General features: G+C 43.9%; 5 protein-coding genes across 5 annotated transcripts in view; 1 reads left to right on the top strand and 4 right to left on the bottom strand.

Moving 5' to 3' along the window:
• Positions 1-354: 354 nt before the first annotated feature.
• LOC118394261 (vasotocin-neurophysin VT 2-like) lies at positions 355-2383 on the bottom strand. Its single transcript, XM_035787475.2, has 3 exons — positions 2187-2383; positions 1415-1619; positions 355-1187 (listed from the first exon to the last, which is right to left on the bottom strand). The coding sequence occupies exons 1-3, from the start codon at positions 2304-2306 to the stop codon at positions 1036-1038; spliced, it is 477 nt and encodes a 158-aa protein (XP_035643368.1). The 5' UTR covers positions 2307-2383; the 3' UTR covers positions 355-1035.
• Positions 2384-13923: 11540 nt separating this feature from the next.
• LOC118393478 (RING finger protein 37-like) lies at positions 13924-19285 on the bottom strand. Its single transcript, XM_035786172.2, has 7 exons — positions 19123-19285; positions 18003-18070; positions 17216-17317; positions 16355-17088; positions 15443-16212; positions 15092-15283; positions 13924-14460 (listed from the first exon to the last, which is right to left on the bottom strand). The coding sequence occupies exons 1-7, from the start codon at positions 19223-19225 to the stop codon at positions 14189-14191; spliced, it is 2241 nt and encodes a 746-aa protein (XP_035642065.1). The 5' UTR covers positions 19226-19285; the 3' UTR covers positions 13924-14188.
• Positions 19286-27270: 7985 nt separating this feature from the next.
• LOC118394260 (fatty acid-binding protein, liver-type-like) lies at positions 27271-29334 on the bottom strand. The gene is made up of 4 exons (XM_035787474.2): positions 29167-29334; positions 27952-28124; positions 27551-27643; positions 27271-27362 (listed from the first exon to the last, which is right to left on the bottom strand). Exons 1-4 carry the CDS (start codon positions 29231-29233, stop codon positions 27312-27314), a joined length of 384 nt encoding a protein of 127 aa, XP_035643367.1. The 5' UTR covers positions 29234-29334; the 3' UTR covers positions 27271-27311.
• A 1727-nt stretch (positions 29335-31061) lies between these two features.
• Positions 31062-57420, bottom strand: LOC118393477 (leucine zipper putative tumor suppressor 3-like). Its single transcript, XM_035786170.2, has 8 exons — positions 57222-57420; positions 50610-51461; positions 47577-48014; positions 47194-47361; positions 46906-47034; positions 46639-46830; positions 46287-46517; positions 31062-37710 (listed from the first exon to the last, which is right to left on the bottom strand). Exons 2-8 carry the CDS (start codon positions 51348-51350, stop codon positions 36862-36864), a joined length of 2748 nt encoding a protein of 915 aa, XP_035642063.2. The 5' UTR covers positions 51351-51461; positions 57222-57420; the 3' UTR covers positions 31062-36861.
• Positions 57421-70641: 13221 nt separating this feature from the next.
• Positions 70642-70928, top strand: part of LOC118394259 (fatty acid binding protein 1-B.1-like) — a 2593-nt gene continuing 2306 nt past the window's right edge. Inside the window, exon 1 of the mRNA XM_035787473.2 lies at positions 70642-70809. Within this exon, the coding sequence (XP_035643366.2) occupies positions 70743-70809 (67 nt within the window). The 5' untranslated portion in view covers positions 70642-70742. The remainder of the gene's footprint in view (positions 70810-70928) is intronic.

The raw sequence follows: 70928 nt of genomic DNA, 5'->3' as shown, positions 1-70928 counted from the left end.
CACCATTGTTAATTGTATATAGTTTACTTTATTTAATAAACATCTTTTTGTTATTCCGTTATCTCTGCGTTGTCTCCCTCTTTGTTACGGGCTACGAGCCGGTTCGTGACACATAGGTGTCTTCTCAAACCTCCTCAGACCCTTTATAATTAATTATCCAGGTATTGGTTGCACATACCATCCTAGAAAACTTGCACACACACACACATACACACACACAGACACACACTGTAGAACCAGTCAAGACACATCCGTTTCTTTCAGTAAATCAAAGCTATGAGACAGGTATAATTACTCTTTAGAAGTACAAAACCTGGCTTGGAACTGGGTACAAAAGACAACCGACAAGTTTGGTTGGTAGTGATTTCTTGATATCTTTAATTCAATTATACAACAGCAGTGATTCTCAGTAAATGGTGATTCATAATTAATAGTAATATCTGTAATGCACTGCATTAATGTAGTGATCTACAAGCACTTCACATACTAACAACAATGATTGTTGAACATTAATCTGATCATTCTACAACACTGCAAGAAAACTATTTATTTCCTACATATTTAAATGTCTGTATTTCTGTGGTGTATACATGACCTATTTATATTGAGGCATTAGGAAAAACAATGTCTTGTTGAACATAAAACTTATATATGTAATGTATGTGTGTGCATATACATTCTTAGGTGGAAAAAAACACTCTTGTTGACAGTTTATAACTTGTATCCATTTTATCCTGTTATTTCTGTCAGTTTAACCATTTTGCCTGATTCCAAATCGCCCGCTGGCCCCTAGCCTAGGTACTGTATAGGTGTAAAAGGTTTTGATAGTAGTGGTCAACAATATGGCGAAATCGCCATCACTAGGCAAGGTGGAACAATTACCATATTGCTAAAACATATCCAATTACTTGAAGTTCCTTCTGAAAAAATTAAGTAATTCATTTCAATCTTTTCCGATCTACGAGAAGTGTCAAAGGCTAGTAAGGGTTGATTTTGAATTAGGCAACATGTAAGCGAATCTCTGGAGTGAGATTGTTACTGTTTGTATTCACTTTGCCCCCTGGTGGCAAAGTGTAGCAGGCGCAGCAACAGTTCCCCCGGTGAGTCACTTGTGGCGCCAGCGCTGTGATCCGCAGGAGAGTGGTACCGACTCTCCGACAAACAGTCTGGATCTAGAACACAACTCTCTGTCGACATACATACAATGATGAAAGTCAGAAAGCGAATAAACATAGCATTTATTGTGCAAGTATACACCGGTATGTACAGACAGACAGACAGACAGACAGACAGACAGACAGAGAGACAGAGACAGACAGACAGACAGACAGACAGACAGACAGACAGGTAAGCGCACAACCACACACACAGACGAAACACAATAGACAGAAATTAACAATGACACCTACTGTACCTGAGTCACAGCAAACTCCTGGTGCAGCGCAGCGTCCTGCATCAGATCCACAAGGTCTCCCTCCTGTCTGGCATGGGGTGGGCAGGTAATTCTCCTCAAAGCAGCGGGCTGTCTCTGGGGAGCCCATCCAGCAGCCCAGCCCCTCCCCACAGCAGATACTGGGGCCAAAGCAGTGGCCCTGGTCCCCTGGTCCACATGTCATGCACTTCAGGGGGAGAGACCAGTTAGCTGGCTTCCTATTGTTTTTATGCTAGTGGAACCTCAATGTGTCATTTGTTTATGATTCAATTATTGATAATAGTTGGTATTGGAAATACAATTATCCATAAAAAATGTTTTAAATGTTTTAATTGTTGTAGGCCTATGTGTGTTTTCAGGAGCACTGGAAGCACAGATTAACTCCAAGAAGAAGAAAAAATAATAGCCTACAATTATGTAGGTTCAATCTAAATTCCATTCTGCATTTATTATGACCGTGTAAACACCGAATTGTATTAAAAAATAGGCTCTATATTGATGAGTTGTCAACATAACAGTATGACCGTTAGATAAAAACATAACTGTAAAATGCATTAGGTGAAATAAATTACTGCACCCGGTCATTTTCAAATGGTCATTATCCAAACCTTTAGGCCTATAGATTATAATGAAGTTGTGTGGTGCGTTCCCCTACTCTGGGGGGAAAAAACAGCGCAAAAAGCATAGTGTAGCCTATATAGAATAAAAAAGAGGACTCGGAAAATAGAACAGTCTGTAACGTAGGCCTGCCTACCTGTCTGATGCCGATGTCCTGTAACGCGCGCTTCCCGCCTCTGGGACAGTTCTGGATGTAGCACGCAGAGGAGAACGCTAGGAGTCCGATGACGCACAGTAGAAGCGTGGAATGTGGCATTGCAATTGTGCAGAAAAAGCACACCTATATTCCTCTTGCTGCTTCACGGATGACTGACAGATATTCGATGCTATCCGTTACTTATATGGGATGGGTTTGTCATTCAAAGTTGTTTGACGTCAGAGTTTTTTCATACATTTGCCTTTCGTGATGGAGTTAGGGTACTCGGGGGTAACTCGCCCCCAGGGGTAACTGCCACCCCCCTGTAATTCACATTAAGACCACAAGATGTCACCAAATTATTTCCCCAACATTTTCCCTGGCTGCCACTGCTCTTGCTCAACAAAAAATGTCCTATGTGTCATCACAACTTTTGGAGATATTTCAACAAAATGGTAAGTTAATTTAAAAAAATCTAATTCGAAAAAGTTGTGTTATATTCCAATGAAGTTAGATCTATATATATATTTGTAAATATACAAGTAGGAAAGCCTTAACATAATAATCCATTTGTTTAGAGAGGAAAATTTAGATAATTTGTTTGTAAACTTTCTAGCTAGCAACTTCACCAGCAGTAAATGCTAGCCAGCTAGCTAGTTGGCATAAGCTGCTAGGAGTGCTAGCTAGCAATATTACTACCAGATCGTCTGAGGTAAAATACATTAAAAAAAAAGATAAAGTAACTTAATTGCAGTTGTAAATGTTTCCACTAATGACTGACAGTTTTACACTAAATGCTACTTTATAGCCTTTCAACTATTTTACATAGCTTTTTATGTCATATAGCTAGATAGCTACCTACGTTTTTGAGTTTCTTGTTTATTTTTATTAATTAACGTTTCAGCAACAGTACCGGTTTCAGCCAGTCGGCTCATTTTCAACTGAAGTCCCTGGGCAGGTTTTCAGAGAGAGCTCCTCCTGTTTTCAGTCACAGGTGGGGACTGGATAAGGTTTGAGCAGTGAAGTGAAGTGAGCAGGCTCATGAGTTGTGCTCCAATTTTACTTGAGGGAAAGATGAACGGCCCAGCCAGAGTGGCCCAGCCAGCCAGAGTTCGGTCTTGAACCCGATATAACATCTCTGGAGAGTCCTGAAAATAGATGTGCAGCAACACTCCCCATCCAATTTGACAGAGCTTGAGAGGATCTGTATAGAAGAATGGGAAAAACTCCCCAAATATACAGTTGATGTCGGACGTTTACATACACTTATGTTGGAGTCATTAAAACTCATTTTTCAACCACTCCACAAATTTCTTGTTAACAAACTATAGTTTTGGCATTTCGGTTAGGACATCTACCTTGTGCATGACACAAGTAATTTTTCCAACAATTGTTTACAGACAGATGATTTCACTTTATCTCAATTCCAGTGGGTCAGAAGTTTACATACACTAAGTTGACTGTGCCTTTAAACAGCTTGGAAAATTCCAGCAAAATATGTCATAGCTTTAGAAGCTTCTGATAGGATAACTGACATAATTTGAGTAAATTGGAGCTGTACCTGTGGATGTATTTCAAGGCCTAACTTCAAACTCAGTGCCGCTTTGCTTAACATCATGGGAAAATCAAAAGAAATCAGACCTCAGAAACAAATTGTAGACCCCCACAAGTATGGTTCAACCTTGGGAGCCAATTCCAAATGCCTGAAGGTACCACGTTCATCTGTACAAACAATAGTACGCAAGTATAAACACCATGAGACCACGCATCCGTCATACCGCTCAGGAAGGAGACGAGTTCTGTCTCCTAGAATGGAACGTACTTTGGTGTGAAAAGTGCAAATCAATCCCAGAACAACAGCAAAGGACCTCGTGAAGATGCTGGAGGAAACCGGTACAAAAGTATCTATATACACAGTAAAACAAGTCCTATATCGACATAACCTGAAAGGCTGCTCAGCAAGGAAGAAGCCACTGCTCCAAAACCGCCATAGAAAAGCCAGACTACGGTTTGCAACTGCACATGGGGACAAATATCGTACTTTCTGGATAAATGTCCTCTGGTCTGATGAAACAAAAATAGAACTGTTTGGCCATAATGACCATCGTTGGAGGAAAAAGGGGAGGCTTGCAAGCTGAAGAACACCATCCCAACCGTGAAGCATGGGGGTGGCAGCATCATGTTGTGGGGGTGCTTTGACGCAGGAGGGACTGGTGTACTTCACAAAATAGATGGCATCATGAGGGAGGAGAATTATGTGGATATATTGAAGCAACATCTCAACACATCTGTCAGGAATTTAAAGCTTGGTTGCAATTGGGTCTTCCAAATGCACAATGACCCCAAGCATACTTCCAAAGTTATGGCAAAATGGCTTAAGGACAACAAAGTCAAGGTATTGGAGTGGCCACAACAGAACTGAAAAAGCATGTGCAAGCAAGGAGGTCTATAAACCTGATTCAGTTACACCAGCTCTGTCAGGAGGAATGGGCCAAAACTCACCCAACCTATTGTGGAAAGCTTGTGGATGGCTACCAGAAACGTTTGACCTTTTAGACAATTTAAAGGCAATGCTACCAAATACTAATTGAGTGTATGCAAACTTCTGGCACACTGGGAATTTGATGAAAGAAATAAAAGCTGAAATAAATAATTTTCTCTACCATTATTATGACATTTCACATTTTTAAAATAAAGTGGTGATCCTAACTGACCTAAAACAGGTCCTTTTTCTAGGATTAAATGTCAGGAATTGTGAAAAACTGAGTTGAAATGTATTTGGCTAAGGTGTATGTAAACTTCCGACTTCAATTGTAGGTGTGCCAAGCTTTCAGCATCATGACTGTAATCTCTTTCAAAGGTGCTTCAACAATGTACTGAGTAAAGGGTGTGAATACTTATGTCAATTATGATATTTCATATTACATTTTTTTAAATAAATAAGCAAAAATGTAAAAAAAAAAAAAAATGTTTTGTTTTGTCATAATGGGATATTGTGTGCAGATTGATTAGGGGGGAAAAAAACTATTTAATAATTTTCAGAATAAGGCTGTGACGTAAAAGTCAAGGGGTCTGAAAACGTTCCGAAGGAACTGTATATTACATTCCAATATTCCAATGAACCTTTTTTTTACATTAATTTAAAACTATCGAAAACCTTTCGCTCCTGAATGTCATTTTAAAGACTGCTGGGATTTAAAATCTTGCATTATTCAACTAATATTTAGTGCAATTGTACATAATGGACTGTATGGAAAAGGAACAAAGGAGAGAGAACAAATCAAATGAATGTGCAGGTGAGTTAAAAAGAGGATCTTTACATAAAATCTCCTTATACTGCGGATATTAATGGGGACATGTGCAACACCATTTCCCCCCCATATTTTATAAAAAATAATTCAAATTAGACAACTAGACTTAACTTTTAAGTATGGCATATTAAATCATTTAAACCCCACCCATTAAATGGATTTTAACACACTTCTGTGAAACCCCATGCCATTATCTTCTACAGGGGTTACTGGCAACCCGATACTGGCTATGGTACCCCAGGTAATTAAAAAAAACACCCCTTTTCTAAAAACAACATTTCATGAAATACCTTAAAGAAAAGTGTAAACTGTAGGCATTTATTTCTCTTTATTGTTAATTTGCCTAAGCATGACCTTCATCCACATACCATTTTTTTCCCCCAAGGATTGCTGTTTTGTGTTAGCAATTAGACATCGATCATAGGGGGGGGCTAGTTACCCCCTAGTATCCTGCAAATTAACAATTCCCATTAGCCTAAGCCATACCATATTCTATTTTGCTTCTCAATTCAGTTAGACGATTTGTCCTTCCCGTGTGGCATATCCAATGCCACCATGATGTCCTTTCAATTGAGAGTTTTTCCTATTCCTTTTCTGTTTTGCCTCTGATTTTAGGATGGTGCTGTTGCATGTTCTTTGAGAGTTGTATGTTACCCACATTTAGAAGGAAGGAGAAATGTAAAGACCACTCAGGATTAGATCCACCCTTTGTATAAAACAGAAATAAACAATTTGTTCAATAATGTTAGGCAGACAGAAAGTGCCCTGTTTGGAAACATCACGTATCCCTGGAACTTCATGTAGCCTATAGGCCACCTGTAGCTCCACATTGCTGTAATAATTTTTGCTAAGATACAGTAAAGTTACACTAGCTAAATCATTTTTGGGGTTAACATAGATTTCTCTGTTGATGTCATTGAGCTCAATAGATCAAATTAAATTGTCCTCGATATTCAGATGAGTTTCAAAGGAAGAAAACATTTTCATGCATTTTGGTGTAGAATGTCCCACCACAAGTGACCTTCTCACAGTGATTAACCCCCAAAATTCCCTGCTACCTATGCCACTGATGCTGAAGAATATCCTATGGGAAACACTGTACCTATCCAATCCTTTTAGATCGGCATAAGTCAGAGCCATGCACAAGGGCCTGGGGGTTAGGGGCTAGAGGTTGCTTCAATGTTTCTGGACAGAGCCAAAGATAACCTGTTCTGATAGCTAGATAACAGAACACTCAGTGCAGGGGTGGGATGTATAGGCACTGCCTGGCCAAGGTAGTCTATACAACTGGCACGTAATGGCCTTGACTGTATGACCCTACGAATAGAGGGATGGAGGTGGTCACTTGTTTTCAGGACACCACAGAGCTTGGAGAGGGTTGAAGTTAATAGAAAGAGAGAACAAGGGAATGAGAGGGAAAGGGAGAGGGAGGAGAAAGAGACGTCACACAGTGTCTGTCTCTGCATCCAAAATTCAAAATTATCTGAGCAACAAAAGAGAACTTTGAACCTGGCAGAAGAAAACATCTAGTCTGTATTCAAAACTGCATGTACACTAATTTGGTTGAATTTTTATGAATTATTTATGTACAAGTAACTGCCAGATGAATGGAAACACTTGAGAAAATGAGGGATAAAGTTGTCTATATTGAAAGAAGGTGCTTCCACACAGGTGTGGTTCCTGAGTTAATTAAGCAATTAACATCCCATTATGCTTAGGGTCATGTATAAAAAGGCTGGGCAGGTCACTATTTTGGCATCCCCATATGATTACAATGCTCCCATCCACAGGACACGAGTAGTCATTGAATGGTTTGATGAGCATTAAAAAACGATGTTAACCATGTGACATGGCGGTTTCAGTCACCAGATCTCAACCAAATTGAACACTTCTGGAGCGGCGCCTGAGACAGTGTTTTTCACCACCACCAACAAAACACAAATTATGGAATTTCTTGTGGAAGAATGGTGTTGCCAGGGGAGAATGACTGCTCCCTCTCATTGAAGACATGGAAGTTCAAAGCCGTCAGCTGTACTGCAGGCATTCTTAGCAGAAAACAGGATCCCCCACTATAGTGCATATAACATTTTAATCTTCGGGGTCAATCTTAGTGTAAATAAATAAAAAATTTGGAAGACAACCATGGTACCAATAATTGCTTCTAATACACCAGATGGAGAATCAGAATCACATGTAATGTCCTTCAAGAGGAAACTCTTGGCACAGCTCACACATGAATTGATAAAACAAATATGAAACAGACAAAAGGCATAAATCTGAGAAATTACATGGAATTTTTCACTATGGTGATTCCATGAAACTGAAACTCCTCCCGAAACGTGCAGTGATGCCATTCTGACATTGCTCATCCTAATACTTATATATTCCTTAATTCCATTATTTGACTTTTAAGTTGTGTGTTCTGAGGGATCAGCCGGATCAAGTGGTCCGACTGCGCTGTTTCCTGGAGGTGAGCTGCAGTACAGTCACTACTGATGCGCTCACCTGAGGTTTGTAAACAAACTGGTAGGGATCAAGGGAGGAGTGAACAGTGGCCAGTAGGATGTTAAGAACCAGTATTTCCAAGCATTTCATGATCAGTGATGTGAGAGGAACAAGTCGGTAATAGTTGAACTCAGTCGGGGGAGACTTTTTGGGAATGGGGACGATGGTAGGTGCCTTCCATAGCATGGGGATTGTGTATGTTATTGAACCGATTATTTTACAATCGCACACAGAAGAATTGATAAGGATAGGCCTAATTTAGTTGCTAATGGCAGCCTGCAGTACCCTGGGCGGCCTTCAACTTGAATAAAGCCATGTTCACATTGACAGTTTGAAGTGACTCAAATCCTTTTTTATGGCATATCCAATTCAAATCTGTTCTTCTTCCTTCAGTCTGAAGAGCTTAAAAGCACATGCAATCGGATATTTCAAGCCACATTTCAAACCACCTTTGTAGGTTGTTTGAAGTCAGATACAAATCTGATTCCCGGATGGTCAAATCTGATTTTTTAAATTGCCCTCAAGTGGCTTTTAGAATGTTATTTGGCATTTATTTGGCATACAGTTTGACAAGAACATGTGGTAGCTAACTAGCTTGTTAATTGTTTAGGAGCAAATGAGTGAATGTGCTAGGAAAGTAAACAGCTACCTAAGAAGCTAGTAGTCTGCTGTGGCTCACCAAAAATAACTTATTTTGAAAGTTGGATCATCTTATCCTGAGGCTTTAAAAGTGTATACTTGTTTTTTGTTTTTTTTGTACCCCTTTTTCTCACCAATTGGTCTTCTGCCATTGCTGCAACTCCCCTACGGACTCAGGAGAGGTGAAGTTGGAGAGCCATACGTCCTCCGAATCACAACCCTGCCAAGTCGCACCGCTTCTTGACACACTGCTCGCTAACCCGGAAGCCAGCTGCACCAATGTGTCGGAGGAAACACCGTCCAGCTGGCGACCAGAGTCAGTTGCAGGCGCCACAAGGAGTCACTAGAGCGTTATAGGACAAGGAATTCCAAAACCCAAACCCTCCCCTAACTCAGACGATGCTGGGCCAATTGTGCGCCGCCTCATGGGTCTCCCGGTCACGGCTGGCTGTGACACAGCCTGGGCTCTAACATGGGTCTGTAGTGACGCCTCAAGCACTGCTTTAGACCGTTGTGCCACTCGTGAGGCCCCTTGTGTTCTTACACTATGATTTTGAACATGCAAAGCAACTGAGAAAAGTCTATGGCAGGCATTGTCACCTAAGCTTGCTACATAACTTCTGAGTTGGAAGCACGAGCACCGACCAGTCAGCGTAAACTACTGCGCACACACCCATCGTTACAATGACAATTAGCGTAGCCATGTCAGCAAATGACGGCTGTCTGAACAGTCACTTGTAACTTTCTGTTTGGACAGTCAGTATTCCAAAACAGATTAGAAAAACAAAACTGATTTGAGCATTAAGGCCTGCGATGTGAACAAGGTTAAACAATGGAAATATATGTCCTCACAAATGGAAGGCAAGTGGGACTAGGCGAGATCTGGTGGGACCATTCTCTTAAACTTTTTCAACCTGGGACCCAAATGAGAAATTCTGTGTTTTCCTGGGACCCAGCTTTTCTGGCAATTGTGCCAGAAGTTAAGACAACAAACCGTTATTAATGGCCTATTTGCGAGATTTACTTATATCAATAGGCATTGGCTAGGCATACTGACTAACATCTGGGTTTAAAATTGTAATTCAACTTTGTCATTCAACTTTGTCATGGTTTGCTGAGCTAGATGCAGGTAGCCTATATTATAGCCCCTGAAAAGGGCCAACATGTTATTTCAGAGCGAATTTATCTAAAGAGCTCTTGTGCGCCAAAAGTCATTTTCCAATGATTTGTCGCCGTTATCGGTTCTAGCGCGTTAATGTTCTACGGAAAAAGTGTGTCTCCATAATAACAAATCTAAATAGCCTAGCTACAAATGGTAAAACGTTGTCATGATGTGCTGCAACTACTCCTTGACACAGCTGCCTCTGCCGCAGCACTCTCTCCACGCACACACACACCCCTCTGGCCCTCCCCATGGTAAAACGTTGTCATGATGTGCTGCAACTACTCCTTGACACAGCTGCCTCTGCCGCAGCACTCTCTCCACGCACACACACACCCCTCCGGCCCTCCCCACCCTTCACCCTTCATACTAAGCACTTCCCAACACAAAACACACCGTGGGCGCTCCTTGTTACTTCTCAAATTTCGTATGAAACGAACAGAGAGAAACTCATCGCTGTATTTGCGTTTCATGGCGATTGAGCCCAGTCAAATTTTAGGCAGCGGCGAGTGGGAATGACAAGTCATTGGCTGGGTCGCCGAGTGATCTTCAAGGAAACTGCAGAAAAAATATCTGGTAAACCGCGAAGTACACGGGTATCTCCCTCCCACTCGCGCAGCTGCCAAACTGACACCGCTAAGCAGAGAGCGCATTGAACAGAGCGCTGTTGTTCTTGGTCAAAAAATATTCAAGTAATTCATTAAATAATTATACATTTACTCTAACACGTCGACCCATACTTTAAGAAAGGCTGTTCTAGCAAATGAGAGGGCAGATACGTGTGTGAACAACGGGTGATAGAGATATCTTTGTATCTGTTCCGTTATAGTGTCTGTAACGGCATTGACAGCGCCATTGATCTCCATTTGAAAGTAGTCAATTTTCTTCTTCATTCCCGCACAGTTGACAACTTTAAAATGGTGCAATCCCTCAATGGCAATGTCCATGCTAAAATTGATTATATCCCAGATGAGTCCTCTATCTAGCTCTATGACAACAGGCACACCTCCGATATAATTTTTATTTTTAAGGTTGCCGAAATTCCACGTGCGTCCTGTTTTATCAGTGCATTCGTAACACCCTAACCGTTACGAAATAACCCCCACATTGCAAATTAGTAAGTATATGTTTCGTTGACCAAATTCGACACTCTCATTGACCTCCATACAAAACCTCCTCACTTTGTGGGCTTATTTTTGCGGACAGATTTTGGCCTATGTACAACCTCTCGCTTCGCTTCTTCCTCTCCTTCGCTTTTTGGTCTTAATTTAAGGTTAGGCATAAGGTCAGCAGTGTGGTGAAGTTTAGGTTTAAAATCACATTTTAAGAAAATCTATTGTAGAAATAGGCAGGTTTATAACGTTGTGGCTGTGGTAACTAGTGACAGCTAGTTTCATACTAGTACCTGTATGTGGCAGCTAGCAAGGTGGCATGAAAGCAACTCACTGGTCATACACTGGTTGAATCAACGTCGTTTCCTCGTCATTTGAAGCAATGTGGAATAGGCGTTGAATTAACGTCTGTGCCCAGTGGGTGGGGGGGGCGGGGTATGTTTTTTTTAAACAAAATATAATTGCATAATCATTGTTTAGGTATTTATATGGCTTATTTCTAAAGTGTTCCTTAATACACTACTTTACATGATGTGGAAAGAAAAGTCCAAGAGGTAAAACAGACTTAAACATGATATCATAGCGAACGTGTTCCATGGACAATGTGACAAATAAGTTTCCCTTCGAGATGTGTTTCTATTTATTGATGACTGAAGAAGCAAAACATGTCTGCCAATATAGATTTGCATCTCAAGCTGACATTTAAATGACCAGATTAATTATTGTATTCTAGATGAGTGTCTTGATGCATGCTTAGGTTTGTGTTCTTCTTATAAACTGTCATTATGTTGCTGATTAACTTGTAAATAGCAAATGAAATTAAGCAAGCAGATTGTTCACAAATACAAAAGGACAAAAGATGCTTAGGAGGGTAACTGTGTTCTTGTTATCTTCCTGAGAGTGATAGGGAGTTGAGGCTGGTCCTCTGATAAGTAGAAAATCATTTCAAGATACCTTTGTAAAAACAGGTCTATACATTATAAGTACAGTACCTCATTCTGCTATACTTTCAAGTGTATGTGGTTGAGGTGGTTCAAAAGAAGGTTTACATGTGAGAGCATGTTTAAAATATATATATATATCCAATTCTACCCATATAAATAACCCGAAAAATGAGTGTCAGTGAGAGAGAGAAATAACACCAACATTGCTGTCTGCCAAGCCACTCATTACAGAGAACCAGGGACAAGACACTTGTCCAGCTTTACGTTGCCCTTGCAACCTCAACTTCCTAACTCCTATACTTTGTAAGGATTGCGGTGTGGGGATCACAAAATGGTCTCAACGTAAACTTCGATCTGAAGCCAGTCTTGTGATTATTGAGATTTTGCAATTGTAAATGTTTGCAGGCTTGTGTAGCCAAATTGTATCTATGATCGTACACTATCCATTTATGTTTTTTGTATGCTATTTTAATATATGAGAATTAACCAATGATATCAGGCCACAACTGGCCATGATTATAGACACCTGTGTGTCTCTTCTAACACTATATAAATGAGTCATCTCAAGAGTGTGTCATTATACCCTAATGAAGACAGCTTGTCTTTTGAAATGTTGGACATAAATATTTTTGCATCTGAGCTCCAAGAGTGTGCGGTTCTCCTTAATTTTTTTAAATGTTCTACTCTGCTTGCTAGTACCTCGCCTAAATGGGTGTGCGTTTCTTTCGCCTCAGGATCACAAAATGCCCAGAGCTTTCTTCCCAGATTTGTATAACACAATTGGCCCTTGTAAAATAAATAAAGTACACAACTGAATTAGATTGAATAAACAGGTGTAGACGAGTTCCATGTTGTACTGGCCTCCTTCTGTCAGTTGAGATGGTAGAAAGGAGGAGAGGGAGCAGAGGGATGTTGATCTAGTACAGGCCTCCAGTGGTCAGTTCAGCACATGGTTCTGCTTTGTTCACTCACAATGACACGTCAGACTTGGGAGCACTCTGTTCACTGTCACTTTCTCTACCTCTCACTCTTCATCGATTGCCTAGAGATTTGAGGTGTTTTAGCCTTCAGCAAACATCTCAAGGGTCCTCATAATGAGACGGATGAGAGGAATAGAGAAGGCAATGGCCTTTTCCTCAACTGGATTAGCTGAACTCATGCGTCCTCTGCTCCGTCCTCACTCGCCTCCTTTTGAAAAAGGTAAATTGAGAGAAAGTGGACGAAAATATGAAATGAGACTCTCCTCCACTCGTGCGTCATCAAGCAAATTATTTTTACAGGGTGGATCCCAAAATAAATGTGTAAAATTATAAAAACAAAGTTAGTTGCGCAATACATTCTCTAGATAAAAACATGCTACTTATCATTTTTAACATGAACATGTCCTTCTCTTACAAAACAATAGCTTATTCAAACGGGATGTGGCAGATTTCAAAACTCTTCAACGAAGGACTCGGGTAGGATACACGACTGTCCTCGATGAAAGGTGGCTATCGAGGGGGTGAAGACACTCTCGCGTTCACCTACAATCATATTGACACTATCCTCGACCACTTTTCAGTTTCCGGGTCACAGAGGAGAGAGGACGGACAAATGTGAAAAGGCCGAAGAGAATGAGAGGGAGAATAGTATAGATACATCTATTCACCTATGAAGTTGCTTTAAATGACCTATGTATGAAGTCCCTGTCAATTAACATTTTTGTCTTTATGTTTGAGACTATTGTGGCAAAATATATTTTGAATCTTGAAAACAGGGGGGGCGGGATCAGCAAAGAGGTTTTTCCTGTACTGGCCACTCAGATACAGCAACCTTGGACCACTCTGTTCTCTCTCATTCTCCATATCCCCCAACCTTTCTTTGTGACTGAACACACTTTTCTATTCCTCTCTGATCAATCTATACAACGGCAGCTGACAAAAGGCTGCGGTGCTACAATATTGCCTTGTTTAGCAAGACAAGTTAGATAAAGCAGAAACAGAGACACACTCTCCTTAAGTTATGACACTTGGGTGCAAGTACAACCCACATCACCACAATTAATAAACCAAACTAAAACATACATTTAAGAAGTTTAGTCTGTAAACGTTTTAATGACTTCTGTTGGGGAGTGGGGTAGAGGGGCAGCACAAGACAGGTGTATTTGTTTATCAAGGCCCAAGGGATAATAAAGAGTCCCATTGTAATCTGTTTCCTCCAATGTCCACCCCTCACATTTGCAGTGAAGAGCACAGGCATGTACAGTGAGTGGGAGTCCGGTGGTGGTTAACAACACACATGTTTTCAGTGAGTAGGGTTGTTCAGTGGCTAATGCCACACATTTTTTCATTCAGTGATGCACGCGTGTGATGTTACTAGAAGAGGCAGGGATATTGCAGGTGGGACATAGGATGTGATTGGGCATTGCTGTGGTGACAAGTGGGCGGGACTTCCTGTGTAGGCAGGGGCGGCACAGGAAGTGACCACAGGGCAGGCGGTATGCTGACGGAGAGGTCGAGTAGACGGACAGAGAGCAGGAACATGAACCACACCTGTTCTCACCTGGGAGAGAGAGAAAGGGAAGGGGAGAGAGAAGGGGGGGAAGGAGAGAAATAGGAAAAGCTATAGAGGGCGAAGGAGAGAAAGAGAACACATATTGAGCAGTACATATAACCTTGAATGAGTATCTGTTCCGTTTTTATTTTCTCTCTCACAGACCACTGTATTCACTCTCCATCAACTGAAACATTATTGAAAAAAGGCTATCAACAAACTACAGGAATTACAGCAATGGAAATAACGCTTTAATGGCAAGTCGCAGAGGATCCGGTATAAAGAAAGACCCATCTCTGCACACATACTGGAGGTGAAAATAACAAACTGAAAGACCTTGGTACAGTGTAGTAGGCCTGAAAATCATGCCGTTGGACTGCCTCTCTATGTTTTAAGTGTCTTTCTCCCTGGTAACTAGGCAACATCCCACTACTTAACCATCTAACTTGTTCAACTAATGACTAGTCAACTCAATACTTTAATCCGTCATTCATTCGTACTCTCAACCCTGAAGTTGATGGAAAACCTTATAAAAAGCATTACAGCCATTTTAATTGAAGTAATCACTTTTCTGAACGGGATTGGAGAAGAGAAAAAACAGGATTCCACTGAATTGTTTTTCCTTGTCAGATCAGTGATTACTTCGAGGAAAAGATACATCTTAGCCATATTCATACCAGCCACTAGCCGCTGCTCCTACCTGTTGGGGTGTCAGCGGGTGTGTCTGTGTGTTTGTGTTGGACCTGGGGGGTTTGGGAGGTGTAGGAGGTAAAGGAGGGTCGACCCTGCAGGGCTGAGAGAAGGGCCTGGTCTAGACTGGCAGACAAACGCTGCTCATGGTCTAGACTGGCAGACGAACAATGCTCATGGGAGCTACCGCTGGGAACGGTGGCTGGAACAAAAGGAATAACACAGCAACTCTCATGAGTGACACATTCAAATATTTGATAGATCCAACCTTCAATAAAGGCCTTTGAACTAGCAAGAGAATGAATGCCTTGATGTTTTGCTCTCAAGCTTTTTGAATTGTCTACACCAGTTTACTACTTACCTGTGGAGATAGTGGAGTTTGTGTCTGTTCTTAGTCTTTTCGAGTCAGGAAGTAGCTCCTTGGCGTGACCAGCACTAGCAGAGGCTGCTTTGGCCGCGGTGGGCTCACCCTTTCCCTTAGAGCGGATCAGAGTGGCCCAAACCTCCAGCTCTCTCTTCCTCCTACTCCCCAAATCTGGCCCTATATCCTGGGGACTCACTCTATCCACTACCCCTTCTTTATGACCAACTTTACCAGCACACCGGTCCTTCCCATTCTTGACCCTGTTGTTAAAAGCTCCGGTTCCCCTTTGCTGTGTAGAGTGGCTCCTCTCAGTATTTACACTTTCTGCACGTTTTTGGGTAGTCTGTGTGAGTGTCCCACTGTTTCTGCTAAGTGCACCCTGGTGGTTGGCTGACTCTATAGCAGCAGCAGTAGTGACAGCAGAGTCCCCACTGTCCCCAGTCCTCTCTGGGGGTATGAGCCTGGAGGTGTGCGGACTCTCCCCCTGGACCTGCCTCCCCACCATTCCCTCCCTGACCTCTAACCCTGTCTGAAGCAGGAAGCGGTCGATGCGGCTCTTCAGGTGGGGGTTGGGGAGGGCCTGTGCCTCAGGGATGAAGGGGACACCGGTGAAGGGGTCGTTGGGGACACGACCCCAGGTAGCTTCCCTCCTCTGGTACTCCTCCAGAGTGGAGCTGTCCACAGACATTCCGCTGGGCAGCAGCATAGGGAGCAGCATCACTTCCTGGGTCAGGGGGTCCAGGAAATCCTCAGGGACCTGCAGGAGGCTGGGAGGGGGGTTGGACCGAGAAAAATACAGAACATTATTATCGTCCCAGAGATCTTGCCTTTGGCTTGTGGAACAGAATTACAATTCACCTTGCATCATATATTGTGTTGAAAACAGTCAGCATTTAATACACACTTTACCTAGTTGCTGTTGTCGTCTGTGACAGTGGCTGTGGTTGAACGACAGGTGGAGACTGCGCTGATGCCAAGTGGCTAAGCTGTGGCGCTGGTCTCAGGCTAGCATTCTCATGTGCTATTCTCACCCTCTCCGCCTCCTCTGGAGGGCAGCAGCGAGAAGGCAGCCCCCACACTGCCAGTGCCTTGAGCCCCATCGCGGAGGCTCCCGCACCGTACGGCACTGACACACGGAGCTGCTTCACAGAGCCTAGTGAGAGCGGCCCCCTGCTCCACAGCTCCTCTTGTCTACACCCCTCTCGGGGGGGCGGTGGCAGGGAGGGAAAGGGAGGGCGCGGGCGGAAACAGGGATGGGAGAAACTGACATGGGTCTCTTCTCTTAGTTCACAGCGTCCCACTAGGCGGAAATCCCCCTGGCTGGTGTCTGTGTGACTCTGAGTTTGGCCACGTTGGGCCCATTGCTGGCTCTTCTCCTGGCCTTGTAGGCTCCACTGTTGGGCCTGGAGGCCCCATTGGTGGCCTTTGAATTGGGACTTGGCTTGATCCCATTGCTGGCCCTTCTCTTGGCCTTGTTGGACCTGACTTTGGCCCTGCTCTAGGCTGTGGTTGTGAGGGAGTGGGGGATCAGAGCTGGTGCTGATCTCCAACCTCTTGCAGGCCTGTCCACGGTCCATCCCCCAGGGCCACAGCTCCACATCCACCCGACACACTTCCACCTGGAAACCAAACTGCAGTGTCACCTAGGGTCAGATAAAGGGAAGATTAGACAGAAACACACCCAAAATGACCACTTCTCTAGAAAGAGATGATGAATAAGACAGTGATGTCCTAAGATTAACCTCTAAATATTCTAGAGCGTAAGCTCACCTGAACGGGTGGCCGAAGGAAGTACTCCAGCTTAAAACCCCGCCTCCGGACAGTTGGGTCGGCCGATAGGAGGTTGGTGACGTCATACCCATCTGCACACAGCTAGATGAGGGAGAGTGGGAAAAGTAGAGAGGAGGGTGAAAAGTGAGAAAGGGGAGAGGGATTGAAAGGAGGAGGAGAAGGAGATAGGTAGGGTTGAAGAGATAAGTTATGAGGGGTAAAGTGAGGTAAGGGAAAGAGACAGGAAGGGCAAAGAGGTGGAGAATGAAAGGAGAGGGAGAGGTAAAAGAGAAAAGGTTGAAGATTCACTCCCAGAAGAATAATAAGGACTAGCCAAGAGAGTATCATTCAGCCTATAATACAAAGCGAGGAACAGAGCAAGGTCAGCTGTGATTCAACCTCCCACACTTGTCCCTCTCCTCCCAACCTAGCTCTTTTTCCTCCTCGTCTCCATAAAGCCCAGAAGACAGAACATGACCACAGATGTATTAAAGAAGGACAAGAGGGTGAGACGAGACAAAAAGGAAAGGTGGCTTTTTCAGTTGGATGCCAGGTTCGCACCCAGGAGGAAAGCAAGTATCTGAACTTTTCCAATAAGAATGCTCATTTTAGATGTTTTACTTAGAAGAAACGTTAAATCATTTTTATTTTTTTAAATAAAGTATACAACCTTTGTTCAGACTGTTAGCTGACACGTTGAACCAACGCTAGAAAACAACCCATGGAAGGGGGGGATAATGTCAGCTCCGGTCCATACAATCCTAACGCAATGTAAAATGTTTTGTACCTTGTCACACTGGATGGTGGTCTTGAAATGTGGCAGGCAGAGATTCACCACCATGGTCTTCACACTTGCTGAAAAAAATAAAAATAAAATCAACGTTAACTTCTACAATAGAAATTGCTCTCCTCATAAGGGTTACCAACTTACTCTGTGGAATTATGAAAATCTTTCAGACAACAGTCTAAACCAGGTGTAGCAAAACAAGTGCCAACCCTACTGATCACACAGGGCAGCACGTGTGTGGATGTATGACAGAGATGATGAATAATTCCATTCAATTGCCTAGATATGTATTGTCCCTAAAGGTAAATTCTTGTTCAGTGTAAAAAAAAAAAGACAAATCTACACAGCAAATATTTCTTACAGTGACAAGGGGAAGAGTAAGGCCAGTGTGTTGTGAATCATAAACACACAATGAAGTTCTATACAGGCAGTAATAGCTACAAACTGAACGAAATTGTTTCTCTTCAGAATTGCAATAACCCTTGACCTCTCTCCACTGTGAGCGGTCAGATGACCTTGTCCTAGAAAGGGGCACTTTTATTTAGTTTCACAACAATTGTTTCCTTGAATCAAGTAGGCAATCTCTTGGGAAGCAATATATAACTCATAGCACTATGTTACTACATCATAAGGAGGATGACACTACATTCAAATGGAACACAAAGAAAAAGGCCATAACAGTAAAGAAAAAATATATACAATTATGCCATTCAGTAGCCTATCTGGAGTTATATAGTCATGTTCAGTTAGCCTAGCTATTCCTCCACAACACAACATAGACACGTTAGCTAGCAAGATAACGCTACAGAGGCATATATGCTAGCTACATAATAGTATTTGAACACATTATAGACTATTCCACATACAAACGGTCGACTAATGACAATATTCTGTAATTTATGTTGGCCCTTTCATCTCTAAAGATAACCAACTAGTTAGGTAGTACTTCATTGGTTGTTTCCTAGCCATAGACCCGACGATGGGGTCTCTCTGGCTAACGTTGGTTGCTTAATTGCCAGCGAACGTTCGCTAGCTAGCTAGCTAGCTCGGTTTTGTTTACAGAAACCGGTCTAACGTCAACTTCTTGCAGAAAGTTGGCTATCAAGCTATCTGAGTTTACCGTGCTTCCTGCTAATGTTCTCGTAGAAGAGCTCACACGAACTGTCTGAAATATATGAAGATACAATCACTTGAGCTTTTCTCTGGAGGGACCACTTTGGCATGCATTTAACCAAAACACTGACTACTAGCTAGCTAGCTAATGTAAGGAAAGAGAAGAGGGACAAATTTCACTTCGTCAACTGTTTTCATGATTGCAACTACCTTGTGCCATAAAATGGCTCTGAGTATGCCACTATGATGGCAAAAGCAGATAGGCCTACAATGTTAAAGCTGTTCTTACAGCTTCTCTGCTATGATTTAAAGTATTTTTCTTAATTCTAAATGGTTCATTGTTTTGATGTGGCAAGATAGGTTTACATCAGAATAGCAGCAGTACCTTGACAGATTTATTAGATAATGGCACCGAGGGGAGATTGGTGTAAATTGAGCCACCATTGTTTCTAGGGAATCAAACACAAAAGTAATAATTTGAACAAATATTTAGGAAAAGGTAATCATTTCATGGAGTCTGTAAAGTAAGAAACCACATGGGAAAAGTGGTAAGCAAATTAGGTTAAAAAATAATAATTATGACTGGGGAACAGGGTCATGCCTATGTTAAGTGTTTCCAAAAAGTTTGGGTTTGTTATTTGTTAAGCCTGTGTTAAAAGTTGCTTAAAAGTATTAAAGGTAAAAAAGCATTGTGATTGCATTGAATTGTGTTTGGGAAATGGTTTTAAAAGGTAAGTTGAATACTTCATTAAGTTAAAAAAAAATGTGTAAGCAGCTTAATTTACTCTGTCCCATGACTCAACTTAACCCATAATGATAGATATAGACCTGCAGAGAGCCTTCTCTGCTATGCACTAGGGATAGTCTACACATACTGGAGTGGCCTTGGCATTTTTACGTTGGTGCTTGTTTTATATAAAAAAAAAAATGACTTAAATGTAAATGTAATGTAAATATATATGTATGTATGTATGTATGTATGTATGTATGTATGTATGTATGTATGTATGTATGTATGTATGTATGTATTCATATATATATATTACATTTACATTACATTTAAGTCATTTAGCAGACGCTTTTATCCAGAGCGACTTACAAATTGGTGCATTCACCTTATGACATCCAGTGGAACAGCCACTTTACAATAGTGCATCTAAATCTTTTAAGGGGGGTGAGAAGGATTACTTTATCCTATCCTAGGTATTCCTTAAAGAGGTGGGGTTTCAGGTGTCTCCGGAAGGTGGTGATTGACTCCGCTGTCCTGGCGTCGTGAGGGAGTGTGTTCCACCATTGGGGAGCCAGAGCAGCGAACAGTTTTGACTGGGCTGAGCGGGAACTGTACTTCCTCAGTGGTAGGGAGGCGAGCAGGCCAGAGGTGGATGAACGCAGTGCCCTTGTTTGGGTGTAGGGCCTGATCAGAGCCTGGAGGTACTGAGGTGCCGTTCCCCTCACAGCTCCGTAGGCAAGCACCATGGTCTTGTAGCGGATGCGAGCTTCAACTGGAAGCCAGTGGAGAGAGCGGAGGAGCGGGGTGACGTGAGAGAACTTGGGAAGGTTGAACACCAGACGGGCTGCGGCGTTCTGGATGAGTTGTAGGGGTTTAATGGCACAGGCAGGGAGCCCAGCCAACAGCGAGTTGCAGTAATCCAGACGGGAGATGACAAGTGCCTGGATTAGGACCTGCGCCGCTTCCTGTGTGAGGCAGGGTCGTACTCTGCGGATGTTGTAGAGCATGAACCTACAGGAACGGGCCACCGCCTTGATGTTAGTTGAGAACGACAGGGTGTTGTCCAGGATCACGCCAAGGTTCTTAGCGCTCTGGGAGGAGGACACAATGGAGTTGTCAACCGTGATGGCGAGATCATGGAACGGGCAGTCCTTCCACGGGAGGAAGAGCAGCTCCGTCTTGCCGAGGTTCAGCTTGAGGTGGTGATCCGTCATCCACACTGATATGTCTGCCAGACATGCAGAGATGCGATTCGCCACCTGGTCATCAGAAGGAGGAAAGGAGAAGATTAATTGTGTGTCGTCTGCATAGCAATGATAGGAGAGACCATGTGAGGTTATGACAGAGCCAAGTGACTTGGTGTATAGCGAGAATAGGAGAGGGCCTAGAACAGAGCCCTGGGGGACACCAGTGGTGAGAGCGCGTGGTGAGGAGACAGATTCTCGCCACGCCACCTGGTAGGAGCGACCTGTCAGGTAGGACGCAATCAAGCGTGGGCCACGCCGGAGATGCCCAACTCGGAGAGGGTGGAGAGGAGGATCTGATGGTTCACAGTATCGAAGGCAGCCGATAGGTCTAGAAGGATGAGAGCAGAGGAGAGAGAGTTAGCTTTAGCGGTGCGGAGCGCCTCCATGATACAGAGAAGAGCAGTCTCAGTTGAATGACTAGTCTTGAAACCTGACTGATTTGGATCAAGAAGGTCATTCTGAGAGAGATAGCGGGAGAGCTGGCCAAGGACGGCACGTTCAAGAGTTTTGGAGAGAAAAGAAAGAAGGGATACTGGTCTGTAGTTGTTGACATCGGAGGGATCGAGTGTAGGTTTTTTCAGAAGGGGTGCAACTCTCGCTCTCTTGAAGACGGAAGGGACGTAGCCAGCGGTCAGGGATGAGTTGATGAGCGAGGTGAGGTAAGGGAGAAGGTCTCCGGAAATGGTCTGGAGAAGAGAGGAGGGGATAGGGTCGAGCGGGCAGGTTGTTGGGCGGCCGGCCGTCACAAGACGCGAGATTTCATCTGGAGAGAGAGGGAGAAAGAGGTCAGAGCACCGGGTAGGGCAGTGTGAGCAGAACCAGCGGTGTCGTTTGACTTAGCAAACGAGGATCGGATGTCGTCGACCTTCTTTTCAAAATGGTTGACGAAGTCATCTGCAGAGAGGGAGGAGGGGGGAGGGGGAGGAGGATTCAGGAGGGAGGAGAAGGTGGCAAAGAGCTTCCTAGGGTTAGAGGCAGATGCTTGGAATTTAGAGTGGTAGAAAGTGGCTTTAGCAGCAGAGACAGAGGAGGAAAATGTAGAGAGGAGGGAGCGAAAGGATGCCAGGTCCGCAGGGAGGCGAGTTTTCCTCCATTTCCGCTCGGCTGCCCGGAGCCCTGTTCTGTGAGCTCGCAATGAGTCGTCGAGCCACGGAGCGGGAGGGGAGGACCGAGCCGGCCTGGAAGATAGGGGACATAGAGAGTCAAAGGATGCAGAAAGGGAGGAGAGTTTACCTATATATACATATATATATATATACATATATTATATATACATATGCATATTCATATATATATATATATATATATATATATATTCATATGAATATGAATATATATATATATATATATATATATATATATTCATATGAATATGAATATGCATATGTATATGTATATGTGTCGAAGCTGGAAGTTTAAGTTATGCTAAGGAACCACTTTTTTTGGACAAGCTATGATTTCAAACCTTTAATGTTTACATGAATTCTGATTATTTCCAGGGATACACAACATCCTTAACTATATGTTCATATCTTTGTTAGAAAGAATACTATATTTCCCTTGACCTGTGGTGTGTATTCATGGTTGCCAAGGGAAGCCAAGCTTGTTGAATTGTTGCATCTCGTTGTGACATTGTCCTCTGGTGGCTAGCTAGCTAAAACGGGCCCTTTCCTAAATTAGCCATGGATGGAGATAGGGATTTGGACTAGATGTAGTAGGCTAATGTTAACCAGATGGCTTATCGTCAGTAGGTTATGTGTCGGGGGGCTAGGGTCAGTCTGTTATATCTGGATTATTTCTCCTGTCTTATCTGGTGTCCAGTGTGAATTTAAGTATTCTCTCTCTTTCTCTCTCTTTTTTCTCTTTCTTTCTTTCTTTCTTTCTTTCTTTCTTTCTTTCTTTCTTTTTTTTTTTTTTTCTTTCTTTCTTTCTCTCTCTCGGAGGACCTGAGCCCTAGGACCATGCCTCAGGACTACCTGGCCTGATGACTCCTTGCTGTCCCCAGTCCACCTGGCTGTGCTGCTGCTCCAGTTTCAACTGTTCTGTCTGTGGTTATGGTACCCTGACCTGTTCACTGGACATGCTACCTGTACCAGACCTGCTGTTTTCAACTCTATAGAGACAGCAGGAGCGGCAGAGATACTCTGAATGATCGGCTATGAAAAGCCAACTGATATTTACTCCTGAGGTGCTGACCTGTTGACCCCCTCGACAACCACTGTGATTATTATTATTTGACCCTGCTGGTCATCTATGAACATTTGAACATCTTGGCCATGTTCTGTTATAATCTCCACCCGGCACAGCCAGAAGAGGACTGGCCACCCCTCATAGCCTGGTTCCTCTCTAGGTTTCTTCCTAGGTTCTGACCTTTCTAGGGAGTTTTTCCTAGCCACTGTGCTTCTACACCTGCATTGCTTGCTGTTTGGGGGTTTAGGCTTGGTTTCTGTACAGCACTTTGTGACAGCAGCTGATGTAAGAAGGGATTTATAAATACATTTGATTGATTGATTGACCGAGTTATGCTGAATGTAAAAAAATGGCTCAATTTACCCCACTCTTCCCTACCTAAAATAAATATAGGCATGTCTGTAAGTTGCTTTGGGTCCGATGTGGCTCAGTTGGTAGAGTATGGCACTTGTGAGGCCAGAGTTGTGCTTGATTGTCAAGGGGGACCAGTACGGAAAATATATGCACTCACTGCTGTAAGTCGTTCTGGATAAGAGTGTCTGCTAAATTACTAAAATGTAAAAATGCCTCTTCTAAATGGCACATATTATAAAGGTGGATGCTGGTTTTCCTGTCAGAAAACTGCTGATATTGCCATGGCCTTGACTGGTAAGCTTCAATTCTTATATTTTTTGTAAACGGAAATAAAATTATTAACAAAACTATACTTAAATGATTATCTTTTACTTCAAAAATAAAATCATCATGAATTATGTTCAGTTTGAGTTTTTTTTACATTAGCTATCACTCGCTAACAGCGGGGGTCTAAGTCACAACAATAGACAAACATAGTCTGCTTAAACTAAGAACATACAAACAATAAAAAAATGTCATGTCTTTATTGAACACACGTTGTAAACATTCACAGTACAGGTTGGAAAAAGTATGTGAACCCTTGGATTTAATTACAGGTTGACCCTCCTTTGGCAGCAATAACCTTTACCAAATGTTTTCTGTAGTTGCAGATCAGACCTGCACAACGTTCAGGTGGAATTTTGGACTATTCCTCTTTTCAAAACTGTTTCAGCTCCACAATACTCTTGGGATGTCTGGTGTGAACCGCTCACTGGAGGTCAAGCTACAGCATCTCAATCGGGTCAGAACTGACTGGGCCACTCCAGAAGGGGTATTTTCTTCTGTTCAAGCCATTCTGTTGTTGATTTACTTCTGTCTTTGGGTTGTTGTCTAGTTACATCACCTAACTTCTGTTGAGCTTCAATTGGCAGACATATTGCCTCCTGCAAAATGTCTTGATAAACTTGGGAATTCATTTTTCCGTCGATGATAGCAAGCTGTCCATGCCCTGAGGCAGCAAAGCAGCCCCAAACCATGATGCTCCCTACACCATACTTTACATTTGGGATGAGGTTTTGATGTTGGTGTGCTGTGCCTTTTTTTTCTCTCCACACATAGTGTTGTGTGTTCCTTCCAAACAGCTCAACTTTAGTTTGTCCACAGAATAGTTTGCCAGTAGCGCTGTGGAACATCCAGGTGCTCTTTTGCAAACTTCAGATGTGCAGCAATGTTTTTTTTTGGACAGCAGTGGCTTCTTCCATGTTGTCCTCCCAAGAACACCATTCTTGATTAGTGTTTTACGTATTGTATACTCGTCAACAGAGATGTTAGCATCTTCCAGAGATTTTTGTACGTTTTTAGCTGACACTCTAGGATTCTTCTTAACCTCATTGAGCATTCTGCGCTGTGCTCTTGCAGTCATCTTTGCAGGACGGCCACTCCTAGGGAGAGTAGCAACAGTGCTGAAATTTCTCCATTTATAGACAATTTGTCTTGCCGTGGACTGACTTTTAGAGATACTTTGTAACCATTTCCAGCTTCATGCACGGCAACAATTCTTAATCGTAGGTCTTCTGAGATCTCTTTTGTTCGAAGCATGGTTCACATCAGGTAATGCTTGTGAATAGCAAACTCAAATTTTGTGAATATCTCATGGGGTTGGGCAGTTCTAACCAAAATCTCCAATCTCGTCTTGATTCAACTCCAGGTTAGTTGACTCCTGACTCCAATTAGCGTTTGCAGAAGTCATTAGCCTAGGGGTTCACATACTTTTTCCAACCTACACTGTGATTGTTTAAATTATGTATTCAAAGTAGACAAGAAAAACACAATCATTTGTGTGTTATAGATTTAAGCACATTGTTTGTCTATTGTTGTGACTTAGAAGATCAAATTTATGCAGAAATCCATTTAATTACAAAGGGTTCACATACTTTTTCTTGCCACTGTACGTACTGTATGTATGTATCAGTGGAGGCTGGTGGGAGGAGCTATAGGAGGACAGGCTTATTGTTATGGCTGGACTGGAATAAATGGAACAGAGTCAAATGTGGTTTCTATATGTTTGATACCGTTCCAATTATTCCATTCCAGCCATTACAATGAGCCCGTCCTCCTATAGCTCCCACCACCAGCCTCCATTGGTATGCATGTACAGTTGAAGTCGAAAGTTCATACACCTTAGCCAAATACATTTAAACTGAGTATCACTATTCCTGACATTTAATCCTAGTAAAAATTCCCTGTCTTTGGACAGTTAGGATCACCACTTTATTTTAAGAATGTGAAATGTCAGAATAGTAGAGAAAATTATTTATTTCAGCTTTTATTTCATCACATTCCCAGTGGGTCAGAAGTTTACATACACTCAATTAGTATCTGGTAGCATTGCCTTTAAATTGTTTAACTTGGGTCAAACATTTCAGGTAGACTTCCACAAGCTTTCCACAATAAATTGGGTGAATTTTGGCCCATTCCTCCTGACAGAGCTGGTGTAACTAAGTCAGGTTTATAGGCTTCCTTGCACACTTTTTTTTTTTTTTTTAGCTGCCCGGGTGGCAGTTCAGATGATCCCGTAGGTAAAGCCGGATGTGGAGGGTTGGCGTGGGTACACAGTCTGCGGTGGGGAGACATACTGTAGAGTCCTTTAAAATCGTAGAAATTAACATTCAATCCTGTCAACCACCGGTGGCCATTCCTGCAGTAAGCATGCCAATTGCATGCTCCCTGAACTTGAGACATCCTTGGCGGTGACAAAGAAAAAAAAAAGCACTTGAGTGGCTTTTCTCCCCAGCGCAAGGTGGACCTGTGTAATAAACATGCCTTTAAATCAGTATCTTGCTATGCCAAAACAGATGGCTGGATTATCTTAGCAATTTGTGCTTAAGGACAACTTCAGGAATTATCAGTACGTGAAACATGGGACTAACACTTCATGTTGCGTTTCTATTTTTGCACAGTACAAAAGGTATCACTATTACTTTGTTAGTAAACTATACCATCTGAACAAGTCTGCCCTTGGGATGGCAACGAGAGGGGGGGTTGACATACTGGCATGTCAACCTGCAGAGAACCCACACATCCCAGCATAGATCTGGAGGTAAGACATGAAACACACAGGACGACCTGCAAGACTGAAATGCCTCTGACATGATCCCACCAGGCTTTGCAGACCGAGATGAGTTGAGAATACACATGCAGGAGTCCCTGAAGAACTAGCAAATGAGCAGGAACAAACCAAATGAAGCAGGCGTCAAGAAACAAACCACCAGCAGAAGTACTGACCTGACAGTATACACCTGGAGATGAGGTCAGATATTGTCAAGGGAATCAACCCATACAGTCATTACTCCTCACCCACCATACCTGGGAATTCAGTCACCCGCACCTTCAGCCCCTTGTCAGCTACACTGGTGAGAAACTAGTGAAAGCAAAGCCTTAATTTATATACTGCTGGGCTAAAATGTAATTTTAAGTAATCACATTAATTGTTTAGAAATATGTTGGGCAGCATATACCGTTTAAATGAACTTTGCTATTGTATAGAAGCCCACTGAGTAAGGTCACATTCTTACAACTCAGATGGAAAGTTCATTGCAGAACCTCAATTTCCCTGAAGTTCTACCCACATAAATAATATTTTGAGAACAGAACATTGCTTTCACATTTTATTAATCCAAACAGTGCAGTAGATCATCATATTCGTTTGCTGATCCTCTTGTAAGCAATGCCCGCTACAGTCATGGTCTGAAAAGAGAAAGAGCATGTACTAGATCCATTTAATCATTACTCAGTAATTCTACCCCAGTACAGCAGGCTTCAGCTGTAATTAGAACATAAGGGGCAGCAAAGACAATCCTTTTTTTAACCGTATAAATTAACCCTAAAATAGTGTCATTTAGTGACCCTCCCCAATCCATATGCCCTGGACTCACGTTGACGAGGGTGTTTGCATCTGCCAGTTCTGTGACAGAGTCGATCCCCTTCAGGGAGAACTTCAGCTTGTTACCTTCCCTCATCACCACAGACTGGAAAACAGTAGAGCACGGTTTAATGTTAAACGTGTTCACAGTCAACTAGTGCCAATTTATCAGGCCTAATACAGATGGCCATATATAGAGAAAACATTTGACTGTGTGCAACAGGTGTGACTTGATTATGACATGTAAAATGCTGTAAAGAAGACTGAGCCAAGGTATTGTGGAGAGCAGAGTCTCTGCCAAAGAACGTCAGTCAGCCCACATACGAGTGAGTGGGGGGGGGATATGTAGGGAGATGGATAAACCCAGGCTACATGTATGAAACTCATGGTTGGGTTGTGACATGCTCCACCTACATTGACCTTCTCCCCGGTCGGCGACTCGAGCTCCGTCTCCTGGCCAATGGTGAAGGAGTTGGTGAGGAGCTTTGTCCCCGTGGTGACAGTCACCTTGAAGTGGTCTCCAGTCTCCTCAATCTCAGAAATGCTCTTGATGTCTTTGCCCTCCTGGATAAACTCATCAGGGAGACCTACATGCATGAGTGTGAGAGTCATGAATTGTGTTTTATATACACACCAGAGTTGGTGAAATCAGACATGAACACGGAATTACTACTGAAGCAATACAAAATTAAATGAGTCAGCTCGCACTTAACGTTCTGAGAGGCATAGGTTTGTTAGAGCCATTTTACATAGAACGTTCTGGTAATGTGCAGAACTGCTTAGGAACAGTCAGCCCATTTAAGGAACATTTCTTGGCATTTCCTTACTTTATCAGAACATGTCCTGAAAGTTCAAACCTTTAATTTAAAGCAATGTTCAACTCATTAGACATTGGGAATGTTCTCAAGTTGTTCAGCAAACCTGAACATTCACCTGTGGGAATAACAGTAGTCCAGCATAATGTTCTGTAGATTCGCAATTCTATTTGAAGTCATGTTCTCAAAACATTAAAATTAGTAACGTTCTAAGAAAAAAAACATGCGGATCTCAGCCGTCAACAAAACTCCATCCTCTTGTTAAGTGTGTGGACCTTGCTCTATAATTGGCCACACCTGATTCTAATGAGTGCTTGTTCCCTTTGAATAGATTAAATTGAACCACTTTGCATGAGTTACAAAACAAACATTGCATGTCAAATCCATCCTGGTGGCAGAGTGGAGTAATTCCATGGATAAAAGGACAAGAACAAAGGTTTGAGTCACACTGACACCATGCCACAATAGATTCATATCCATGGGTCCCATCTGTGCTTGAAGTTAGTGAACCCAAACTAAGAGAGCAGTGCAATTAAATTCTTCATGAATTTCAGCGAGTTTCTCAGAAACCTCAAAATGACCTAGAATTTGTTCTCAGAAGGATAATAAAAAACTTCAAGGAAAACATGGTAAGTCTTAATTATCACTTCTGCTCAGTGTCCAAGGAATCTAATGTGCTAGCTTTGTTTGCTACTCGATTAACCACTGTATCAGCAATCACCATTGAACATCATTACTGAAAGGACTACAACATCTGAAATTAACACCCCAAGTCTAATCACGTCACACATGTACAAACAACAGCAAGACTTACCAATAGCCTTCATGAAAGGCTCAAAGTTGTCATGTGTCTCCAGCTGGTATTTCCCTGAGAAAGACATGGTGACTATAAGGTAGAGACAACCACAGCTCCCTGCTTGTCTTTATACCCTCATCTATGCACCCCTGCAATCATTAACTAACTAAAGGTGTCTACAATTGAGTACCCCTCCCCTCATATCAGTCAAGGACAACTAATCAACTTTATTGTACTCCACTTCTCGTCCTCTCTTCTTCTACTTTGGCGGTGTGAGTGATCGTTGATCTGTTTTGATAAACAAAGCCTCCTCGACTCCTTAGAAAAATGATAAGCAGTCTCATCATTGTAATACAAGTGTATGGATCAATCAACACATTTCAAATTCAACTTGACTTTATCTCCCTAACCACCTGTGTTGAAGTTGAACTAGGCTACACCTGCACTTTGAGTTGATTGAGTTGAGATGTTTATTTGAACTAATGTACAATTGTAAGGCAACCAGCTGCTATAGGATTGTGAGTTTGTTTCACATTTGGAAATATAGCTGAACCAACATACATTAAACATTAAATTGTAATTCAACAAGTTTTTATACATTCAGCTCACTGTGAGCAAAGTTTGTTGAGTGAACAAACATTCACCCATTAGCTCAATGTCTCGTCCTTCTGAAGTCCACCCAACTCACAGAACAATGCTGATTAAGCAATTGGTTAAGTTGTCTTTTTTACAGTGTGCACCATTTGTACTATCATACTTAGGTAGCCTGGGTTTGTGGGTGTTTGTCTTCCGTGTCAGTGTTTGTCGCCACACGGGACTGTTTTGTTCATTTCACATTTATTGTTTTGTATTTTCGTAGTGTTCAGTTTATGTTTTAAAGTAAACATTATGGACACTTACCACGCTGCGTTTTGGTCCTCCGATCCTTATCGCTTCTCCTCCTCAGAAGAGGAGGACGAGATCCGTTACAAATGGTATCAAATACATCAAACACATGGCTTTATTATGAGTCATCCTCCCCTCAGCAGCCTCCACTGGCATGTTTATATATTGTTTTTAAAGCATTGGATTGGTGTAAACATTTATTTTAAATCCAAGTTACATCGAGATTGGCTTTACAATTTAAACCTAACCTAAAGTAACCTATGACCTGACCCCCCCCACCTGTCCTCCGGCCCCAGTGGCAAGAAGAGACATCCCAAAAATCACACATAACTACAGTATATAACACATACTTTCTGTCCCTAACACTAAAACCAAAAATAATATAACAACTAAAGATGTATTTGTATAGAACTAAAACTAAATAAAAACCAGCAAATCAGGTCTAAAAACTGAAACTAAATTTAAAATAAAAAACTGAAATAATAACAAATATAAAACCACAAAACTACACTGAGTATACAAAACACGAGGAACACTTGCTCTTTCCATGACAGACTGACCAGGTGAATCCAGGTGAATATGATCCCTTATTGATGTCACTTGTTAAATTCACTTCAATCAGTGTAGATGGAGGGGAGGACACAGGTTAGAGAAGGACTGTTAAAGCCATGAGACATGGATTGTGTATGTGTGCCATTCAGAGGGTGAATGGGCAAGACACAGGATTTATGTGCCTTTGAACTGGGTATTGTAGTATTTATTTAACCTTTATTTAACTAGGCAAGTCAGTTAAAAACAAATTCTTATTTACAATGACGGCCTACCAAAAGGCAAAAGGCCTCCTGTGGGGACGGGGGCCTGGCATTAAAATAAATAAATAAATACAATATAAATATAGGACAAAACACACATCACAACATTAGAGACATCATAAAGAGAGACTTGAGACAACAACATAGCAAAGCAGCAACACATGACTGTAACGGCGTTCTTCGTTTGTCAAAAGAGAGTCGGACCGAAATGCAGCGTAGTGGTTACTCATGACTTTAATAGAAAAAATGACACATGAAATAACGATACAAAATACAAAACAACAAACGGAACGTGAAACCTAATTACAGCCTATCTGGTGAAACTACACAGAGACAGGAACAATCACCCACGAAATACACAGCGAAACCCCGGCTACCTAAATACGGTTCCCAATCAGAGACAACGAGAATCACCTGACTCTGATTGAGAACCGCCTCAGGCAGCCAAGCCTATACAACACCCCTACTCAACCGCAATCCCAATAATACAAAACCCCAATACGACATACAACAACATAAACCCATGTCACACCCTGGCCTGACCAAATAATAAAGAAAACACAAAATACTAAGACCAAGGCGTGACAATGACAACAGCATGGTAGCAACACAACATGACAGAAACATGGTAGCGACAACATGGTTGCAGCACAAATCATGGTACAAACATTATTGGGCACAGACAACAGCACACAGTTCAAGAAGGTAGAGACAACAATACATCACACAAAGCAGCCACAACTGTCAGTAAGAGTGTCCATGATTGAGTCTTTGAATGAAGAAATTGAAATAAAACTGTCCAGTTTGAGTGTTTGTTGCAGCACCTTCCAGTCGCTAGCTGCAGCGAACTGAAAAGAGGAGTGACCCAGGGATATGTGTGCTTTGGGGACCTTTAACACAATGTGACTGGCAGAACAGGTGTTGTATGTGTAGGATGTGGGCTGCAGTAGATATCTCAGATAGTGGAGAGTGAGTCCGAAGAGGATTTTATAAATAGGCATCAACCAGTGGGTCTTGCGACGGGTATACAGAGATGACCAGTTTACAGAGGAGTATAGAGTGCAGTGATGTGTCCTATAAGGAGCATTGGTGGCAAATCTGATGGCCGAATGGTAAAGAACATTAGCCGCTCGAGAGCACCCTTACCAGCCGATGTATAAATTATGTCTCCGTAATCTATCATGGGTAGGATGGTCATCTGAATCAGGGTTAGTTTGACAGCTGGGGTGAAAGAGGAGCGATTACAATAGAGGAAACCAAGACTAGATTTAACTTTAGCCTGTATCTTTGATATGTGCTGAGAGAAGGACAGTGCACCATCTAGCCATACTCCCAAGTACTTGTATGAGGTGACTACCTCAAGCTCTAAACCATCAGAGGTAGTAATAACACCTGTGGGAAGAGGGGCATTCAGAACAAGGTTAAGGGTAGAGATAGCTTGTTGGACACTAAGAAATCTTTGTTGAAGAGCATTTAACACAAAATCTGGGGAGGGGCAAGCTGAGTACAAGACTGTATCATCTGCATATAAATGGATGAGAGAGCTTCCTACTGCCTGAGCTATGTTGTTGATGTAAATTGTGAATAGTGTGGGGCCTAGGATTGAGCCTTGGGGTACTCCCTTGGTGACAGGCAGTGGCTGAGGCAGCCACAGTTAAACACTGCACTCTTTGAGAGAGGTAGTTAGTAAACCAGGCCAAAGACCCCTCAGAGACACCAATACCCCTTAGCCGACCCACAAGAATGGAATGATCTACCGTATCAAAAGCTTTGGCCAAGTCAATATAAATAGCGGCACAATATTGCTTAGAATCAAGGGCAATGGTGACATCATTCAGGACCTTTAAGGTTGCAGTGACACATCCATAACCTGAGTGGAAACCAGATTGCATACCCGAGAGAATACTATAGACATCAAGAAAGCCAGTCAGTTGATTATTGACTGTTTTTCCAACACTTTTGATAAACAGGGCAACATAGAAATAGGCCTATAACAGTTAGGATCAGCTTGACCTCCCCCTTTTAATAAAGAATGAACTGTGGCTTCCTTCCAAGCAATGGGAACCTCCCCAGAAAGGAGAGACAGGTTAAAAAGGTTGGAGATAGGCTTGGCGATGATAGGGGCAGCAACCTTAAAGAAGAAAGGGTCTAAACCATCTGACCCAGATTTTTTTGGGGGGGTCAAGTTTAAGGAGCTCCTTTAGCACCTCGGACTCAGTGACTGCAGGGAGAAACCTTGTTGCGGGGCAGGGGAAATTATGGAATAGCATCGGGGATAGTCGCATTAGAAGGGGTGGGAGATGAGGAAATGTTGGACGGGCAAGGAGGAATGGCTGAGTCAAATAGAAATCCTGACTTAATGAAATGGTGATTAAAGAGCTCAGCCATGTTCTTCTTGTCAGTAATAACCACATCATCAACATTAAGGGACATGGGCAGCTGTGAGGAGGAGGGTTTATTCTCCAGGTCTTTAACCGTTTTCCAGAACTTCTTAGGGTTAGACCCACAGAGAGCGAACTGCTCCTTAAAGTAACTTACTTTGGCATTCCGGATAGCCTGAGTGCACTTATTTTTCATTTGCCTGAACGATAGCAAGTCAGCTTGAATATGCGTGTGCCGAGCCTTTCGCCAAATGCAATTCTTGAGGTGGAGTAACTCTGCAAGATCACGATCGAACCAGGGGTTGAACCTGCTTTTAATTCTCCTTTTCTTTATGAGGGCGTGTTTGTTAACAATACAACTGAAAATATAGAAAAAGAAGGTCCAAGTGTCTTCGACAGAGGGGATCAAGCTGATTCTATACTATTTTACAGAGGCCAGGTCAAGAAGGAAGGCTTGCTCATTAAAGTTTTTTAGCAAGCGTCTATGACAAATCAGGACAGGTCGTTTCACTGCGCAGCTATTACAAACACAGACTGTAAAACAGTGATCACTGAGGTCATTACAGAAAACACCAGACTGATACCTATCAGGATTATTTGTGAGGATAACATCGAGGAGAGTAGCTTTTTCTGGGTGTTTGGAGTCATACCTTGTGGGATTGGTGATAATCTGAGAAAGATTTAGGGAGTCCCATTGCTTTAGAACAGGTGGTTTAAGCATGTAACAGTTTAGGTAACCTAGCAGGACAAATTCAGACTTAGTGTAAGGGGCCTGGAGAGAGCTTAGGGCAGGTAGGGTACAGGTAGGGTACAGGTAGGGTACAGGCCGGTGCTGATGGAGGAATATAGCACCCAGCAACAGTCAACAAAGAGTTATTTGAAAGTTTAATGCTTAAAACCAGCAAATCAAATAGTTTGGGGACAGACTTGGTGGGGACAACCGAGCACTGAAGGTGATCCTTGGTAAAGATTGCCACTCCCCAACCTTTGGATGATCTGTTTTGCCGAGAAAGGTTATAACCAGAAAGGTTAACATCAGTATTCAAAACACTCTTTCTTAACCACGTCTCAGCAATGACCAACACATCTGGATTGGAGCTGTGAACCCAATTGATCCATTTTAGGTAATAAGCTTCTAGTGTTCGTGTGCAGAAAACCCAGGCTTTTATGAGAGCAGAAATCAGTGAACCAGATATCAGAGCACAAGTCAGAATTTGGGCTAGCAACAGTAGATGGGCCAGGGTGTACATGCACATTTTCAGATTTCATCAACGGTAATACAATCAGGGCACGGCAGAGGACAGGTAGAGCTCTGCAGTGCTGTTTTATGACATCTGAATGTGCATCAGATGGCAACAAGATCATATTGTAGTCGGTGCCAGGTGCACCGGTTTGAACGTGTCAAGAACTGCAACGCTGCTGGGTTTTTCACATTCCCTTGTGTATCTAGAATGGTCCACCGTCCAGCCAACTTGACACCACTGTTGGTCCACCACTCAAAGGACATCCAGCCAACTTGACACAACTGTTGGAAGCATTGGAGTCAACATGGGCCAGCATCCCTGTGGAACGCTTTCGACACCTTGTAGAGTCAGGCCATGCCCCGACGAATTGAGGCTGTTCTGAGGGCAAAGAGGGTGTAACCTAATATTAGGAAGGTGTTCCTAATGTTTTGTACACTGTGTATAATCACCTTATTGGAAATGAAGTCATGTTTGTTTACTTGCATCTTTATTGATTCCGTTTGATTTGACCCAGGAGTGATCTTCATCAAGCCATTGCAGTAACATAAATTCAAACCGTTAAAATAAGTACAAAAACATTGGTGGCAATTTCCTCTCTAAAACAATACAGTAATTACGTTGACATCACCAACAAGAAAAAAGAAACTAACAATGGCTTTGGATATAGTTGATATTGTTAGTAGTTGATGTTTGACATATTCTTACAATATGGTTGAACCATGTAGTAGATCTAAACTAGCATTCATATACAGTTAAGAAACATTCAAGAAAAGCTTATAATACTTGTCCGATTCACAAGAATAATAATAACAATTGTAATAGTAATAATTTGATCTCTTTAAATATTCACACGCAGTGTCTTGGTATGCTGGAATAAACTTGAACACATAAAAGCCATACTATTCACATCTAATCGAGTCTACTTCCGGTCTGATCTCCTCAATAGGACAAAGTGCAGTAAGTCTGAACTCTACCTCGGGAAGGCAATGTCTTCCTTTGGGATGCATCCCATTTTGAAAACTTGCACCCTTGCCGATTTGAAAGGGCTGGTGAAAGTTAATTCAGTCTTTCTCTGGACCAAGCCTCTCATTCTTTCACTATTGTACTCTCACTTGCCTCCTATTTTCACATATGAAGGCAGTTTCAGCTCCGTCCTCACTTTTTTCACCTCATTCTTTCTGCTCACTCTTGTCACTTGGTCTTCTCCTCTCCTCCCACTCTTGGTCATAAAAGCATGATCTGAAAGTATAAATAATGACACTATCCGAGTAAAGCCAGTGTGTTTCCGTGTCTCTTTCGCAGACCCCGGAATAAACAGTAATTTTCAAGTAATTTTCTCTGCTGGTGGGGAGCTCTGACACAGCTCAATGCTGACCCCTTGTGTTCATCTTTAGTCACCACGGACAGTTTGTAGTGCCAGAGAGCCAGCCCACTGGGCACATACTGGTCTAATCAATGTTGTTTCCACATCATTTCAATGAAATGACGAAGAACCAATGTCGAAGAGACGTTGAAATGACATCTGTGCCTAGTGGGAGGTTCTCCAATATCCCTGAATCTACATTAAGAATCATTCAGAGTTCGACTAAATTTAATCTCAAGCCACTTCAGGAAATGAGCTGAAATGGAACCAACCAAACAACTACCAATCAACTATACTACTATTCTCCTAATTTCCTCCTATTAAAAAACACTTTTGATTTTTCATCCCCAATTTTCACTTTCCGACACATCCACTTTCTCATCACAATCCTCTCACACACCTTCTGAGAGAAACATCGTCCCAGAAATGGAAAAGACAAGCACATTCTGCAAAACATCGCCCCTGATTATCCTCTATAATATGATTCTGGTTTCCCCGACTTCATGTCCCATTATCATAGACATGCAGTTTGGCAATCTACCCCCCAGGTTGGTACCAAGCCTTCCAGAACAATAACATGATTATTTGCATTCAAACTAGAATGTTATCATCTTGGAACTTTTGGTGCCAATCTTGCTTCCATTTGAATGTCACTGCTTCCCACCAAGACTGCCTGGTAAGCAATGGATACTCTATCATTGACAGGATTGAGTAGTTTAGTTTTAATATTCAGATATAGTGTACTTTGCTTGTAATGTAGTTTATATTGCATTCTATAATGTAGCCGTTGATTTAGTTTTTCTGTTGTTTTCTTTAATACTGTATTGTAATCAATTATAGTTTGTGTTCATAGTCTAAACTCTATTGTATTGTTCTCTGCTGTTCAGTTTGCATTGGTTGTTTTAACTGTACAATATTCAATGGTACAGTTTGCGTTGCAGTTCTGTTTTGTAGCTTAATATGTCTTTTGTTGTTTGTAATCAAGTTGATATTCAGTGGAATGGAGCCTCTCTAAATCTCAGTGGACTCTATCCTCTCCAGGCGTGAGGGACCTGCCCAGGGTGGGGGCAGCTGGAGGAGGGAAGGGGGCCTTTCTGGTCCTCACAGTGCGGGGGTGAGAGGGTGAGTGCAATGGGGGCTGGGAGAGGGACTGAGGGCAGGGGAGGGAGGGTTGACAGTGCTGGTGGTGGGGGAGGGGAGATGGAAGATGAGGGGGAGGGGGTAAGTTTGGTCCCCAGCTGTCCCACCTGTTGCTCTAGAGCCTGGTTTTTCTGTAGAGTCTCCACATAGCTGACCTGAAGCTGCGCCTGGTATTTCAGCACACGCTCCTTCTCGTCAATCCAGGTGTGCCGCTCCTGGTCAAAACTTTGGGCCTGGATCTCTCTCTGCTGACGTTCTAGACGTAAGGCCCCCTGGAGCTGTTCCAGCTGCTCACGCAGGTTCCCTGACTCCTCCCACTGGGCCTCCTGGCGCTGCTGCTGCTGGGCCTCCTGACGCAAGTAGGCTTCCTGACGAAGTTGAGCTTCCTTACGCAGTTGGGATTCCTGATGGAGATGGGCCTCCTGGCGTGGCTGCATGTCACACCACTGGGCCTCTTCACGCTGCTGCCTCTCCTGTCTCTGTGTCTCTTGCCTCTGGGCTTTTGCCTCATCACTCTGAAAGCTGAGCAGGGCATCTGAGGTGTGGGTAAGGGGGGTGGATGAGGGCTCAGTGGGGGTGCGGAGGCAGTAGAGAGCCCCCCAGGGGGGGAGTAGCCTTCCTGCTGCTAGGGTTTGGGTTATGGCAGGATCAACCGCTCCGCCCAGCTCCCCCAGAGTTCGTTTAAGACCCAGAACCTCCGCCTCAAACACACCCAGCTTCTCCCTCAGGATAGACACCTGACAAAGAGAAGGAGGTTTTAGTGTGCGTTAGTGGTAAATTTTGATTATTTGTCTTGAATGCTGTAACAACACACAATAAAACTATTCGTAAAAGTCCCATGATGGTAGTTAATGTCCATCACTGCACATCACTTATTAACCATAATTTATTCATAGTACTTAAAAAGACACAGTTGTTGTGCATATTACATTTGTTTTATTTGATTCCAAGTCATCATCTCATCTCTATAGAGTAGTGCTGAGAGATTCATTCTTTTTGAGGTTGGTTCGGTATAAAACAATATTTCAACATTTAAAAATAATCCCGGTTTTCAATTTTGGTTAAATTATTTGGGTTGAATACTGTAACAACACAGAATAAAACAATTAATACAAGTCCAATGATGGTCGTGACTGGGTTTCAAACGGTCGGAAACTTTCTGGTAAATTTCCCTGAATTTTTCCAGAAAATTTCCATGGGAAATTAAGCCCGGGCAATTCTAGGTTTTGTGGCATATTTTGGTTAAACTATTCCCAATTCAATGGAATTGCAACCCCCTGCATGCACAGTGCATTCTTCCGTCACTTGTGCAGTGCACTCTTCCATCACATATACAGCTGATTCTCAAGATCTTGCACACTAATGAGATGCTATTGAGCCCACACTACTACTGTCACGTTCTGACCTTTATTTTCTGTGTTTTGTGTTTAGTTAGTATGGTCAGGGCGTGAGTTGGGTGGGTAGTCTGTTTGTTTTTTCTATGTTTTGGTTATTTCGATGTTTCGGCCTAGTATGGTTCTCAATCAGAGGCAGGTGTCATTAGTTGTCTCTGATTGAGAATCATTTAGGTGGCCTGGGTTTCACTGTGTGTTTGTGGGTGATTGTTCCTGTCTCTGTGTGTGCACCAGATAGGACTGTTTTGAGTTTCACATTTCTTGTTTTGTTAGTTTGTTCATGTGTACCTTAAAGCATTAAAAAGTACCATGGAAAATTACCACGCCGCGTATTGGTCCTCTGATCCGTTTCGCCTCTCCTCTTCGGAAGAAGAGGAGGAAACTCATTACAGAATCACCCACCAAAATCGGACCAAGCGGCGTGGTAAAGGACAGCGACGACAGCAGCAGCAGCATCAACAACAGAGGCCACCATCACAGGACTCCTGGACATGGGAGGAGATACTGAACGGAGAGGGACCCTGGGCACGGGCTGGGGAAAATCGCAGCCCCAAAGCAGAGCTGGAGGCAGCGAAAGCTGAGCGGCGGCAATATGAGGAGCCAGCACGGCAGTGCGACAGGTACGAGAGGCAGCCCCAAATTTTTTTTTTTGGGGGGGGCACACGAGGTGTGGTACTAAGCCAGGTAGCAGACCTGAGCTCACTCCTCGTGCTTATGATAAGCAGCGCATTACTGGTCAGGCACCGTGTTATGCGGTTAAGCGCACGGTGTCGCCAGTGCGTGTCCATAGCCCGGTGCGCTATAGGGCAGCCCCCGAGAGTGCCATGCGAGTGTGGGCATTGAGCCAGGGCGTATGGTGCCTGCTCAGCGGGTCTGGTCGCCGGTACGCAGTCTTGGTCCAGGTTATCCTGCGCCGGCTCTGCGTGCTGTGTCTCCGGGCGCTGGGAGGGTGCAGTGCGTCCTCTGCCTGCGCTCCGCTCGTACCGGGCAACTGTGGGAGTGGAGCCTAGGGGAGAGGTGCGTGTAGTAAGCACTAGATCTCCCGTGCTTACCCACAGCCCGGTTCAACCTGTGCCTGCACTCTGGAGGGTCCGGGCTCGAGTAGTTGTCCAGCCTGGGGAAGTGGTGCCAGGTTGCACCAGAGCTCCAGTGCTCCCCACAGCCCGGTCTTTCAGGCTCCTCCTAACACCAAGCCTCCTGAAAGTCTCCCCAGCCTGGTAGTTCCTGTGGCAGCCCCACGCACCAGGCTGTCTCTCAGTCTCCTCCCTGCAGGTGCTCCCGCCTGTCCGGCGCTGCTGCCGGAGCGTCCCGCCTGTCCGGCGCCGTTGCCGGAGCCTCCCGCCTGTCCGGCGCCGTTGCCGGAGCCTCCCGCCTGTCCGGCGCCGCTGCCGGAGCCTCCCGCCTGTCCGGAGCCTCCCGCCTGTCCGGCGCCGCTGCCGGAGCCTCCCGCCTGTCCGGCGCCACTGCCGGAGCCTCCCGCCTGTCCGGCGCCGCTGCCGGAGCCTCCCGCCTGTCCGGCGCCGCTGCTGGAGCGTCCCGCCTGTCCGGCGCCGCTGCCTCCTGTAGCAGCTCCACGCACCAGGCTGTCTCTCTGTCTCCTCTCTGCAGGTGCTCCCGCCTGTCCGGCGCCGCTGCCGGAGCGTCCCGCCTGTCCTGCGCCGCTGCCGGAGCCTCCCGCCTGTCCGGCGCCGCTGCCTCCTGTAGCAGCTCCACGCACCAGGCTGTCTCTCTGTCTCCTCTCTGCAGGTGCTCCCGCCTGTCCGGCGCCGCTGCCGGAGCGTCCCGCCTGTCCGGCGCCGCTGCCGGAGCGTCCCGCCTGTCCGGCGCCGCTGCCGGAGCCCCTCAGCCCAGAGGCGCCAGAGCCCCTCAGCCCAGAGGCGCCGGAGCCCCTCAGCCCAGAGGCGCCAGAGCCCCTGTCCCTCTGTCCAGAGCTTCTGCCCCTCTGTCCCGAGCTGCCCCTCTGTCCAGTGGGGTCATTGAGAGGGGTTGCCATGGTGAAAGCCACGGAGGCGGACAATAAGGCGGACAAAGACAATGGTGAAGTGGGGTCCGCGTCCCGCGCCAGAACCGCCACCGCGGACAGATGCCACCCAGACCCTCCCCTATAGGTCAAGGTTTTGCGGCCGGAGTCCGCACCTTTGGGGGGGGGTACTGTCACGTTCTGACCTTTATTTTCTGTGTTTTGTGTTTAGTTAGTATGGTCAGGGCGTGAGTTGGGTGGGTAGTCTGTTTGTTTTTCTATGTTTTGGTTATTTCGATGTTTCGGCCTAGTATGGTTCTCAATCAGAGGCAGGTGTCATTAGTTGTCTCTGATTGAGAATCATACTTAGGTGGCCTGGGTTTCACTGTGTGTTTGTGGGTGATTGTTCCTGTCTCTGTGTGTGCACCAGATAGGACTGTTTTGAGTTTCACATTTCTTGTTTTGTTAGTTTGTTCATGTGTACCTTAAAGCATTAAAAAGTACCATGGAAAATTACCACGCCGCGTATTGGTCCTCTGATCCGTTTCGCCTCTCCTCTTCGGAAGAAGAGGAGGAAACTCATTACAACTACACTGTCTGAGTCAAGGACTACATGTTGATTACAATACTGGGTGGGGTGAATATACATCGCTCAAATAAAAAAAGGGAACACTAAAATAACACATCCTAGATCTGAATGAATGAAATATTCTTATTAAATACTTTTTTCTTTCCATGGTTGAATGTGCTGACAACAAAATCACACAAAAATGATCAATGGAAATCAAATATATCAACCCATGGAGGTCTGGATTTGGAGTCACACTCAAAATTAAATGGAAAAACCACACTACAGGCTGATCCAACTTTCAAAGTCAAAATGAGGCTCAGTAGTGTGTGTGTGGCCTCCACGTGCCTGTATGACCTCCCTACAAAGCCTGGGCACGCTCCTGATGAGATGGCGGATGGTCTCCTGAGGGATCTCCTCCCAGACCTGGACTAAAGCATCCATGGATGGAGCGAGACCTGATGTCCCAGATGTGTTGAATTGGATTCAGGTCTGGGGAACGGGCGGGCCAGTCCATAGCATCAATGCCTTCCTCTTGCAGGAACTGCTGTCACACTCCAGCCACATGAGGTCTAGCATTGTCTTGCATTAGGAGGAACCCAGGGCCAACCGCACCAGCATATGGTCTCACAAGGGGTCTGAGGATTTCATCTCGGTACCTAATGGCAGTCAGGCTACCTCTGGCGAGCACATGGAGAGCTGTGCGGCCCCCCAAAGAAATGCCACCCGACCCCACACCATGACTGACCCACCGCCAAACCAGTCATGCTGGAGGATGTTGCAGGCAGCAGAACATTCTCCACGGCGTCTCCAGACTGTCACGTTGGTCACATGTGCTCAGTGTGAACCCGCTTTCATCTGTGAAGAGCACAGGGCGCCAGTGGCGAATTTGCCAATCTTGGTGTTCTCTGGCAAATGCCAAACGTCCTGCACGGTGTTGGGCTGTTTGAGCAGACACATGCACATTTGTGGCCTGCTGGAGGTCATTTTGCAGGGCTCTGGCAGTGCTCCTCCTGCTCCTTCTTGCACAAAGGCGGAGGTAGCGGTCCTGCTGCTGGGTTGTTGCCCTCCTACGGCCTCCTCTACGTCTCCTGATGTACTGGCCTGTCTCCTGGTAGCGCCTCCATGCTCTGGACACTACGCTGACAGACACAGCATACCTTCTTGCCACAGCTTGCATTGATGTGCTATCCTGGATGAGCTGCACTACCTGAGCCACTTGTGTCCGTTGTAGACTCCGTCTCATGCTACCACTAGAGTGAAAGCACCGCCAGCATTCAAAAGTGACCAAAACATCAGCCAGGAAGCATAGGAACTGAGAAGTGGTCTGTGGTTATCACCTGCAGAACCACTCCTTTATTGGGGGTGTCTTGCTAATTGCCTATAATTTCCACATGTTGTCTATTCCATTTGCACAACAGCATGTGAAATTTATTGTCAATCAGTGTTGCTTCCGAAGTGGACAGTTTGATTTCACAGAAGTATGATTGACTTGGAGTTACATTGTGTTGTTTAAGTGTTCCCTTTATTTTTTTGAGCAGTGTATTTTATATGACATACGTGATGATTTATTAACTAGTAAATAGTAGAACACAGAAAAGTGTGTTAAAATCATTTCTAACTTGTTAACAATTTCTGTTTGTTAGTTTTTGCTACCATGTGGGTTTTAGCTTGCTTGAGCCTGCTAACCGAGGAGTGTTAATTCACCTGTTTCCATACATGTTTCATTTTAAAACATTTATCTTACAAAGGAGTTGCATAATCTAATTGCTTAACTATTTATCTGTACATGGAATTGGATTAGTTTTTTATTCCAATTTTCTCCCTAATCTTTACAGGAAAATGCAACGGGCACTATCTGATGTGTGGAGACATTTCACTGCAGCTAATGTAGAAGGAAAAGCTGTGTACATTTGCAAATACAGTGCCAAATCATACGTGAAGAATGCAACAAAGATGCAGAGTCATCTGGCCAACAGCATAGTTCCCTCAGCGCTCACAACAAGCAACCTCTGACAAAAGTCCCTCTACTTCTATTTGAGGTGAAAATGATAAATCAGACACCTTATCGATAGCAATAGTTCATGGTCCTCCTGGAATTAGATGTTTTTTTGACTCAATGGAGTCAAAAAAACTCAATGGAGTGAAATGCTGATGAATGTCTTGCTCGAGCTGTGTATGCAACTATGCAACTCTGATGCTCACAGGCAATGTGTATTGGAAGAGATTTCTGAATGTTCTTCGCCCAGCATACACCCCTCCAACCAGACATGCTTTATCTACTCATTTGCTGGGTGCAGAGTTCAACAGAGGTCAAGCAAATCATAGAGAAAGCAGACTGTATTGCAATCATCTCTGATGGCTGCTCGATTGTTCGTTGGCAAGGAATAATTAACTACATCATCTCCACCACTCAATCTGTATTCTACAAGAGCACAGACACAAGGGACAACAGACACACCAGTCTCTACATTGCAGATGAGCTGAAGGCAGTCATCAATGACCTTGGACCACAGAAGATATTTGCACTGGTGACAGACAATGCTACAAACATGAAGGCTGCTTGGTCTAAAGTGGCTGTGCTGCTCATGCATTGAATCTGCTCAAGGACATCATGGCATTGAAAACAATGGATACACTCTACAAGAGAGCCAAGGAAATGGTTAGGTATGTGAAAGGTCATCAAGCAGCAATCTACCTCACCAAGCAAAGTGAGAGGAATCACAAGAGCATCACATTGAAGCTGCCCAGCAACACCCATTGGGGTGGTGTTGTCATCATGTTTGACAGTCTCCTGGAGGGGAAGGAGTCTCTCCAAGAAATGGCCATATCACATATCAAATATCACATATGGATGAGGGCAAGGTTCTTGGCAGTCTGGCGAAGTACACTTCCAACAAGGGCTTTGGGATGGAGATGCAATATGGCAGTCGTGCCAACATATCTCATCAGCCACCTGATGGAAGGGACTTTGTGAGTCTGAGGTTCTTTCTTCTGTTGCCTCCATCATCCAAATCCCACCAACATCAGCCGCCTCAGAGCGCAACTGGTCCTTGTTTGGGAACACACACACCAAAGCAAGCAACAGGCTGACCAATACAAGGGTTGAAATATTGGTGGCCATCCGGGCAAATTTGAGGCTTTTTGAGCCTGACAATGAGCCATCCTCAACAAGGTTGGAAAGTGACAGTGAAGATGAGGCTTCAGAGTCTGATGTTCAAGAGGTGGACATTGAGGAGGACCAGGGAGAAGACATGGAAGCCTGAGAGGCAGACAACCAAAGCTTTAGTTTCTAGACTATCATGTTGAAAATGTTTTTTTGGGAGATGCGATGGATCATTGGGGATCATTCAATATTCCCTTTCTTTTGTTGTTCAGTGAAATCATCCCATGTGAAGAGTCAACTCATTTAATTAAAGTTCAATTCGTAACTAAATCGTTTTTAACATTTATATCGGAAGGATTTAATAATTTGCAATTATGTCTACTTATGATAAGGTAAAATGTTTCTGTTTCTGTCTCCATATGATATGGTAAATATCCAATGCAAAAAACATCTATAATTAAATTATATTAATATTAATTTGCATATATTTCCGTTAATTCCCATATATTCCCGTTAATTCCCACGGAAAGTTTCCACCTCTGAATATTCCCCAAAATTAAAAACCTTAGTAGTGACTGCTCATTACTGCTTACTACCATCATTTATTCACTTTGCTTTAATAAAATTGTTGTGTATAGTATATTTGTTTCATTCGCTGACTTTATCATTTCATTCCAAGTCATCATCTCTGTCTGACAAAATCACTGTTTGTAGTTCTTCAAAGTAAATAAAGCATACTTTTAAGACTTGTAGAATTATACACAACAATCATCCTTCTGATGACCAGGTGGCGAATCGCATCTCTGCATGTCTGGCAGACATATCAGTGTGGATGACGGATCACCACCTCAAGCTGAACCTCGGCAAGACGGAGCTGCTCTTCCTCCCGGGGAAGGACTGCCCGTTCCATGATCTCGCCATCACGGTTGACAACTCCATTGTGTCCTCCTCCCAGAGCGCTAAGAACCTTGGCGTGATCCTGGACAACACCCTGTCGTTCTCAACTAACATCAAGGCGGTGGCCCGTTCCTGTAGGTTCATGCTCTACAACATCCGCAGAGTACGACCCTGCCTCACACAGGAAGCGGCGCAGGTCCTAATCCAGGCACTTGTCATTTCCCGTCTGGATTACTGCAACTCGCTGTTGGCTGGGCTCCCTGCCTGTGCCATTAAACCCCTACAACTCATCCAGAACGCCGCAGCCCGTCTGGTGTTCAACCTTCCCAAGTTCTCTCACGTCACCCCGCTCCTCCGCTCTCTCCACTGGCTTCCAGTTGAAGCTCGCATCCGCTACAAGACCATGGTGCTTGCCTACGGAGCTGTGAGGGGAACGGCACCTCAGTACCTCCAGGCTCTGATCAGGCCCTACACCCAAACAAGGGCACTGCGTTCATCCACCTCTGGCCTGCTCGCCTCCCTACCACTGAGGAAGTACAGTTCCCGCTCAGCCCAGTCAAAACTGTTTGCTGCTCTGGCCCCCAATGGTGGAACAAACTCCCTCACGACGCCAGGACAGCGGAGTCAATCACCACGGAGACACCTGAAACCCCACCTCTTTAAGGAATACCTAGGATAGGATAAGTAATCCTTCTCACTCCCCCCTAAAAGATTTAGATGCACTATTGTAAAGTGGCTGTTCCACTGGATGTCATAAGGTGAATGCACCAATTTGTAAGTCGCTCTGGATAAGAGCGTCTGCTAAATGACTTAAATGTAATGTAAATGTAAAGACTGCTGAATACCAACTATCAATCACTTAGAGCATGTATTTTCAGGTAGAGACACTTTGCGAAGCAACAGCTTCTCTATATATCACGTCACGATCACACATTCTTCTGTCCTTCTCCGTGTTTTACCACACTAACCTAACTTAGTAGGCGTAAATGAAATGCAGACCGGACAAGTAGATGCCCAATGGATTATGGTTATTGTAAAAAATTACTACGTTTTATGTACTAAACTATATAGAATACGGTCCTGTTGGAAACAACAACTCCCTACTACATCGAACTGTTAAGTTTGGATCTCATTTGTCACTAAAGGAACTGTGCAATGTGCACATTGAGCTCACAGAAAAATAAATACATCAAGGGAATTCAAATAATTGAACCGACGTCGGTCAATGAGTTGTTTAATCACTCAGCACTAGTGTGTATATACTGTTTGTGTGTGTATGGTCCGGTTTCATTTTGACCCCTAACTGTAAAACAACAGGATATCCCATCTAGTGTCACATATTTGTGTCATCAGAAATGTGACTTACAGGTCTGTATGTGTATAGCTACCTCAGTCAGCGTCCTTCTTAGCTCTCCCTGGCAGCGCTCCAGCTCCAGGCTCTTGTTGGTGTAGGAGTCCTTGAGGCCCAGCATGACCTCCTCCCGGTCTCTCAGCTGAGCGTTGGCCTCTTTCAGCTGACCCCTGAGGGCCACCATCTCTCCCGCCCGCTGGGTCACCTCCACCTGGCTCTCCCTCAGCTGCTGCTTCAGCAGGGAGATCTCCCCCGCTTTCTGACATACCTGGACCACACAGCAGGGAAAGCAAATAGTGTAGTAAAGTAGAGCTGCAGCGTTATGGGGCTGTTCACATCGACGCTCCATGCACAAACACACACACACACACACACACCACCACACACACCTCCCACTTGGTCTCCTCCAGGCGTGGCAGTATGTCGGCCTGTTCCTTCCTGAAGTCCAAACACTTCCTCTCCAGCTCTTCTCTCTGGGCCAGCAAGGCAGGCATCTCCTCCTGCAGGCGCCGCTTGTCCTGCGACAGACGGGTGATCTGGGCCTGCAGGGCATTCTGGGAGCGCTGGGCGCGGCGCGTCACCTGTACACAGAGGAAGAGATGAACAACATTTGGTGGATTCTTATTGGTTAATGCCGCTGTGGAATGTGTGGTCACCTGCTGCAGGCGGGAGGCATAGTTCTGTCTCAGCTCTTCCATCTGTCTCTCCCACACGCGCTGCTTCTCCTCAAAAACCTGGACGATGGCTGCCTCGCTCTGGTCCAAGTTACGATGCATGTGCTGCACCTGGGAGAGGGGAGGAGAGGAGAGAGAGAGAGCTCAGGAGAGGAGAGGAGGGAAGGAGAGGAGGGAATGATTGTTGGCACTGACTGAAGCAATTGCTACATCCATGAAATCTACTAAAATAAATCACCCTTGACCACTAAATGTCCTTTCACCTCTCACCTCTTGTTCCTTCTCCCAGAGCCGGTCCTCCAGGTCTTGGATGACGTCATCAGAGGAAGGCGAGGGGCGAAGGGGTGCTGGGGTGTCCCCCAGGTGGCTCAGCCTCTGATAGGATGAGGAGCTCTTTCCTGAAGAGGAGTGGCCACTGTCCGAGGTACTCAGCCCATTCTGGAATAGTCTCACATAGATTCATATACAGTCCACACTGGACTGGTACCAAACTGGATAGGTGCAGATACCCAGAGCAAGTAAAAACAATGTACAGTATATGAATTGCTGCTGGTAAACTGCACTACGCTAACAGTATGTTAATGCTTATCAAATGTGAACTCATTTGGAGTCGACTGCAGTGTCTGTAATTATGTTCAAAAGACCCTACCCACCTGGTAGCCTGGTTTCTCCAGCTTGTCCTGAGCCACTGCAGCTCCACCTGTGGTCCCCAGTCTGTTGATATGGCTGGTAGAAGCACTAAGAGTACCCAGGGCCGCTGGGGGCACATAGCCCGACCCAGAGCCTGTGTAGGTGGGCAGGCTGGTCAAGGAGTTTCTCCCCGAATCTGACATCCCCCCCTGGACCCCTCCTTTACCCTCACCCCCTCCTGCTCCCTCTGACCGGAAGCTGCCTCTTCCTGGGCTGTCCTGGTCTAGAAGGAGGGCCTCTGGAACTGCCCCTGGTTCTCCTCCCCCTGCTCCTCCTTCTCTACGCCCCCCCGCACCCCTACCCTCACCACTACTGGTTTGGCCTACGAGGTTCTGCATGGAATGAAAGCTTTTGGGAACCACTGGTTTGAAGGCAGAAGGACGAACCAGCCCGGAGTTGTTCTAGAGAGTTGAAGGCAAAGGGGGAGGAAGGAGAGAGAGATTTGGGTAAAGAGCGATACGGGTAGAGATGGTTATAAAGAAACAGGAGAGAAAACTGTTAGCAAAACAACACATTAAAGGGGAATAACAGCAAATTTAAAAGGACAAAAATGTGTCTATGTTCCTAAACCCCCCTGACTCGTTGTTGGACTGTCTGTCAAAGTGCAAACATCTCTCACTCAGAGAGAGCGAGGTAGAGGCAGAGCAATGTCACAGGGTTAGACATCCCACACTCACTGCAGCGCTAGAGAAAACTTTGTGGAATAATGCAAATCTATGAAAAATATAAACGTTCTGTCACAGCAAAAATACTACATTTTGGAAGTCCAACCAATTGTGAGATATGTGATAAATTTGGCTCGCTAGTTCACAATTTGACCTTTTCTGAGATCTCTGCCAAGCAAAGAGGAAAGGAGCCGACCTAATCCCGCCTCACACTTTAAGCTTGCAACCCCATTGGACATAATTTAACCTGCCTGTCAACATTGTCCATCTTCCCTCTCTGACTGTAGTCTACATCCCTCGTTGCATGGTGTGATCAGATCATTACAGCAAAATATATCTACTAAAATGAGAGGGAAAGACTACTGAGTGTGCCACATAATGTCTACTTCATAGCATGACACATCTGGGCTAAAAGGCTAAGTTATGCAACAAATGTTTCATGACATTCTAACTTTTCTACAGTAGCCAGCTGACAGCAAACATATCATTATAATTTTTTTTGTGCAGATATAATAGATACAGTAGATACAGTATGTGATTGCTCATTGGGGTAGATCAAATATGATTTATTTACATTTATTATGAGCCTATTTACCAATTGGTAGAATAATGACAATAATTTACAGAAATTATGCAGGAGATTCCGTTTGCAAGCAGGGACAAATTGCCTTCCTCGAGCGAGCAAGAGAATGTGAAAATGTAGGCTAATTTTATAAAATGAAAAAAGTATTCTTACAGCCTATGTTTGCATCAAATACCCTACTCCTTCAAAGTTGTGTATTGATTACATATAGCATATGTGATGAATAATGATCACTGCAATCAACAGCTGCAGTGTTGGTCATTGGATTACCCCATATCATGGAACAGGCTATGTACACGTTTATAAAGACAAAAGGCAGACACATGGAATTATTTGATTTGGATGGGTGACATGACAGAAAGCTAGATGGATATTTTCTTATCTAAAATGTGGGTGAAACACCTCCCGAGTGGCACAGCGGTCTAATGCACAGCATTGCAGTGTTGCGCCGTCACTATAGCCTGGAGTTTGATCCCAGACTGTATCACAACCGGCCGGGATTGGGAGTCCCATAAGGCGGCACCCAATAGGTCCAGCGTCATCCGGGTTAGGGGAGGGTTTGGCCGGGGGGGCTTTACTTGGCTCATTGCGCTCTAGCAACTCCTTGTGGCGGGCCGGGCGCCTACAGGCTGACTTCAGTCGTCAGTTGAACTGTGTTTTCTCTGACACATTGGTGCGGCTGACTTCCGGGTTAAGCGAGCGGGTGTTAAGAAGCACGGTTTGGCGGGTCATGTTCGGCAGGACGCATGACTTGACCTTCGCCTCTCCCGAGCCCAGGATGTAAAATTACAAAAACGATATAAAAATAATAAATACAAATTTGGGTGAAACTTTGCTTCAGCTGTGTTGTTTCGCTTACGGGACTAGAGCCTGGATAGACTCGAAACTGGTAAAAAACAAAATTCGAACAAAATTACACCAGCGACATAATTTAGGAGATAAAGGTTGTGATCAGTGTTTCTGATGAGATCGACAATTATCTTCTATTGTATTTGTGTGGCTACAATACCATCGTTAGTGCACAGCATTTTCTGATTGGTTTCCAGAGCATTGAAAAAGACAAATGAAATAGGCTACTACTGAGGGGTGTTGTGTTGGGTTGTGTGATGTGCTAAAGTCTGATTTAGGCTATTTTGAAAACTGACGGTGTTGTGTTCATGAGGAGCAACCCTTGTGCGTGTGTTGTTGCATGAGTTAGCTGCGGTTACCGCCTTGCTTGGCAGAGATCTCAGAAAAGGTCAAATAGTGAACCAATGACCCAAATTTATGACGTAAAATGTATATGCCATATCTCACAATCGACTGGACTTGGCGAATGGAGTATTTTCCCTGTGACAGAGCTAAGTTCTGAAGTGAGCGTTTTCTCTGAGTGATCGAGATGTGCACTTTGATTTTCTAAATGTGCCGTTATTCTCGTTTAAAGCCTTTACGTCAATGTCTTAAATCAGTAAACACTAGAAATCATTATGAAATACTATGGCAAATATTTATTTGTAAGATCTTTTCACCATGTCAAATTCTATTTCATCAGTTATTATAAGATAGTCGAGTAATTACATAACAGTGTAATCATAAAGTCTTTATGTAACTGCAATGATATAGGGATACAGCAGAGTATGTGTGTCCCATGCAGGAATCAAACCCACACAACCCTGGTTTTGCTGTGATCTAATTATGAACTAACTCACTATGCCAATAAGCCACATGACCCTCGCTACAAACATAATTGTTTGAGAAACGGAACATACCTGCTCTAGTTTGCCAGAGACAGGCAGGATTTTGGGTGGGTTGTGGTTTCGAGGGTTGTTGTGATGGTCTGTTTTGGTCCCTCCAGTGTCTCTTTGTTGGTGGGGGGTCATCCCAGTACCAATATCATTTCCCCCCAGTCCCACCAAGTTACTGCATACATCCAGACTCACAACCCCTCCTCGTGGCTCTCTTTCCCTCGCTCTCTCAACCCTCTCTCTCGTCCTCTCTACCCTCTCTCTCTCCCGCTCTCTATCCCTCTCCCTCTCTACCCTGTCTCTATCTCTTTCTGCCTTCTCCTTTTCTCTTTCCCTCTCCCACTCCCTTTCTCTCTTCCTCTCTTTCTCCCACTCTCTACTCTCCCTATCCTTCTCTCTACTCTCCCTTTCCCTCCCTCCACTCTCCCTCTCTCCACTCTCCCTCCTTCCTACTCCATTTCCGTATCCCACCCCTGTATCCCCCCGGTCACAGTTGGATGCAGTTGTAGCCGTACGGTCTGTGTCAGAGTCCGGGGGCCGGTCTTTCCCAGTTACGGTCCCAATACTAATACTTTCTCGTTCTTCACTAGGCGCGGTTCCCTCGGAGGCTGTCGCTGGGAGTGGGGGGAGTCGTTCGGCGCTGCAGCTACGGTCGGCGGGGCAACGGCGAGACAGGGGCGGAGCGCGAGGCAGGGTGGTCCTAGTGCCCACGGACTTCATGGCAAACTCCTGCTCCCCTGCCACTCCACTACCCACACTGCCCATGATGGGGGGTCAGGGGTGAGGGGTTAGAGGGGACAGAGAGTCACTCAGCCTCACACACTGGGAAGCAGTGTGGGTCATCAAGGGCTAAAGGAGGTACTGGAGGCACACACACTGAGGAGGAGGAGGAGGAGGAGGAGGAGGAGGAGGAGGAGGAGGAGGGAGGAGGAGGAGGAGGAGGAGGAGGAGGAGAGAGAGAAGTTAATAATGTGCTCTTCATAAGTACCCTCATGCAAATAGACTGTTCATCCAGATGGTAGCAGAAGGCAGAGGCAGTAATACAGGTATTTACACTGACGTCTATGAATGAGGTTGGATCATCTGTCTAAACAATTATGCTACACAGTGAAATACAATGTTTAAAAATATAACAGTTCCGGTCAAATGGTGTTGTAGTACAGTGGTTCGTCCTTTAAAAGTTGCAGCCTACTGCAGCACAGCTTGCGTGGTGCCGCAGAATTCTATTGCAGGTTATTTAAGTGCCAACCCCTGGTACCATTAATGCTAGTTAGTGCTATTTTGACCACCAGAGGGCATCTATGAGAAGCATTTGATAGTCTTCAATAGTGGCTGTACTAGAGAATGTAAAACCTTTTTTTGTAAGAACAAAGTATATGGGACTGATTTTAAGAAATGTTGCTTAATTAATTAGATTAATATTATGGTGTTTCTATTCCAAGAAAAACGAACCCTCCGGGTTTCTGTTAGGATGGAACGGAAAATATTTCGCTGTACAATGTGACGGTCGGGAGTAGGCTACAGTACTACATTTAGCTAAAGAATTCCTGTGTTGTGCGGGCACGTGGGAGACTGAGGTTCAATTTCCCCGACAGGGAGGAAGGAGTAGGCTGTCCTTGTAAATAAGAATTTGTTCTTAATGGACTTGCCTAGTCAAATAAAGGTTACAGTAGATCATAACATTTCTACACACAAATTTTCTAAATCTAGTCTAACCAATATCCAAACGGAGATTCAGTGAAAATAAAAATCTCATTGATTTATCAAGACCAGTCCCCATGCTTGTCTCAGAGCAGCGCAAAACGGTGCTAAAATAGTTGTAGGCTATTGCTTCAAATCCTTCTAGACTTCAATATGCTCTTTAAATAAATAAGACCTACACCACTTTTAACAGCACATTACTCAACACGAGTGAGACTCATGTCGCCTACGGTAGGCCTACAGTATATTGAAAAATATGACGTGACTCTCCGCAAATAATTACATATAGAGGATTGGAGGATTCTAAATTAAAACCAAAAGCCGCCTTATGGGTCTCCCGGTGGCGGTCGGCACGGGTATCTGTAGCAACGCATTTTGCCTTGCGATATGGTGACTTAGACAGCTGCGCCACTGGGGAGGCCCCATCCACAAATGATCAAAATACAGACAGGTGTTGGTCAAGGTATATTGTCATGCTAATAGCCCAAAATGGGTTATTATAATACTGTGCATGGTGTCCAGGTCAGAATAACCAAAACATTTCTTTGCTAAAGACTATCAGAAAGAATGTTGGTACTTATTTATTTTGATCCACAGCCATGAATGAGCGAGTCACTCAGCTTTATATAGGTGCCGCCAAGTTAATAAACAGATCACTGACCATTTCGAATCCCACCGTACCTTCTCCGCTGTGCAATCCGGTTTCCGAGCTGGTTACGGAGGCACCTCAGCCACGCTCAAGGTACTAAACGATATCATAACCGCCATCGATAAAAGACAGTACTGTGCAGCCGTCTTCATCGACCTGGCCAAGATCTTTCGACTCTGTCAATCACTGTATTCTTATCGGCAGACTCAACAGCCTTGGTTTCTCTCATGACTGCCTCGCCTGGTTCAATAACTACTTCTCAGATAGAGTTCAGTGTGTCAAATCGGAGGGCCTGTTGTCCAGACCTCTGGCAGTCTCTATGGGGGGTACCACAGGGTTCAATTCTCGGGCCGACTCTTTTCTCTGTATATATCAACGATGTCGCTCTTGCTGCGGGTGATTCTCTGATCCACCTCTACGCAGAAGACAACATTCTGTATACATCTGGCCCTTTTTTGGACACTGTTAATAAACCTCCAAACAATCTTCAATGCCATACAACACTCCTTCCGTGGCCTCCAACGCTAGTAAAACTAAATGCTTGCTTTTCAACCGATCGCTGCCCGCACCCGCCCGCCAGACTAGCATCACTACTCTGGACGGTTCTTACTTAGAATATGTGGCCAACTACAAATACCTAGGTGTCTGGCTAAACTGTAAACTCTCCTTCCTATTTCACATCAAAGCCTCCTTCACTCATGCCGCCAAAAATACCCTTGTAAAACTGACTATCCTACCGATCTTCGACGATGTTGTTTACAAAATATCCTCCAACACTCTACTCAGCAAATGGGATACAGTCTATCACATAGCCATCTCTTTCGTCACCAAAGCCCCATATACCACCACCACTGCGACCTGTATGCTCTCGTCGGCTGGCCCTCGTTACATATTCGTCGCCAGACTCACTGGCTCCAGGTCATCTATAAGTCTTTGCTAGGTAAACCTCTGCCTTAACTCAGCTCACTGGTCACGATAACAACACCCACTCGTAGCACGTGCTCCAGCAGGTATATCTCACTGGTCATCCCCGCCTTTCCTTCCAGTTCTCTGCTGCCAATGACTGGAATGAATTGCAAAAATCGCTGAAGTTGGAGACTTAGATCTCCCTCACTAACTTTAAACATCAGCTATCGGAGCAGCTAACCAATCACTACAGCTGTGCACAGCCTATCTGTAAATAGCCCATCCAATCTACCTACATCATCCCCATATTGTTTATATGTACTTTTTTGCTCTTTTGCGCACAAGTATTTCTACTTGCACATCATCATCTGCACATCTATCACTCCAGTGTTAATTTGCTAAATTGTAATTACTTCGCTACTATGGCCTATTTAGTGCCTCCTCACGCCATTTGCACACACTGTATATAGATTTTTTTCCCTATTGTGTTATTGACTGTGCATTTGTTTATTCCAAGTGTAACTCTGTGTTGTTGTTTGTGTCGCACTGCTTTGCTTTATCTTGGCCAGGTCGCAGTTGTAAATGAGAACTTCTCAACTGGCCTACCTGGTTAAACTGGCCTACCTGGTTAAATAAAGGTAAAATATATATAGTTTTTTAAATGACTGTGTCATCAACTTGATAATATATAACAATATTTTGGAGGTTATTTTGTTTTCAAAAAAATAAAAGTGAGCGATTGTAATCTGAATAATGGCCAAAATAATCCCTATGGGACTCCCAATCACGGTTGGATATGATACATTATAATAATACATTTTGTAGTATTATTTGTTTAGTCTTTTCTGTTGGATTAATCTGAAATTGCAACCAATCATGGCCGGTTGTGATACAGCCAACCTAACTAAGAAATACATTTGACGATAGAATTATCCATACCCTCCTTCTAGGCAAGTCTATTGTCCAACTACCTGCTAATAGCCAAAATGGCACTGTACAACGTGACCGTGTGAGTTTGAAAAAGTATTTTCCAGTAATCAACCATTTGTTTACCTGCATTAGACAACTTTGTTCCAATATTTCTGTAATTCAGTGATATTTATTCCCATAGTAATTCATTATGGATCCATAACTAAATAAACATCGGCTTCTGAAAGAGTATTTTTTATCATTATTTAATCAACAAAAGCATAAAGATGACATTATTAGTTACATTGTTTTAGTTTGACTTAGTGCAGACTGGCACTAAGAACAGCGGGAACATTTCCCTACCCAGTGTGGCTCCACCCCCCATGGGCTAGGTCCATCTTCTTCTCCACCCCCTCCCCCATGCCCCCTGCCCTCGTGCCTTGAACCTTGCGTGCTTTCAGTGGATACAGCTGGAGAAATGCAAGGCAATCCCATTGTGCGCCACTCATGAGCCATGACCAATATATATTGTCCTGCTAATAACAGGATTAATAATATATCTGTGAGAATATATAATGCTTTTATATAATTCAAAATGAATAATAATAGTTTATTTAAAAAATAACAATATTTTGGAGATTATTCCACATAACGTAAAAATTAGTGAGAAAAAGGCCATTCTTGAACATCGGGTGACATTGTTACTAATTTGTAAATAAAGCCAGTTTGCTATTTAGAAATATTTATTTATATCACGTTTCAGGTAAGACCCAGATGCAGACAATGTTGAATTAGCAACAGTTTATTAATCCAACAGGGGCAGGCAAACGACAGGTCAAGGCAGGCAGGGGCGGAGTAATGCAGATAGGTGTGGCAAAGGTACAGGAATGCAGGCAGGCTCAGGGTCTGGGCAGGCAGAAAACTAGAAAACAGGAACAATCGAGAGACAAGAACAGAGGGGAAAACGATGGTAGGCTTGACGAAACAAAACGAACTGGCAACAGACAAACAGAGAACACAGGTATAAATACACAGGGGATAATGGGGAAGATGGGCAACACCTGGAGGGGGGTGGAGACAATCCCAAAAAGGCAAAACAGATCAGGGTGTGACAATTTCTTTTTTTAGAGGGAGAGAAACCAAAAACCTGGTCGTCTCATGAGTCCCCCAGTCAAGGCCGACACAGGTATTGAACCAGCATCAGCACAGCTTGCACTGCTATGCAGCGCCTTAGACCGTTGCGCCACTCAGGTGCTGTACAACGTGACCGGTAGGGAGTGGGCTACACTACTACAGTAAGAGCAAAATAATTCAAATAAAATAAAATAATAAAAACCTTAGTGTAACAACAGTTTTAGTAGGTAGTACTGAAGTCATGCACAATTATCAGTTTCTATTTAGGTTTATGTCACCAATTCATTGTCAGTTAGAGAAACAGTAGGCCCTAAAAGCATAATCAGTGCTCTAACTCCCCCTTGTGCTGGTCTGGAACAATGAAGTGGTGACGCAGGGTACCGTACTAAACCACAAATGACCTCTAAGTACAGCAGCATAATCGCAAATCTTTTAGTGGAACAACCACTGTATGCAACGTCCAGGATTTATATTCATTTTGCCTTTATTTCACCAGGTAAGACATTGAGAACACATTCTCTTTTACAATAAGGACCTGACCAAGATTGAGCAATGAACTGTGCAGAATAGCAAACATTCAGTTACTATTAGTTACTATTCAGGTTGTTTCTGAACTTATAAATTACTTATGTGTGCAACATGTGTGTGTGTGTGTGTGTGTGTGTGTGTGCGCGCGCGCGCGCGCGTGCGTATCTTTGTGCAGCTTGAGTGGGCGATTAGGTCCTGCCTACAAGGCAGTGAGTGAGAGCGCGGCAAAGAGGCACGTGCTGTTATGAAGTGTGGTTGTGTGTGCGTAGGTACACCAGGTGACATCTTCCTACTCTTGCACCTTTCAATCTGCAATGAAATTTAGATGGAGCGATTGCTAACTAACTCTCCCCTGTGGTCAAGACATTACAGACTGTAATGTGTGACGGCATACAGTATTCAACAGTACGCTCAATGCATTGACATGAGAGAGGAAGAGAAGATAAGAGAGAGAGAGAAAGAATGAGTCGCTCCTTCTACACTATTTAATTCCACTCGGGTAAGCTATAGTAGCAGCCTAACTAACACACGGTCTCTCTACTGATATGGTCTCATTTACTCTCACCCATGATTCTATCCACATCTCTCATCCCTCCCACCTTCTCTCTCCATCTCAACGTGACTATATCAGGATACGAATAGCACGACTGGGTTTCCTGAAACATGAGCAGTTATTATTAGATTGAAATGATTACAGTTGAAGTAAAAATAACACGTATTTGTCATTGTCTGAGCCGCTTTGATGTAGCCTGGGATACCGTATCGAACCATTACATCCGTATGCCCTGTCTATAACATAGCCTACTCACTGTTTTCAGCACCACTGTTGGTTTCGAGACACGATGATCGTAACAGCCGTTTGTTCGTTAAAAATAGCCTTGGCCCCGTTCCGGTCGGTTCTGAAGGATAATGCAATGTTGTCAGTGGATGTTTTTTTTTCCCGATAATAGTCGCAGTCGGTGTTGTATTGATGATGGAGGCAGCGGATGTCGCGATAATCAGCTGTAATCAAACAACCCAGACACGCCTCTTCTTCTGCACGACAGAAACGCCCCTTTTTGCACCACTCAACCATACAAGAGCAAAGACTACAGGCTACTGTCATCATCTATCAATCAAAAGTATTGGAAATAGCTGTAATCATATTTTCGACCACTTATAGTCCTTTAAATACAATTTGTCTGGGATGGCGCAATTAAACGAATTTGGGAATATATTCCTACCAGTATTATTGACTCTAGGTGCATAAAGTAATTTGTGGTGTAACAGTATGTTGAAGAGAGAAAGTCAGAGAAAGTCAAGAGAGAAACTCAAGTCAACACACAGAGACTGAGACATGGACAGTGTTCATCAAGATGTCATGGCTGTTAAGTGACTGTCCGTACTGCTACAGGGTTGAGAGGTTTATTGCTGTGTTCATAACACCTCGTAAATGTGCAAATACCAGCATACCACTGGGAATAATCCACTTGAAGGCCCCTCCAATGAGAAAATAATGGGAAATTCTTGCCATCGCTGAGCCCCACCCATAGAGAATGATAGAGGCCTCTAGTGGCAAAAATGCAATTTTAGCATGGGCAGGGCCTTTGAGGGCTTCCACCATGCTTCCGACATTTTAATTAGTCAAAGTAGTGAACTGGGGAGGGATTCCTATGAGTTATAGCCTCCACTCGCTGCCCATGCAGTCACAGATGATATAATGCACACAACTTGCCTAAGCCTCTCCCATTTCTCCTTCACCCAAATCCAGATAGCTGATGTTCTGAAAGAGCTGTAAAATCTGGACCCCTACAAATCAACTGGGCTAGACAATCTGGACCTTCTCTTTCTAAAATATCTGCTGCAATTGTTGCAACCCTTATTTACTAGCCTGTTCAACCTCTCTTTTGTATCGTCTGAGATTACCAAAGAAGCTTTCCATTGGAAAGCTGCCGAGGTCATCCCCCTCTTCAAAGGGGGAGACACTCTAGACCCAAACTGTTACAGACCTATATCTATCCCACCCTTCCTTTCTAAGATCTTAGAAAGCCAAGTTAACAAACAGATCACCGACCATTTCGAATCCCACTGTACCTTCTCCGCTATGCAATTTGGTTTCTGAGCTGGTCATGGGTGCACCTCAGCCACATTCAAGGTCCGAGACGATATCATAACCGCCATCGATAAAAGACAATACTGTACAGCCGTATTCATTGACCTGGCCAAGGCTTTCGTCTCTGTCAATCACCACATTCTTATCGGCAGACTCAACAGGCTTGGTTTTTCAAATAACTGCCTCGCCTGGTTCCCTAACTACTTCTCAGACAGAGTTCAGTGTGTCAAATCGGAAGGCCTGTTGTCCGGACCTCTGGCAGTCTCTATGGGGGTGCTACAGGGTTAAATTCTCAGGCCGACTCTTTTCTCTGTATACATCAATGATGTCGCTCTTGCTGCGGGTGATTCTCAGATCCACCTCTACTCAGACGAAACCAGTCTGTATACTTCTGTCTCTTCTTTGGACACTGTGTTAACTAACTTCCATACAACTCTCCTTCTGTGGCCTTCAACTGCTCTTAAAAGCAAGTAAAACTAAATGCATGCTCTTCAACCGATCGCTGCCCGCACCTGCCCGCTCGTCTAGCATCACTACTCTGGACGGTTCGGACTTGTGGACAACTACAAATACCTAGGTGTCTGGCAAGACTTTACACACTCCTTCCAGACTCACATTAAGCATCTCAGATCCAAAATCAAATCTAGAATCGGATTCCTATTTTGCAACAAAGCATCCTTCACTCATGCTGCCAAACATACCCTCATAAAAATGACTATCCTACTGACTTCGACAATGTTCTTTACAAAATAGCCTCCAACACTCTAATCACCAAACTGGATGCAGTCTATCACAGTGACACCCGTTGTGTCACCAAAGCCCAATATACCACCCACCACTGCGACCTGTATGCTATCGTTAGCTGGCTCTCGTTGGCTGGCCCTCGCTTCATATTTGTCACCAAACCCACTACTGGCTCCAGGTCATCTATAACTCTTTGCTAGGTAATGCCCCACCTTATCTCAGCTCATTGGTCACCATAGCAGCACCCACCCATACCACCCTCTCCAGCAAGGTATATTTCACTGGTCACCCCCAAAGCCAATTCCTCCTTTGGCCGCCTTTCCTTCCAGTTCTCTGCTGCCAATGACTGGAACGAATTGCAAAAATCACTGAAGCTGGAGACTCATATCTCCCTCACTAACTTTAAGCATCAGCTGTTTGAGCAGCTTACAGATCATTGCACCTGTACATAGCCCACCTGTAAATAGCCCATCCAACTACCTCATCCCCATACTATATTTTTTGCTCCTTTGCACCCCAGTATCTTTACTTGCACATTCATCTTCTGCACATCTGTCACTCCAGTGTTTAATTGCTAAATTGTAATTACTTCGCCACTACGGCCTATTTATTGCCTTACCTCCCTAATCTTACCTCATTTGCACACACTGTATATAGACTTTTCTATTGTGTTATTGACTGTACATTTGTTTATTCCATGTGTAACTCTGTGTTGTTGTTTGTGTCAAACTGCTTTGCTTTATCTTGGCCAGGTCACAGTTGCAAATGAGAACTTGTTCTCAACTGGCTTACCTGGTTAAATAAAGGTGAAATCATTTTTATTTTATAATTTTAATAAAAAAATAAAGAGTCCTCTATATATCTCTATGGCTTCAACTCTCTCATGCTGAACTCATCATTTTCGGCAGTTATATGCAACAACAAAACATTATTTATAAAAAAACAATCAATTAATATGTATTTTGAACACTATAATTTGCTTGCGAGCATGATAGCTATTGCCATTAGCCAAAAGCCATTCTCAACGGGTCCAAAGCACATGAACGCACACAACTCGTTACTCGTTTCCAGTTTCCAGTCATATTTTCTGAGTTTCCAACTTATGAACGTGGCATATAAGCATATAGATGGATAAACAGAACTGTCAGGATTTGGCCAGGGTTGTTCCGGTTTTTGGTCACTAAATGTCCCCATTGTGCCTTTTGACCTTTTGTTTCCCCTTGATCCCCATTATTATTTGCACCTGTGCCTCGTTTCCCCTGATTGTATTTAAACCCTTTGTTTTCCTCAGTTCTTTGCTCTGTGTTTGTATGTTAGCACCCAGCCCTAGTACTCTGTGAACTCTTGTTGATCCCGGTGGACTCTCTTGTGGAATTCTGTTTTTTGTTCTTGTTTGTTTGTTTTTGAGTATCTTTTGAGGCTTTTTGTGCTATACCTTCCACCTTGTGGATTTACCTTTTTGTCTTGGAGGATTACCTTTGTTCTTGTGGAATTCCTTTTGAGGTTGTGGTGTTAAATGTTTTCCTGAAGAACTTCACTTTTTACTTAATTAAATACACCGTCTCAAGTACTGCTGTGTCTGCCTCATCTTCTGGGTTCTGCCGACTATTCGTGGCTCAGTTGGTTAAGTGACTGTTTCTCACTCTGGAGACCCGGGTTCGCAACCGGGTCCTGACACAGAACCTCAGAGCGTGAGGGACAGTTTTGCCACAGATAGAACAATGAGACACTGGATGTATAAATGTGAAGCATATATGGTGGTGAGAGGAAGCCCAGTGGCTGGAAGTGGTAGAAGATGGAGTGAGATGGATTTTGGCCAACATTCTGCAAATTTTCTCATCAGTGAAGACAGTTTTTCAATACAGTTCTGTTTCCAGGCCGTCATTTTAAATAATAATTTGTTCCTAATTGACTTGCCTAGTTAAAGGTTAAATACAAAATAAAAAATTCGCAAACTAGAATATGTTACAGAGTGGACTAAGTTTTGTAGACTTTAACCTTTGCCAAATTCTCTAAAAATTGCGTTGTTCAGGAGTGCAAGGGCTAATTTAGTTATTAAAGGACATCATGCTAATTAGAAGCATGCTGGAAACCTTGTGGATGTAGCCTAATGTAGCAGAACATTCTAACTCTATGGATCCCTAATTGCTCTTAAACAGGCTGTGACAAACTTTCTGGAGAATTGTACTTCAGGGTAACAGAGATGAATGGAGCCCCAAACATGACAATCTCTCTCTCTCTCAAGTGATACCAACATGCTGGAGTTGCCATGGAAACATGCTTCACTTGCTCTGTGATCATGTCAAGCAGATGTGGAAGGGGTTGCAATGCAGCAAGGAAGAGGAGAGGGAAGAGAGTGTATGTGAAGAAGAAGAACGTATTGCCCAGTTTTATCTCGATCCCAAAATAACTGGATATCCTTTATGTAATAGAAATGAAGGTGACACTGAAATGTGACATAGTTGACAGGAAACAGAGAGATCAGTGATAACCTGAAACCCGGAAATAATGCATTGTCTGACTGCACCATGTGTGGAGGCTGCAATCTGCATGGTGACTAAGGCAGATTGGAGATGCATCCTAGGATGTGGTTATGGATACGAACATAGAAAGGAGATAGCCAAGTCAATGTTCTGCTATAAAAGAAATATATTGTGAGGTCAACATTGTTATATACGTAGCCTACAGTAAACACAGGCTGTTAAGTGAAAAAGTGAAATCCCATAATTAACTTAATTTGTTTACTAGCGTGTTACAGTCTAGCTACATATTTTTATTTTTAAAGTTTGAAGTTGATGTGCCTCATGGTTTGCACTGGTCGTGTCAGTGTCCTCTATAGCTAGCAGCTCTGTTGTTACTGTACATGAAGCAAGGGTTATGGGACAAGAGGAAAGTGTGGGGGATTGGCACGTGAAAGTTAAAAAACCTCTCAGCATCCCCCTGTTACTGTGGAATTGCCCATATCTCATATACGTCATACAGTATGTTAATGATACCTTTAAATATGTCATATCCTGTCAATTTCCTTCAAATCTGAGTCCCTTTAACACATTATTCACAAAATGAAAAATATTGTTTGTCAATTTGTTTGTCATGGATGAAAATAATCATATTGTTTTCCCATTCCATGACACGTAACATTCTGTGACACAATATTAACTTGCCAACTAACAACATCTAATCGATATCTCAGGATGTATCTTAAGACATTTAGTCATGCAAAATATAGCATCCACACGAGATAGTGTTCGTTCTGCCTGAGTGCAATGCCCATTCCATCATAAAAGACACTCATCTCTCATCGGCAAAACCCACAATCCCTCTCGTTGCATATTCTCCTCTCCTCCACTCATCAACGCTAATCTCTTTCTCTTTGTTCCTTTCTAGTCCGAGGATTCAGGCTGATCTGATGTCCATGTCCAGCCTCCTCTTTTCTGACTCCAACAGCGCGGCTTTGGCCGCATAATGGCAATGCAGGTGAGTTCTTTCTTTGTTTCTGTCTGTTCGTCAATCCGTCTGTGGAGAAACTAGACCACTGTCAGAAAAGTACAGTAACTATGAATACTCCCCAATGTATTTGATCTACCAGGTGGTGTGCGAGGCTCCAGCCTGGCCCGGTCTTTCTCCTGGTGGCTTGGTCTGGGGACCAGCTAAGAATGCTGAGGGAGGATCTGGAGGATTCTGTGGTGGTTCAGGGGGGGCTGATGGTCCGCTGTGTTCCTGCAGACCTGAGCAGGAGAGAGGGGGTGGAGGAGATGTTGTCCGGGAAGAGGTCACTCTCGATATCGATCATGTGCCGCTCATCAACAACACAGGTGAGATGCCTTCTTCTGATTGCTGGTGAGAGAGTGGTTATAATCAATTAGTGTTGAACACGAACTACAGAAAATTCACATGCAACTTGAACTATCACACAAATCTTGCACAGGAGATTTGCATGGATATTGGGGTAACTCATCTCTGTTCTCCGTGCCGGCCTGCCTCCACTGGTGCTGTACTGTACAGGGAAGGCTGCCTGAGGAGGAACGAGGTCTCAGGGTGCTCAATTATGCTCCAGGTGATATCACAGGGACACAACTATAGAATTAAAAGTTAGTGGAATAGACATTACAAAGCAATAGACATTACAAAGCAATGACTGGCAGCAAATGTAGGGTGTTAATAATAATCTGTCAGAATTAGCTGCAATTCTAATGAATGATTCCTCAGATATCATCTGATTCCATTTGGCCCTACCCAAATCCCTCTGCTACTGTGTGTTCCCACAGGTCCTCTGGACATGTATATGCAGGTGGAGGCATGGCGGGGCTCATGGGATGTGCATCTGTCCTGGACCTCCATGAATGCACAGGGACAGCTGCTGACCTGGCCTTAGTATCTGCTACTACTGTACCATGGTTGTATTTACTGCAAAATATACATTGCATTCGGAAAGTATTCAGACCCCTTGACTTTTTCCATCAATCTACACACAATACCCCATAATGACAAAGGGAAAACACATTTAGAAATCTTTGGAAATGTATTAAAAATAAAAAACTGAAATATCACATGTACATAAGTATTCAGACCCTTTACTCAGTTCTTTGTTGAATCACCTTTGGCAGCAATTACAGCCCTGAGTCAATCAATCAATCACATTTATTTAAAAAGCCCTTCTTACATCAGCTGATGGCACAAAATGCTGTACAGAAACCCAGCCTAAAACCGCAAACAGCAAGCAATGTAGGTGTAGAAGCACGGTGGTCAGGAAAAACTCCCTAGAAAGGCCGGAACCTAGAAAGAAACCTAGAGAAGAACCCGCCTATGAGGGGTGGCTATTCCTCTTCTGGCTGTGCCGGGTGGAGATAACAGAACATGTCTAAGACATTCAAATGTTCATAGATGACCAGCAGGGTCAAATAATAATAATCACAGTGGTTGTCAAATGTGCAAAAGGTCAGCACCTCAGGAGTAAATGTCAGTTGGCATACTTAAATTCACACAGGACCCCAGATAAGACAGGATAAATACTCCAGATATAACAGACTGACCCTAGCCCCCGTGTCACATTCTGACCTTTATTCCTTTGTTTTGTCTTTATTTAGTATGGTCAGGGCGTGAGTTGGGGTGGGCAGTCTGTTAGTTTTTCTATATTTTCTATTTCTGTGTTTGGCCTGATATGGTTCTCAATCAGAGGCAGCTGTCTATCGTTGTCCCTGATTGAGAACCATATTTAGGTAGCCTGTTTTCCTTTGTGTTTTGTGGGTGGTTGTTTTCAGTTTTTGTACCAGACATAACTGTTTCGGTTGTTTCTTTGTGTTTTTGTTATTCAGTGTTCAGTTTTGAGTATTATTAAAAACCATGAACACTTACCACGCAGCACCTTGGTCCTCACCTTCTTCCACCGACGACAGCCGTTACACCACGACACAAAATACTGCTGCATAAATACTGGAGGCTGAGACAGGAGGGTTCGGGAGACAATGTGGCCCCGTCCGACGATACCCCAGGACAGGGCCAAACAGGCAGGATATAACCCCACCAACGTTGCCAAAGCACAGCCAACACACCAGAGGGATATCTTCAACAACCAATGTACTATCTTAAGACAAGGCCGAGTATAACCCACAAAGATCTCCCCCACGGCACGAACCCAAGGAGGGGGCGTCAACCCGGACAGGAAGTGACTCAACCCACTCAAGTGACGCACACCTCCTATGGACGGCATGAATAGCATTACTAAGCCAGTGACTCAGCCCCCGTAATAGGGTCAGAGGCAGAGAGTCCCAGCGCAGAGAGGGGAATGGCCAGGCAGAGACAGCAAGGGCGGTTAGTGCCTCCAGTGCCTTTCAACTCACCTTCACACTCCTGGGCCAGACTACGCTCAATCATAGGACCTACTGAAGAGATTAGTCTTCAATAAAGACTTAAAGGTTGAGAGCGAGTCTGTGTCTCTCATATGGAAAGGCAGACCATTTCATAAAAATGTAGCTCTATTGGAGAACGCCCTGCCTCCATTCATTTTATTTACAGAATTTTTGGACAGGAAGTTTCTGATTTCTGCAATGTTACGTAGATGGAGAAAAGCTGTCCTTGAAACAGTCTTGATATGTTCGTAAAATGAGAGATTAGGGTCCAGAGAAAAGCAGAGGTCCTTCACAGTTTAATTTGAGACGACTGTACAACCGTCAAGATGAATTGTCAGATCCATCTTCTTGTTTCTTGCGACCTAGAACTAGCATCTCTGTTTTGTCTGAGTTCAAAAGTAAAACATTTGCCGCCATCCACTTCCTTATGTCTGAAACACAGGCTTCCAGGTGAGGGAAATTTTGGGGCTTCACCATATTTCACTGAAATGTAAAGTTGTGTGTCGTCCGCATAGCAGTAGTAATAGTGGTCCTAAAACGGAGCCCTGTGGAACACCGAAATTTACAGTTGATTTGTCAGAGGACAAACCATCTACAGAGACAAACTGATATCTTTACGTCAGATAAGATCTAAACCAGGCCAGAATTTGTCGGTGTAGACCAATTTGGGTTTCCAATCTCTCCAAAGGAATGTGGTGATCTATGCTATCAAAAGCAGCACTAAGGCCTAGGAGCACGAGGACAAACGCAGAGCCTCGGCCTGACGCCATTAAAAGGTCATTTACCACCTTCACACGTGCAGTCTCGGTGCTATGATGGGGTCTAAAACCCGACTGAAGCGTTTTCTATACATTTCTATACATTCTTCAGGAAGGCAGTGTGTTGCTGTGCAACAACTTTTTCATTTTTTTTGAGAGGAATGGGAGATTCAATATAGGCTGAGAGTATTTTATATTTTCTGGGTAAAGTTTGGACTTTTTCAAGAGAGGCTTTATTACTGCCACTTTTAATGAGTTTGGTACACATCCAGTGGATAGAGAGCTGTTTATTATGTTCAACATAGGAGGGCCAAGCACAGAAAGCAGCTTTTTCAGTAGTTAATTGGAATAAAGTCCAGTATACAGCTTGAGGATTTGGAGGCCGTGATTATTTTCAATGTGTCAAGAGATATAGTATTAAAAACCTTGAGTGTCTGCCTTGATGCTAGGTCCTGGCAGTGTTGTGCACAACTCAGGACAACTGAGCTCTGGAGGAATACGCAGATTTAAAGAGGAGTCCGTAATTTGCTTTCTAATGATCATGATCTTTTCGTCAAAGAAGTTCAGGAATTTTTTACTGCTGAAGTGAAAGCCATCCTCTCTTGGGGAATGGTGCTTTTTAGTTAGCTTTGCGACAATATATAATATATTTTGGATCGTTCTTATTTTCCTCAATTAAGTTGGAAAAATAGGATGATCGAGCAGCAGTGAGGGCTCTTCGATAATGCACGGTACCGTCGTTCCACGTTAGCTGGAAGATTCCGGTTTGTGTGGCCATTTTCGTTCCAGTTTTCTGGAAGCTTGCTTCAGAGCTCGGGTATACCAGGGAGCTATTTTCTTATGACAAAGGTTTTTTTGTTTAGGGGTGCGACTGCATCTAGTGTATTACACAATGTTAAATTGAGTTCCTCAGTTAGGTGGTTAACTAATTTTTGTACTCTGGCATCCTTTGTAGGTGGAGAAAGTCTGGAAGGGCATCTAGGAATCTTTGGGTTGTCCGAGAATTTATTGCACGGCTTTTGATGATCCTTGGTTGGGGTCTGAGCAGATTCTTTGTTGCAATTGAAAACTTAATAAAATGGTGGTCCGATATTCCAGGATTATTAGGAAAAACATTTAGATCCACAACATTTATTCCATGGGACAAAACTAGGTCCAGACTATGACTGTGGCAGTGAGTAGGTCCGGAGATTTGTTGGACAAAACCCGAATGCCTTTTGGAGTGGGTGAATATTAGTCACAAAAATTGGAATATTATCTGCCATGACTACAAAGTCCGATCGGAATTCAGGGATGCTGTATATGACCCAGGAGACCTGTAAACAGTACCTATAAAAAGTGATTGAAGTAGGCTGCATAGATTATGACTAGAAGCTCAAAAGACAAGAACGCAGATTTGCTATCTTAAATGTTTGAAACACCGTCACCTTTGCGTGATGCGCGGGGATATGGTCACTAGTGTAACCAGGAGGAGACCTCATTTAACATGGTAAATTCATCAGGCTTCAGCAATGTTTCAGTCAGGCCAATAACATCAAGATTATGATCAGTGTTTAGTTCAATGACTATGACTGCCTTGCAAGTGAGGGATCTGACAATAAGTAGCCCTATTTTGCAATGTGAGATACCACAATCTCTTTCAATAATGACAAGAATGGAGGAGGTCTTTATTCAATTGAGATTGCTAAGGCATACACTGCCATGTTTAGTTTTGCCCAACCTAGATCGAGGCACAGACACAATCTCAATGGGGATAGCTGAGCTGACAACACTGACAGTGCTAATGGCAGACTCCACTAAGCTGCCTGGCCGGTCTGCACCCTCTCATTGTGGAACTAGGGGAGTTAGAGCCCTGTCAATGACCGTAGATAAGATGAGAGCACCCCAGGATTGGTCCCAGAAAGAGGGCCAATAATCCACAAATTATATATTTTGGGAGGGGCAGAAAACAGTTTACCAGCGATTTGAGTTGTGAGAGACTGCTGTAGAGCTCATCACTCCCCCTAACTGGGAGGAGGCCAGAGACAATTACTCAATGCCGACACATCTTTCTAGCTGATTTACACGCTGAAGCTATGTTGCGCTTGGTAACTTCTGACCATTTCATCCTAATATCGTTGGTGTCAACGTGGATAACAATATCTCTGTACAGTCGCCAGTTTTAGCCTCAGCCAGCATCATCTTCAGATTAGCCTTAACGTCAGTAGCCCTGCCCCCTGTTAAACAGTGTATGATCGCAGGTTGATTCGTTTTAAGTCTAATACTTTGGGTAATGGAGTTGCCAATGACTAGGGTTTTCAATTTGTCAGAGCTCGGCCTCTGACTCGTTGCTTAATGGGGAGAACCGGTTGAAAGTTTGTCTGTTTAATGAACGACACCGGTTGAGCTTTCCTTACAGCATTTCCTTCCAGAAGCCATGAGAAAGTTGTCCGGCTGCAGGGACTGTGCGAGGGGATTTATACTACTATATGGAGAAACAAGCAGGAGCAGGGGAACGAATTCTGGTAGATTTCAAGAACAAAACGAACTGGCAACAGACAAACAGAGAACACAGGTATAAATACACAGGGGATAATGGGGAAGATGGGCGACACCTGGAGGGGGGTGGAGACAAGCATAAAGACAGGTGAAACAGATCAGGGTGTGACATGTAGTCCACAATCATATTCTTTGTCTTGATCACGTTGAGGGATAGGTTGTTGTCCTTGCACCACACGGTCAGGTCTCGTCGTTGTCGGTGATCAGGCCTACCACTGTTGTGTCATCTGCAAACTTAATGATGGTGTTGGAGTCATGCCTGGCCTTGCAGTCATCATTGAACAGGGAGTACAGGAGGGGACTGTTTTGTTACCTACCCTTACCACCTGGGGACGGCCCGTCAGGAAGTCCAGGATCCAGCTGCAGAGGGAGGTGTTTAGTCCCAGGGTCCTTAGCTTAGTGATGATCTTTGAGGGTACTATGGTGTTGAACGCTGAGCTGAAGTCAATTAATAGCATTTTCACATAGGTGTTTCTGGGATGATGGTATTGATGTGAGCCATGACCAGCCTTAGAAAGCACTTCATGGCAACAGACGTGAGTGCTACGGGTCAGTAATAATTTAGGCAGGTTACCTTAGTGTTCTTGGGAACAGGGACTATGGTGGTCTGCTTGAAACATGTTGGAATTACAGACTCAGATAGGGAGAGTTTGAAAATGTCAGTGAAGACACTTGCAAATTGGTCAGCGCATGCTCGCAGTACACGTCCTGGTAATCTGTCTGGCACTGCGGCCTTGTGAGTATTGACCTGTTTGAAGGTCTTACCCTCATCGGCTAAGGAGAGCTTGATCACACCGTCATCCAGAAGAGCTGATGCTCTCATGCATGTTTCAGTGTTTCCTGCATCGAAGCGAGTATAGAAGAAATGTATCTTGTCTGGTAGGCTCGTGTCACTGGGCAGCTCTTGGATGTGTTTCCCTTTGTTGTCTGTAATAGTTTGCAAACCCTGCCACATTTGACGAGTGTCAGAGCCGGTGTAGTACGATTCGATCTTAGTCCAGTTTTGACGCTTTGCCTGTTTGACAGTTTGTCGGAGGGCATATCGGGATTTCTTATAAGCTTCCGGGTTAGAGTCCCGCTCCTTGAAAGCGGCAGCTCTACCCTTTAGCTCAGTGCGGATGTTGCCTGTAATCCATGGCTTCTGGTTGGGGTATGTACAGTCACTGTGGGAACGACGTCATCAATGCACTAATTCACTGTTGCCTGTTCACCCCGCTATCATCCAGAAGGCGAGGTCAGTACAGGTGCATCAAAGCTGGGACCGAGAGACTGAAAAACAGCTTCTATCTCAAGGCCATCAGACTGTTAAACAGCCACCACTAACATTGAGTGGCTGCTGCCAACACACTGACACTGACACGGACTCAACTCCAGCCACTTTAATAATGGGAATTGATGGGAAATTATGTAAATATATCACTAGCCACTTTAAACAATGCTACCTTATGTAATGTTACTTACCCTACATTATTCATCTCATACGCATACGTATATACTGTACTCTATATCATCGACTGCATCCTTATGTAATACATGTATCACTAGCCACTTTAACTATGCCACTTTGTTTACATACTCATCTCATATGTATATACTGTACTCGATACCATCTACTGTATCTTGCCTATGCTGCTCTGTACCATCACTCATTCATATATCCTTATGTACATATTCTTTATCCCCTTACACTGTGTATAAGACAGTAGTTTTGGAATTGTTAGTTAGATTAATTGTTGGTTATTACTGCATTGTCGGAACTAGAAGCACAAGCATTTCGCTACACTCGCATTAACATCTGCTAACCATGTGTATGTGACAAATAAAATTGGATTTGATTTGATTTGTCTGCTGCCTTACAATTGTACATTGATTCAACTTTTTTTATAGTGCAGGGAGACAAAATACACCTCTCAACTCAAAGTGCAATGTAGCCTAGTTTAATTTCAACACAGGTGTATAGCGAGATAAAGTCAAGTTGAATTTGAAATGTGTTGATTGATCCATACACTGGTATTACAATGATGAGACTGCTTATCATTTTTCTAAGGAGTCGAGGAGGCCTTGTTTATCAAATCAGATCAATGATCACTCACACTGCCAAAGTAGAAGAAGAGAGGATGAGAAGTGGAGTACAATAAAGTTGACCATTGCGATGTAGATTAGTTGCCCTTGGCTGGGAAGCTGATCCTAGATCTGTGCCGACAGGCAAGTAGCAGGGAAGATATGAGGGGAGGGGTTCTCAATTGTAGACACCTTTAGTTAGTTAATGAGTGCAGGGCTGGATAGATGAGGGTATAAAGACAAGCAGGGAGCTGTGGCTGACTCTACTGTCACTGTCTTATAGTCACCATGTCTTTCTCAGGGAAATACCAGATGGAGTCACATGAGAACTTTGAGTCTTTCATGGAGGCTGTTGGTAAGTCTTGCAGTTGGGTTTGTACATTTGATTAGACTTGGGGTGTTAATTTCTGAAGTCGTAGTCCTTTCAGTAATGAAGATCAACGGTGACTGCGAATGCAATGGGTACTTGAAATG

This window comes from Oncorhynchus keta, chromosome 14 (genome assembly GCF_023373465.1).
Source record: "Oncorhynchus keta strain PuntledgeMale-10-30-2019 chromosome 14, Oket_V2, whole genome shotgun sequence".
Taxonomy (NCBI): domain Eukaryota; kingdom Metazoa; phylum Chordata; class Actinopteri; order Salmoniformes; family Salmonidae; genus Oncorhynchus; species Oncorhynchus keta.
The sequence above is the reverse complement of the archived record's forward strand: the minus strand, read 5'-3'. Positions and strand labels throughout refer to the sequence as shown.

Bases quoted from the DNA above. Each gene is read 5' to 3' on its own strand.
- LOC118393478 (XM_035786172.2), bottom strand. From the start codon at position 19,225: ATGCCAAAGTGGTCCCTCCAGAGAAAAGCTCAAGTGATTGTATCTTCA. The intron at 16,213-16,354 runs GTAAAGTGTGTA...CCCCCCTCCCAG, and splicing joins CAGACGACAACAGCAACTAG to CCTCCTGCAGGTCCCTGAGG. The intron at 14,461-15,091 runs GTAGGAGCAGCG...CGCCCTCTATAG, and splicing joins ACCCGCTGACACCCCAACAG to CTTTTCCTATTTCTCTCCTT.
- LOC118393477 (XM_035786170.2), bottom strand. From the start codon at position 51,350: ATGGGCAGTGTGGGTAGTGGAGTGGCAGGGGAGCAGGAGTTTGCCATG. The intron at 47,035-47,193 runs GTGAGAGGTGAA...CCCCTCTCCCAG, and splicing joins TCTGGGAGAAGGAACAAGAG to GTGCAGCACATGCATCGTAA. The intron at 46,831-46,905 runs GTGACCACACAT...CTCTGTGTACAG, and splicing joins ATGCCTCCCGCCTGCAGCAG to GTGACGCGCCGCGCCCAGCG.
- LOC118394260 (XM_035787474.2), bottom strand. From the start codon at position 29,233: ATGTCTTTCTCAGGGAAATACCAGCTGGAGACACATGACAACTTTGAG. The intron at 28,125-29,166 runs GTAAGTCTTGCT...TCATGCATGTAG, and splicing joins GCCTTTCATGAAGGCTATTG to GTCTCCCTGATGAGTTTATC. The intron at 27,363-27,550 runs GTGAGTCCAGGG...TTCTCTTTTCAG, and splicing joins ATGCAAACACCCTCGTCAAC to ACCATGACTGTAGCGGGCAT.
- LOC118394261 (XM_035787475.2), bottom strand. From the start codon at position 2,306: ATGCCACATTCCACGCTTCTACTGTGCGTCATCGGACTCCTAGCGTTC. The intron at 1,620-2,186 runs GTAGGCAGGCCT...CTCCCCCTGAAG, and splicing joins AGGACATCGGCATCAGACAG to TGCATGACATGTGGACCAGG. The intron at 1,188-1,414 runs GTACAGTAGGTG...GTATGTCGACAG, and splicing joins AGGAGTTTGCTGTGACTCAG to AGAGTTGTGTTCTAGATCCA.